Source organism: Onychomys torridus, chromosome 4 (genome assembly GCF_903995425.1).
Source record: "Onychomys torridus chromosome 4, mOncTor1.1, whole genome shotgun sequence".
NCBI lineage: Eukaryota > Metazoa > Chordata > Mammalia > Rodentia > Cricetidae > Onychomys > Onychomys torridus.
In genome coordinates, this window is record NC_050446.1 from 97,191,510 (window position 1) to 97,263,598 (window position 72,089).

Below are 72,089 nucleotides of genomic sequence, written 5' to 3' on the forward strand. Positions count from 1 at the left end.
CAAGCCCCCAAGCAGGGAGTTGAGACAGGCTGTAAATAAGCCGCATCCGCTTTGAGATGAAAGGAGGACAGTGGGTCCCATCAGCCCGAACAGCATATTGACTTGGCAAACAGATTGCACATTGACATTTCGCAGCCACCACAGGAGCGACAATGGCAGTAAAATACCAGAGCCCAGGCTGAGCCCCAGAGCCACAGCGGTGTTGGCACCCCAGCCGGCGGCTTCGCAGTGCAGCCTTGGCGAATGCTGCCCTTTCCAAACTTCCATGGAAATATTTTCCATCATTTTGACATTTCATTTAAAATGAAATATAGGAGATATTAAAAATTCATGTTCATGACAGGTATTATTTGTTGGACTTTGAAATATACAGTGAACACAGTGTTAATGAAGAGGGAGGGACGTGTCAGCGCTGTGTGCGTGCATATTCATGGCGGCTTTCCGACTTCAGAAGAAAACAATTGCCGAATCAAAGAGGGCTGACCTTTCATGGTTCTAAAATCTGTGAGCATGTGCTTATGAATAATTGAATATGGAATAATAAAAATGACCCCCTTTTGGGGTAGTTCAGGTAAAAAGCAAAATGCCATGGCTTTATCCCAGAAACACGAACCTCAATTATTTTTGAATTTGCATGAATTATGTGAGTATCTCAGTTGAAACTTTACTAAGATATAGTGACATTAATTTGCCCAACTGCCAGCATGCCAACAGCATGCCGTCTGTGTAGTCCCCAGGTGTGTGGTGGAGCAAGCCTTCTTCCCACCGTCCCATTATTCTCCTCCCATTTAGACTTCAGGAGGACATTTTGCTTTGCAAGTCCAACAACCTTCCAGCATTGTGTGTGTGTGTGTGTGTGTGTGTGTGTGTGTGTGTGTGTGTGTGTGTGTGTATGCGCGTGTGTGTGTGTGTGTGTGTGTGTGTGTGTAGGTGAGGGAAAGGACTATTTTGTGATGTCAGGCATGACCAACACATGAGAAAGAACAAAAGAACAAGAGGGACCCATTTCATTGGTGAGTGAGGTCAGGGAGCAGAGCTTTTTTTCTCTGCAATTATTATCGTACTTAAAAGAACAAAGCACAGAACTTTTGTAAAAATTCTTGGAATTTTCCATCATGTAGAATTCTGTGTGTACATCCCATTGTTCTTAATGGTTCTGTTATAGAGTAATTAACCTTATTTGTGTACAGAACTTTCCAGAATGCTTGCCATGTTCTGGGCAAAGGGCCTGGCAGGGAAAAAAAAAGTCAGAAGTGAGAGTTACTGGTGATGGATGAGTCTGACAGAGAGGGTGGGTTACTGCATTTGTTTGTGAGAGGGGATCAGCCTGGTGGTAGGAGAGTCTTGAGAGATGCCTTTGAGGCTCCTGGGTAAGCTTGCAGGTGTGGCTTGTCTAAAAGAATAGCAGGTGTAAGGGTCCAAGGAGAGAAAGCTTTCTAAAATAATCTCCCAGAAGCTACAAGGGTCATAGAGGGAAGGAAAGAGGCAGAGAGACAAGCGTGGTGAGATTCCTGACCCTAGCCCTGGCTCTGCCATTTACTGAAGAACAGAAAGGCTGTGAGATCTGTTGCACACCTGTTACCTTAACCTTGGCATCTGTGGGTGGAGAGTCGGATGGGGTAGAGGCCTCGAGGGCTGGGAATGGATTTAGTGATCTGAAATTCAGTATTTACATACTGAGGGATCTCTTATATGTGCATGTATGTAAAGGACATGGCAATTTAGCATTAGTATGTGTGTTTTTCAGCTATGTAAGATTTTCTTTTTAAAAATAGACACTTCCCAGTTGTTATGGTACTAGAATGTAAGTAATCTCAATGAGAAGAGGAAATTGCACTTATTCACCACTACCTAGGAGACTTAGATATGATGTCTAATACACAGGATGGATAATAAGTTTTATTAAAAATCAGCAACTTATCACCAGTTAATATCAAGGTCACTGAGCCAAATTTTAGGGCTGTAGACCAGACTCCTAGATCAAGGGAGTGCTGGGAAGAACAGTATGTTACCATGTCAACAGGTGGATCTGAGTGGTTCTTGCTTTTCATCTAGACTTCTTGGCATCAAGTATATTCATTTGTCTTTATGTCAGCAAGATTAATACATCATTTTCAAACAAAATAAAGCCTCCCAATAGAGATATGGTTAAGAAGTACCAGAAAAACATGAAGATGGATAGACTAATCTATGAGTACAAGGATTTGAACTAGTTATACAAATACCACTAGTTTAGAGAAAGCCTAATTTAGGCTCCTTCCTTTTCATCCCTCCATTTTTTAAAATAGTAAAACCCCATGTCAAACCCTTTATATTTTTCTGTTCTTCCTCATGCTTCTAGCATTTTTGTTCTGCACCAAAATGAGGGTTTAACATACAAGCTTAGTTTACATAATGTGCTTATATTCCGAAAACCTTTCAAGGATGTAGGGTTTTGAATTTGAAGTTGAAGAAGATGGAGAAGGAAGAGACCCTGCCTGTCCTCTGTAACAGAGATTTTAGGGCTGAGGACTCCACAGTTTCCTGTTCTCTGCACTTTTACTGGCCATGAGCCTCAGTGTTATCACCACTGACTGTAAAAAATGCTTCTCTGTGGGATGGTGAGAGGTGCACTTATCCATGAGTATAAGAACTTACAGTGCAATTTGTTACTATGTCAATTTAACAGAACAGCAATATTAGAGTCTTCCCTAGGGTCTATGCTTTAGTCAGCCATGCGGTTTTTGACTCAGTTAATAAATCATATCAGGTATGAGTTCTATCTTTTGGAGTGGGGTTTAAATCCAGTCATAAAATGGTTATTCTCTTGTCAGTCATGACACTTTTGTATTGCTGGGTTTATCATACCAGGTCAGTTGTTCATGTAGCATGTTGAGTTCACAGCTGGGTAACACTATTAATCATTTTTCTGCCCTGGTAATGTACACAGAACCTTACAGCATTATAAAAGATAACCAGTAGGGATGAAGCTTTCAGGTCGGGACTGGCTTGATAACTCTATGTTCTATGACTCAAGTGTATGGGGTCTTCAGCAATGTCTTACCATCAGGATGTAGAAGGCAACCAAGAGCAATGATGATAGCCTATAATGCTTTTGGTTGTGGCTATGAGACCCCACTGACCAACAACTTAAAAAGAGATAACCCATACCTGTAATGGGGCATTTTATTTGATAGCTCATGGTGTCTAGGAAAGGTATTATCCATTTTATATAGGGTAACTCTACTTAAACTCCTTTGGCATATGTATATGTATCTATTTTGGGAAGCTTGGGCGGTAGTAGGTTTCCATATGGCATTTTCAAAAGTCTTTAGTGTTAGTTACTCTCCCCTAGACTCTTGTCTCTACCTTGCCCTCTCACCCTTACTATTGAGAGCCGCTGGTAGCAGTAGTCCATGAGAGTATACAGTAGTGACAACTAGAGTTCAGAAGGTCAACCTATCAGAACTAAGGGTCCTGTTAGAGGAAACAATCATGCAAAGTGTTATGGAATTACTGCCTTTTGAATGAACTGGCTGTCTCCTGTTGTAAACTTCTTGTGAATAACAGCTATGATTCTCCCCATTTAGGGTGCATTTCCATGTTATGTGTACATGTATTCTCATGATTGAATCTCAATCTTATGGGCACATATAATTGTGGATAGTCTGGAAGATGGTTTCTTATTTAACTGTACAATTTTTATGAATAGAAACATACTAAAATATGCTTCATACTAGATCTATTGTTCCATGTGGACTGTAGACACTTAGAGGTCTTACTTTCCATCCTTAGCCACTGACAAGGTAAATATTGGCCAAAGTGTCTTTGTAGAACTTTCACAGAGCAAAATTGCAGGTGCCTGGCCTTGTTAGATCAAAACTCTTCAGAAGAATTATAGTGACCTAGAAGTGATAGTGCAGGTGTCTGGCTTTGGCATATCTTAGTCCTTCAAGAGATCAATAGTGCCTATGTTGCCCTAAGCTTCCTCCACCTATACCTCCCCACTTTGATTCAAATAACAATTAACACTTTGTCTTTATTTATACACCAATTTTTAATGCAATATTTTAGGCTCAGTTGACTAATTATATATATGTCCTGAGATTCAGGTGACTAACAGAAAAAAACTAACCATATCTGGATATTATTAATCATATAAAATAGTATACATATTCTTTGCCTTTTTCTTAAATCTCTCATTGGTTTAATTTCTTTCCTTGTAACCTTTGTAGCTATCCCTTTAAGAGATAGCCAGAACTTTTTACAACCTACAGCTGTTGTCAATCACCAATTAAGCTGACCAAGTCTTTGCCAAGTGTGACTCTTATCAGAATACTTGTCCCTGAGAGTTTACTTTGAAGTTTTTACTAACAAGTTGTTAATGAATGGAGATATATATATATATATGTATATATATATGTATATGTATATGTATACGTATATATATATGTATATGTATATGTATACATATATGTATATGCTTGGGAGAACAAAGAGGCAAGAAGATGGAAAAGACCAAGATAGATATGAGAGAACAGCAAGAAAAGAATTGATTGAGAACAAAGATGAAAATAGAAATAGAAAGAACTAGGTAGAATGATGAGAGAACAGCAGAAAGGACTGAGAGCAGGAGGGACCGAGAGCAGGAAGGGACCAAGAGCAGGAAGGGACCAAGAGCAGGAGGACCAAGAGCAGGAGGGACCAAGAGCAGGAGGACCAAGAGCAGGAGGGACCGAGAGCAGGAGGGACTGAGAGGAGCGAAGTAAGAGAGCAGAAAAGAAGCTGTGTAGATAGAATTGACTTAGAAGAATAAAGTGAATGGACTATGAGCTCAGTGTGATTAAATTCATTTGATATCTTTCAGATTAGAATCCTCAGCTGGTTGTTAGACTCTTCCACGGACCCTGGGAGCAAACAATATAGGTTGGACCTATTATTGCTTGTGTTACCCTACCCCATTTAACCTTTCTGTTCCATTATTCCCTTTATTGTAAGGAGATCATGTGTCCTGAGAGGGCTTTTCTAGAGGCATACAGTCCTAAGGACACTCAAGTCAGATGACACAAGGAAGGTAACAAAGAGACTACTCATGAAGGTTGGCATATGATGTGGGGGAAATCATGAGAAGGTACAAAATCCTAGAGCTATAAGCAGTCAGGCATCTACTGCTTCTGGTCTAGAAGGATGAGTGCAAGATTCAATTAGTTGAACCTGCATTAGGGATGAAAGTGTGGAGGGAGCCTCTTGGAAGCCACCCAGACTTTTTGTAAAGGGAGGTAGACATCCATTCAAATACCACTGAGAGAAACCTGGTAAGTAAGCAGCTCTGTTTTCTTCCTTGTCTCTCTGTCTTGTTTCCAAGGCTCCATTTTCAGCAGAACCAATTGGAAACTAGATGTGAGGAAGTCCATGCAACATCATATCCATGCAATATTCGTGTAGAATGATCTGGCACTGAGTAGACAAAGGTGGAAAGTGACCTATGGTCAGGTGAAAATATTTGCCACATCTATGACATGTCGCCAGATTGTTCTTATGCTGCTTGCCTGTGTGCAACACCTTCCAAGGTTACACCATCAAACCACCTGAGAGCTGTCTGCTGTTTAATCCCTTGTAACAAGGATTTTTGTTAAGAGAGAAGCACTTGGGGTAGACATAGCATTGATCCATTATTATCTCTGAACATCTTTACATGGACCATGGAACGCTAACAGCTATATATCTAATAATTGATTCTCCTGACCATTAAATATGAGAATTTGTTTCCTTGGCCCAGCAGAAAGGTGATTTTTGATAGAGAACAACTGATTATGTACTCTAGCCACACACATCAGCATGCTGATTATGTGAAATCTCATAAGGAATTATAGTCAATGCCAATCATTGTGTGAGTGAAGGTCAAATTTTACATCTTCTATTGGTATCATCAGCATTTTTAGCATAAATCTTTGAAGCACACAAATTAATATTGGGACACCTGTCAGTATTGAAGGGATTTGTGTGAAATTAAATGCCTGTGGACCAGACAAGAAAAAGTGTGTGTATGTGAGAGAAAGATACCAGAATCCCTATGCATAAAATTGTTTGTTTAAACTCAAGGACTATAGTTAGTCAGGTTTTTTTTTTTTTTTGCAAGTAGATCTTTCTCTTTTTAATTTATTTTTTATTATATTTGTGTTTTAATTTTACGCATCAGCCATGGGTTACCCTGTCCTCCCCCCTCCTGCCCCCACCCCCACCTTCCCCCATCCCCTCTCCTCCATTCCCATCTCCTCCAGGGCCAAGACTCCCCTGGGGATTCATTTAAACCTGGTGGATTCAGTACAGGCAGGTCCAGTCCCCTCCTTCCAGGCTGAGCAAAGTGTCCCTGTGTAAGCCCAAGGATCCAAACAGCCAGCTCATGCACTAAGGACAAGTCCCAGTCCCACAGCCTGAGTGCCTCCCAAACAGTTCAAGCTATTCAATTGTCTCACTTATCCAGCGGGCCTGATCCTGTTGGGGGCTCCACAGCCTTTGGTTCATAATTTATGTGCTTCCATTCATTTGGCTATTTGTCCCTGTGCCTCTCCAATCTTGGTCTCAACAATTCATGCTCTTACAGTCCCTCCTCTTTCTCGACAATTGGACTCCTGGAGCTCCACCTGGGGCCTGGCTGAGGATCTCTGCATCCACTTCCATCAGTTATTGGATGAGAGTTCCAGCACGACCTTTAGGGTGTTTGGCCATCTGATCACCAGACTAGGTGAGATCAGGCTTTCTCTCGACCATTGCCAGCAGTCTACAGAGGATGTATCATTGTGGGTTTCTGGGGACCTCTCGAGCACTCTGCCTATTCCTGTTCTCATGTGGTCATCATTTATCATGGTCTGTTATTCCTTGTTCTCCCTTTCTGTTGTTGATTCAGCTGGGATCTCCTGCTCCCCTAAGCTTTCTTTCCCTCAAACCTTGCCCTTCATTACTCCCACTGTTGTCCAGGTTGTTCATGTAGATCTCATCCATTTCTCTGTCATTGGGTGATCCCTGTGTCTTTCCTAGGGTCCCGTTTTCTAGGTAGCCTCCCTGGAGTTGTGTAGCAGTCTAGTCATCTTTGTTTTACATCTAGTATCCTCCTATGTGAGTACATACCATGTCTGTTCTTCTGAGTCTGGGTTACCTCACTCAGGATGATTTTTTCTAGATCCATTCATTTGCCTGCAAACCTCATGATGTCATTGTTTTTCTCTGCTGAGTAGTACTCCATTGTGTATATGTACCATATTTTCTTTATCCACTTTTCAGTTGAAGGGCATCTAGGTAGTTTCCAGGTTCTGGCTATTACAAACAATGCTGATACGAACATAGCTGAGCAAATGCCCTTGTGGTATGATTGAACATTCCTTGGGTATATGCCCAAGAGTGCTATAGCTGGGTCTTGGGGGAGATGGATTCCCAATTTTCTAAGGAAGCGCCATATTGATTTCCAAAGTGGCTGTACAAGCTTGCATTCCCACCAGCAGTGGAGGAGAGTTCCCCTTGCTGCAATCCTCTCCAGCATAAGCTGTATTCTGTGCTTTTGATCTTAGTTAGCCATTCTCACAGGTGTAAGGTGGTATCTCAGAGTCGTTTTGATTTGCATTTCCTGGATAATTAGGGATGTTGAGCAATTCCTTAAATGTCTTTCAGCCATTTGAACTTCCTCTGTTGAGAATTCTCTGTTTAGTTCTATAGCTCATTTCTTAATTTGACTGTTGGGCATTTTGATGTCTAATTTCTTGAGTTCTTTATATATTCTGGATATCAGCCCTCTGTCAGATGTGGGATTGGTGAAGACCTTTTCCCATTCTGTAGGCTGTCTTTTTGTCTTATTGACCGTGTCTTTCATCATCTCTTTTGATTGATTTTAGTTTGAAGTCTGTTTTGCTGGATATTAGGATGGCTACACCAGCTTGCTTCTTAAAGACCATTTGATTGGAAAGTATTTTCCCAGCCTTTTATTCTTAGGAGGTATCTGTCTTTGAATTTGAGGTATGTTTCTTGTATGCAGCAGAAAGATGGGTCCTGTTTTTGTATCCATTCTGTTAGTCTGTGTCTTTTTGTAGGTGAATTATGTCCATTGATATTAAGGGGTATTAATGAGCAGTGATTGTTCGTTCCTGTTATTATTTTTATTTTTTGGTGGTAGTGTGTGTGTACTTCTCTTCTTTGGGGTTTACTGCTGTAGTGTTATCTATTGCCTGTGTTTTCATGGGTGTATCTGCCTTCCTTAGGTTGGAATTTTCCTTCTAGTGCTTTCTGTAGGGCTGGGTTTGTGGATAAGTATTGCTTAAATCTGGTTTTGTCTTGGAAGTTCTTGCTCACTCCATCTATGATGACTGAAAGTTTTGCTGGGTATATTAGTCTAGGCTGGCATCCATGGTCTCTTAGTGTCTGCTTTATATTATATCTGTCCAGGTCCTTCTGGCTTTCAAAGTCTCCATTGAGAAATTGGGTGTTGTTCTAATGGGTTTGCTTTTATAAGTTACTTGGCCCTTTTCCTTTGCTGCCCTTAATATTATTTCTTTATTCTGTACATTTAGTTGTTTAATTATTATGTGGCGAGGGGCCTGTTTTTGGGGGGTCTAGTCTGTTTGGTGTTCCATAGGCTTCTTGTATCTTCATAGGCATTTCGTTCTTTAAGTTGGGAAAGTTTTCTTCTATGATCTTGTTAAATATATTTTCTGTGCCTTTGAGTTGGTATTCTTCTTCTTCCTCTATTCCTATTATTTGTAGGTTTGGTCTTTTCATGGTGTCCCAAATTTCTTGGACATTTTGGGTTTTAGTGTTTTCTTTGACTGATGAATCTATTTCTTCTACTGTTACTTAAACACCAGAGATCCTCTCTTCCATCTCTTGCATTCTGTTGGTTATACTTGCATCTGAAGTTCCTGTTCATTTACTCAGATTTTCTATTTCCAGCATTCCTTCTGCTAGTGTCATCTTTATTTTTTCTATTTCCCTCAGGTCTTGGACTGTTTCCCTTGTCTGTTTCGTTGCTTTTTCATGATTTTCTTTTAGGAACTTATTGTTTTCTTCTGCTTTAATTGTCCTTTCCTCTTTTTTTTTTTTTTTAATAGTGTTCTTCCCATTTTTTGTTTGTCTGTTCCTCTACTTTACTTTTGATTTCTTCTATATAAGGCTCTAGCCTCTTCATGATGTTACTTATAAGGTTGTTTTCTTCTGCTTCTTCTGTTCTGTGATGTTTAGGTCTAGCTGTTGGAGAAGGGCTAGGTTTTGGTGATGCTGTATTGCTCTTTATTTTGTTGTATGTACTTCTGCCTTGGAGTCTGTCCATCTCCTTGTGGATTCATTCTTGGTCTTATCAGTGTACTTGGTCCAGACAGAGCTGACAGATTTAAGGAGCCTTTCTCTGGTCCAGATGGGAGCTCTGGTCCAGATGAGAGTGCTGGCTGGATAGGAGCTGGGGGGCTGGACTCTGAGTCTCAGGAAGTCCCTTGGGTCTCCTTTTCTTGTCCAGATGGGAGCTCCTCTTGTCCAGATGGGAGTTCCAGGGTGGATGGGAGCTGGGGGCTGGTCTCTGAGTCTCAGGAAGTGGCTGGGGTCTGGGGCAAATGGTTGTGGGGGTAGGGTGTGGAGACTACAGGGTCTGCCTACAGTCTTGGAAAAGGGGAGCCTTCCCGCAGGGCCTGCCAAATGGCCAGAAACTGGGGCCAAGTTGGGCACATCCTCTGGGGATGGCTGGTGCCCAGGGGTGGGACCCAGAGGTGGTTGCCTCTCTGACTATAACCCCAGGCACTCACCTCTGGTCCAGATGGGAGTTCCGGGGCAGGATGGAAGCTGGGGGCTGGTTTCTAAGTCTCTGGATGTGACAGGGGTCTCCTGCAGATGGGTGTGGGGGCAGGGCGTGAAGGTTGTAGGGTTCACCAGAGGGTCTTAGAGAGGTGGAACCTTCCTGGTGGGAATGGGGGGTCCTGCCCTATGGCCAGAACCTGGGGCCCAGTTGGGCAGGTCTTCCCTGGAGTGGCTGGTGCCCTGGGCTGGGACCCAGTTGTGGGACTCTCTGGATGTGACTCCCAGGCACTCACCTCTGGTCCAGGTGGGAGTTCCAGGGCAGGATGGAAGCTGGGGGCTGGTCTCTGAGTCTCAGGAAGTGGCTGGGGTCTAGGGCAAATGGGTGTGGGGGCAGGGTGTGGAGACTGCAGGGTGTGCCTGCAATCTTGGGAAAAGGGAGCCTTCCTGCAGGGCCAGCCAAATGGCCAGTACCTGGGGCCAAGTTGGGCAGGTCCTCCCAGGATGGCTGGTGCCCAGGGGTGGGACCCAGGGGGCGGTTGCCTCTCTGAGTTAGTCAGGTTCTTAAAAGTGTCAAATGCAGCTCAGCTATTCAACTCACAAATACTACCTCCAAATTTTAAATCTTCACTTGGTGAGCAGTTGTGGAGTGAGACTTTCTTGCTGTGCATGTACATATATACATGCACACACACTGCCGGAGCTCCATTTAATCTTAGACTGGATAGTACATCTGTGTGCATATATCTTAATCTGTACACAATGGACACACACACACACACACACACACACACACACACACAATATTATTTAAAAGCAATTCCGGGAGTAAGATGGTCTTGGGTTTAAATCCTGGCATATCATTTATTAGCTGTATGGTTTTCTTTTCTTTTCCTTAAATTATTTTAATTAAAATATAATTATATTACTCCTCCTTTCCCTTTTCTCCCTTCAGCCTCTTCAGTGTTTCTTCCTTCCAACCCTTCCCATATGCTCCTTCACTCTCAAACAGATACTATTATTAATATTAATATTAATATTATTAATGTGTGTGTGTAAATACAACCTGTTGAGTCCACTTTTGCTGCTTGTATGTATATAGTTTCAGGGCTGACCACTTTGTATTGAGTAACCTATTAGGGGGCTTATCACTGGGAAAGATTCATTCTTCTTCTCTTAACATCATTAGTTATCTTTATCTAGTTGAGCTTCTCCCCCTTCCACATCAGCATGTCTGTTGATATTGTCATTGTTTATGTCTTGTTTGTGCAGCCATTTCTAGGAAAGACAATCTCACATCAGACTTCCTGGTATTCTGGCTCTTATAATCTTTCCACTACTTTTTCCCAGATGTACCCTGAACCACAGAAGCAGGAGATGCTGCAGATATATCCATGGGACCTATGGTCCCCACAATCTGTTGATCTCTGCATTGTGAACAGTTGTGGTTTTCTGTGACGTCTCCATTTGCAGTAAAGAGAAACTTCTTTGATGGTGAATGGTAGTAGCTACACTTATCTGTGGTATGTGGTGGTATTGTGTTCCCCAATATATTGTGCAGGCTAATAAACTTATCTGGGGTCAGAGAATAGGATGGCAACAATATTAAACATGAGGATAGGCAGTGGTAGCACAGGCCTTTAATCCTAGCATTCCAGAGACAGAAATACCTCTGGATCTCTGAGTTCAAGGCCACATTAGAAACAGCCAGGCATGGTGACACATGCCTTTAATCCCAGAAATCCAGCCTTTAATCCCAGGGAGTGATGGCAGAAAGTAGAAAGATGTATAAGGCGTGAAGACCAGACACTAGAGGCGTTTTGGCTGGTTAAGCTTTCAGGCTTTGGAGCAGCAGTTCAGCTGAGATTCATTCTGGATGAGGACACAGAAGCTTGCAGTCTGAGGAAACAAGACCAGCTGAGGAACTGGTGAGGTGAGGAATCTGTGGCTTGTTTTGTCTCTCTAATCTCCCAGCATTCACCCCAATAACTGGCCTCAGGTTTGTTTTTTATTAATAAGACTTTTAAGATTCCTGCTACAGTGGTATAAGGATAAGATTTAGAAAATAGTTAGGAATTACGCTGGTCTAGTAGAGTGGTGATGGTAGATTCTCTTGTAAGATCCAGGACCTTACTAACTATAGGTAGTTGGCTAGATTTCTAGTACCAGGCATGAGTTATCTCTTGTTGAGTGGGCTTAAAGTCCAAATCGGCAGCCTTTGGCTACCATAATAAGGTGCCACTTTTCACACCCTTACAGATGTCTTGCCATGCTGGTCATTGTCATGGTTCATCGGCATCACAGATGGGTAGGACTTTGCTTCTCTCCCTCAGCAGCTCTTCAGCAGCTCTCATAAACCTTCCCAGGACTATGGAGCTAGACCATAGGAGGAACTCTTTTGGTTTAAATTTAGCTCAAATCATCTTGTGTCCTAAGTGTTCAATGCCTTCAGCAATAGAGATTTTTACCTTTAACCCCTGAGAAGCCTCCCAAGACAACAGCAATCATCTATATTGTTTGGGGAGTCCTTCCAACTACCCTGACCAACCACTCTAAAGGTTTCTTCTGCCTGGTGCTGGGATTTTGCTAGTGTATGGCTCTTGTGGGGAGTATTGTCAGCCCAAGTGGCATTTAAATGTATATCTATATTGTATATATATATATCTTATAAATGTATAAATATAGCATAATTTTAGGTAAATATAAAATAATATGATTTCTTAAGGTTTTATTAAGCAACCTTAGAATAATTTGTCTCATCTACTTCCTTCTCCTTCTGTATTGATCTCCCTTCTCTCTCTCTAGTTGGAACTCTGTAGCAGGATTTTTTGACTGTTAGCCCCCAAATCATGACACAGAGATTTATTATTAATTATGAAAGTTTGGCCTTAGCACTGGCTTGTTTCTAACTAGCTCCTATAACTTAAATTAACCCATTTCTATTAATCTTTGTGCTGTCACATGGCTCATGGCTTTTACCTCCCCTCTTGCATGTACTGCTTCCTCTGCATCTAGCTGGTGACCCCGCCTTTCTTCGTCCCCAAGATCTCTCTGTCTCCAGAAGTCCTGCCTATCTTCTTCCTGCCTAGCTAATGGCCATTCAGCTCTTTATTAAACCAATCACAATTACACATCTTCTCACAATGTAAAGAAATATTATGCAACATTTCCCTCTTTTTGTCTAAATAAAAAGGAAAGATTTTTTAACTCTAAAATAATAAAACTATAAACAGCAAGAACAATTAGCAAGTAAGAAATACATGTATAATGTCCAGTCCATAGTATTTGTCAAATTCAGAGAAAATACTCTATTGTCTATCTTACCTTGGTAAGTCCCAAGTTTTGTACTGTATTTACTTTCTATCATGACTAAGGAAAACTGTAACTATAAGTTTCTCTAACTCCATCAATGAACCAAGAAAGATATAATATTACCTGAGTAAATAGGAAGTGCAGAGCAAGCAACTACCAAAACTATGAGAAATGACAGAAGCAGCTGGCTGCCTGGACAGTCACCCAAAGTTCCACTGTAACATTGGGACATCCATCTTTGGCCTACAGGCCTAGAATACCTGGCAGACTTTTCTGTGAAGCAAGAATTTTGAAGGACTGTCCCATCTTGTCTTGGCAAAGTCAGGCAGGTGCTTTCTTTTGTGTCTTGCTTGTCCAATTTGGACAGCATACTGTCAGCAGTTGAGGCGAGGGCAGTTACTTGCCCAAATGAATAGCTTTTGCCACAAAGAAGCAAACTCCATATGGAGGTTCTTTGATATTCATCATCCTTTTTTGAAGTAAGTTGATGCTGCCAGGAACAGATATGTCTCACTGTAAGGAAAAGCCTTATGTTATTAAAACATTTTAAATATCGTATGCTGTAGGTCTTTGAAGTGTTTGTAGATCATCTATCTAAAAATACATCTCTGTATGACCTTGAAAACATACCTAATATGACTATAAATTTGACTGTTATAGATGATTAACTATTAACCTGTATTTCTTTATTATCCTAAATAGCTTTCAGTGACGAAAACTGTGTATTACATTTTTAAATGAGCTGCATAGGTACAGTACCTTAAACAAGAATAGAAACATATGCAGTATGACAAAAGTGATTTTAAATTTGTGTCAATATACAAAAATCCATACCAATGTAAAATATTTAAGGCTACTGGTTGTTCAAAAGTAGACTCAACAACCCATCCTTTTATCCCATCATTTCTATACTATATCCCTACTTTTCCCTTCAGAAAGAGATCCCTGAAGCTAATCTCCTTTGTTTAGCTTTCTTCCTGACCATGACAATAACAACTTGTAACCAACCCCCCTAAACAATGGCAAACATCCATAACCCACTGAATGACCAAAACTCATCATCCTACCTCTTGGGAATGTGAGTGTCATGCTCTCTAAACTGCTTCTTGTTGTCTGGGAGTGATAGAATCTTTGGGGGACCACAAGAATATTAGGATAATGGTCAAGTTGGGGGCGGGGGCTAGCATTAACATCTGTTGTCCAGTCTCTGTGCAATGGGAAAGGGCAAGGCTTATCTGCAATCCTGGCTAGAATAGTCTCTGAGGCTTAACCATCTCAGCCAGCAGCCTTGAGGCTGTTCTAGATATAGAACTCTGAGGAAACTGCAACAGAGGAACTCTGAGGGGTTGGATCTCCTGAGCTGTGGTGATATATTTGTAATATAAGAAATAAAGCTTGCCTGAAGATAAGAGGACAGAGCTAGCCACAGAGGTCAGGCAGTGGTGGCACACACCTTTAATCCTAGCACTCAGAGGCAGAGGCAGAGGCAGAGGCAGAGGCAGAGGCAGAGGCAGAAATCTGTCTGGATTTTTGTGAATTCAAGGCCACACTAGGCTTCATGAGATTAACCCAGTCTAAAAGAGAAACAGCCAGGCAGTGGTGGCACACACCTTTAATTCCAGCACTTAGGATTACACATCTTTAATACCAGCACTAGGAAGGTTGAGACAGGAAGTAATATGGCTGGGCAGAGAAAGGAATATAAGGTGGGAGGAGATAGGAATTCACTCTCTTGCAGAGGATCTGTCAGGCTAAGGATTTGGTGAGGTAAGAGATGGTAGCTATGGCTTGCTCTGTTTCTCTGATCTTTCAGCTTTCACCCTGTTATCTGGCTCCAGGTTTTTATGATATGACCATTTAGGATTCATGCAACACTGGGCCACCATTTTCATTCCCTTCCTCTGAAAACATAAACTTTCAAAGGTAACATATATATGTCTGCATTAACAGAAGTATGGACTGTGTGTTGTACACAAGCCAGCCAAAGATGTTTTTTATTTTATGTTTGAGCAGGTAAAATATATGTCACTGGTCTTGTAGTTTTTCTAGGTTTACTTCTTCATTTTTGTAGCCAGGATTTTTTTTGGGGGGGGGGATCTCCTCTGATCAAACCTGATCTCTATCAACCTTGAAGGGATCCGAAGCCTTTCATTTTCTATGGAAACAAAAGCATAATCTCTTCCCTAAAGCAATACATTTTTTGACTTCCATTTTAAAGTTAAGGCATCCCTAAAATATCTAGGCTGGTTTAATTCACAATTCCTTCCACAACCCAATGTCTCTCTGCAGCTGTTATTCTCTGTTCATTAGCATTCAAAAAACCAAAATTAACAAAACATCATATAAGGTCCAAACTTATGTGACTTATTTTTATAATACTTTACTCTTTTTTAAAAGACTTTATTTTCAAACTATTTATTTTTTTCTATGACTGTCTATACCCACTTTCTGTTCTTTCTTCAGCATCTAAGCACATTTTTAAACATACTGTACCTTTTAAGAGTGTGTGTGTGTGTGTGTGTGTGTGTGTGTGTGTGTATGTGTGTGTGTCTGGACCTGACTTTACTAAGCATATGCAGTGTTTTCTGGCCACATGAGATAAATCTTAAACTAACATGTAAGCCACAGCATGGCTCAGTTTAGCACATGGTGCTGTCAGCTAGCTCTAGCCTATAGGCAGCAGCTGGTAGCTGTGCCTCTGTATGTTGCTGAGCACCAGACCGCTTCAGAGACTGCAGGACTAGGAAGATACATCTTGGTCCTTGCCCAGAACTTTTCTTAGCTTTTTCAGACCCCGTGTTTGGATATTAGAGCCTTGTAGCAGGAATCTTAAAAGGTCTTATTAATAAAGTCAAACCTGGAGCTGGGTATTGGGGTGAATTCTGGAAGATCAGAGAAGCAGAACAAGCCACATCTACCTCACCTTGCTAATTCCTCAGCTGATCCTGTTTCCTTAGACTGGATGCCTCTCAGCTGAACTGTGCTGTTCAAAAGCCTAAAAGCTTAACCAGCCTAGTTCCTGGTCCTCATGCCTTATATACCTTTCTGCCATCACTTCTTGGGATTAAAGGCTCACTTCCCCACTTCCCAGGATTAAAGGCATGAGTCACCATGCCTGGCTGTTTTCAGTGTGGCTTTGAACTCACAGAGATCCTGATGGATCTCTGCTTCCCAAGTGATAGGATTTAAGGCATTTGTGCCACCATTTTCTGGCCTTTGTATCTAGTGGCTGTTCTGTTCTCTGACCCCAGATAAGTTTATTAGGGTGAACAATATTTTGGGAAGCACAATATCACCACATAGCCCACATGTTAGATGCCATATTTTGGTGGATTTTTCTTTGGGCCACCAGCTCACAAAAAACAACACAGAGACTAATTATTAATTATGAAAGTTGGACTAGGCTTGTTTCTAACTATCTCTTATAACTTAAATTAACCCATTTCTAATAATCTATTAATTCTTCTCTGAGATCTCTCTGTCCCAGAAGTCCTGCTGAACCTCTTCCTGTCTGGCTAATGGCCATTCAGCTCTTACTACACCAGTCATAGTGACACATGTTCACACAGTGTAAAGGAATATTCCACAACACAACTCTCTATTTTTCCATTTCCTCATTAATATCACCTGTATACTTCTCTTCTTCTCTCAACCTCCCACCACTTTTGGCCTTTTCTTGGTTTCTGTGGCTACTCCATGTTGTATACTCACATTTGAGGACTTAGAGATAAGCACCCTGGATAAGAGAGGACATGCAGTATTTGTCTTTCTGGGTCTAGGTTACTTTACTCAATACAATCATTTCTAGTTCCATTCACTTACCTGCAAAGTCAATTTTCTTTACAACTGAGTATTATTTCATTGTGTATATGTATCACATTTTCATTATATATACATCTGTTGAAGGACATTTAGTTTGTTTCCATTTCCTAGCTATTGTGAATAGAGTAGCAGGAAACATGGTTGAGGAAGTATATGTGGAGTAGGATGTTCAGTTCTATGGGCATATGCCAAGGAGTGGTATAGTTGGGTCATATGGTAGATCTATTTTTAGTTTTTTGGGGATTAGCCATACTGATTTCCAGAGTAGATGCACTATTTTGAATTTCTACCAACAGTGAATGAGAGTTAACCCCCCACAACTTTGTCAGCACTTGTTAGTTGTTTTGTTGATCTTAACTATTTTGACTGGGGTAACATCAAATCTCAAAGTTGTTTTAACTTGCATTTCCCTGAAGATCAAGATGCTGAGGATGATGCACTCCTGTTGCTGCTGTTATTACTATTATTTCTCAGGAATGCTTTAGCTATGTGGGGTCTTTTCTGGTTCCATATGGATTGTAAGAATCTTATCTATTTCTATGAAGGGTGTTGTGGGTATTTTGATTGAGATTGAATTTCAATTTATAAATTGCTTTTGGTAGGAAGGTTATTTTCATAATATTAAGTCTACTGATTCATAAACACAAGATCTCTTTCAATTTTCTGTTGTCTTTATCAATCTCTTTATGCAGAGATGGGAAGTTTTTATTGTAGAGATTTTTAACCTCCTTGGTTAGCTTTATTCCAAGATTTTTTATTGTGTTTGATATTACTATAAATGGAGTGTGTTTATGATCTCTTTCTCTGTGTGGTTATTGTTGTTGCATCAAAAGGCTATTGATTTTTGTAATTTTATTTTTTATCTTGCCACTTTTCAGCAACAGTTGCTTATTTCTAAAAGTTTTCTGGTTGATTTTAGGGTATCTTTTATGTATAATATGATATCATGTATAAATAGTCATAATTTGACTTCTTTTCCTATTTGTATCCTGCTTACTTCCTTCTCTTGCCTTATTGTTTCAGCTAGTGCTCCAAGTGCTATATTAAAAAGGAGTTGTGGTAGTGGGTATTCCTGTCTCATTCCTGATTTTAATGAGAGTTTTTCTCCATCTAAGATAATATTGGCTGTGAATTTGTCATATATAGCCTTCATTATATTGAGTAATGTTTCCCCCAGTCCTACTTTTTCTAGGTCTTTTTTATAATGAAATTATGTTGGATTTTTGTCAAAGGCTTTTCCTGAACTAATTGAGAAGACAATGAGACTTTTGTCTTTAAGTTCATTTATGTGCCTGAGCCTTAAATTGGAAAGCAAAGACAACAAATGCATAGTTAGATGTTTGAATATAGATGCAAGCAGAGTTGAGTAACTGTGGCCATTGATGCAATACATCCTTCTTCAGGATAATGCAGTTTAGATAGAATAATACACACTAAGCCCCCAGGACTCAGCACTCAGCACTCAGCAATCCCTACTCTAATGCAACCAGAATTACCAAGAGTTTTAGCTGGTCTTGTGTGCTACTTGTGAACACATAGAATTTCTTGTTTTAAAACAGTAGAGTTGGGTTAAAGCCTGGCTATGAAATGTTTCTTATTACTCTTCATATCACATAATGAAAGGACCAAACTGACCTTGACTAAATAATGACTCATTGCTGACTCTCTGTTCTCGGATATAGTACATACCTCTTGATTTTTTTTTTAGCTGTAAGATACAGGTAATTGTAGTTGTCATGCTGAATTTTATAATGTTCATAAAAGAAAATCATCCTATATCTTTCTAATGTTTGCCATATTATATAGATGTTTGTCAGTTTTCTATAGATGCCAGCTATTATTCAACACTTCCAAGAGAAGCAATTATACAAATTCTACTACATAAGGATAGTAACTAAATACTTTTTATGAAAATATATGCATGTGTTTCCAAAATTAGGATTAGATGATTTACCTATAAATCATTTTCCTCACCTTATATGTCATGACTACCATTTCTTTATTCATTTACCTGTTGATAGACATTGGAGCTGTTTTTATGACTTCACTATTGTTCATGTTGCTGAAATGAACACAGGCATGTGGGTTTCTCTTTAGAATGCTGATTGTGTTTCCTTTGGATATATGCGTAAGTGGCATTTTTAGGTAACACAATAGTTGTATTTTAACATTTTGAGGCAACACCCTACTCTTTTACATATTGCTTTTACCAACTTACATTTCCACCAGCAGAACTCAGGGGATGCTTTCTTCATAATCATGCCAAGATATTGTCATCTTTTTGCTAATAACTATTCTAGCAGATGTGGAGTAATATCTCATTGACTTGGATATTTACTTTCCTGATGACTGATAGTGCTAAGCACCTTTTCATGAACCTGTTGCTTATTTTCATGTCTTGTTATTTGGAAAAAATGTGTTTAAGTTTGCTGCCCATTTTCAAAAATGCCTACTCTTTGTTATTGAATTATTTTTGATATTAATCCCTTCCAGATATACAGTTTGGGAATATTTTCTTCCACTGTACAAAGTTCCCTTTTTACTTTGTGCATTGATTCTTTTGCTGCGCAGAAGATTTTTTTTTTTTTTATGTAGCCTCACTTGCTTGTTTTTGTTGCTTATTTTTTTCTGTCTCATGCACCCTCCAAAAAGACCATTAGGATTACTCCTATGTCTTCTAACTCACTGCATAAAAACAGACTGGAAAATTATTCTGCCATAATAGAAGAAAGCCCTTCCATTTGTGACAACATGAGTGACGTTTGAGGGTATTATGCTGAGTGAAACTAATCAGATAAATCAAATACTCTGGCCTCATTTACATATGGAGTCTGAATAAGTAGAATTCACAGAAATAGAAAGTAGAGCAATGGTTTCTAGGGTTTGGAGGATCAGGGAAATAGAAGGATTTTATTTAAAAGATAGAAATAGAAATGTTCTTTAGAAGGATTAACAATTCCTGGAGATTATTGCTAATTATGTGCTAATACACAGCATGATGACCATTGTTAATAATGGTGCATTATATATGAGAAATTTGGTGGGAGTAAATCTTTGGTGTTCTCAACACACACACACACACACAGACACACAGACACACACACACAGAAACATGCACAGACATGTAACACACATACAGACAGACACACACAGAAACATGCACAGACATGTACCACACACACACACACACACACACACACACACACACAGACACACACAGAGAAACATGCACAGACATGTAACACACACACACACACACACACACACAGACATGCACAGACACACACAGACATGCACAGGTACACACATAGATTTCTCCCCAGACATGCAAACACAGAGACACACACATACAGAGACACACACATACAGAGACATGCACACACAGACATGGACACACATCACACACACATATACACACAGATATACATGCATATATCCACACCCAAATGAAATAAAACAAAATAAATAGTGCCTGGGCGAGGTGACAGTTGTGTGAATCAACTTGACTGTGGTAATCATTTCATAATATTGTGTATCTCAAAACATTGTGTTGTGCATCTTAAACTTCAGCTGTCATTATGCCTCAATAAAGCTGAAAATAATAACATTTTTCTTGGTGAACAAATAAAGATCTACAATAATACAGTTACACATCACCTCCTCACATTTTCTCTTTCCTTTGAGCTTGGCCTCTGAAAGCTGCTTCTTCAATGCCCTTTATCCTCCATAGAGAGGAGGCAGAAACCCTCACATTGCCTGGCCTAAAGGCCAGTTCCTCTTGGTTCTTGACTAAGCTTATGGGTGGTATTGGCAGTAGAGTATACCAGGTCATGATTTTGCTGGATGATGCTGCATCCTGGATTCTGATTCCTGGACAGGTGCATCAGGCCCTTTTCTACTGTTTTTGGACTGGACATACTCTACTACAAAGGCAGCCAGTATTGCCTGTGCTTTGTGACCAGTTCGACCATGGTTTTTGCTTGCCATTCTTCCAGTCTCTAAAGTCTCCTTCACCTTCAATTGGTTGTCCCACAGCAATTCAGAAAACATGTCCACCTCAAGCCCAGGCTGCTAGATGGAGTGAACACCTTTCAAGAAGTGCATGTTAGCAGTGTGGGACCTTTGTGTTAAATGCTAGTGACTGTTCCATGAGGGCCAAGTCCTTGAGGGTACTCTGGCTGCATTTCTTACAAGAGGTGGCCACTCTTGGTTTACTTCACTTGGTAGAGCCTGTCTGAGGCCTCGATATCCACTACTGGTGTAGCACCTGAATCTGCTGTCTGATGGGTCTACTAATGAGCCAGTTCTCCAAAGACATGGTTATTAATTTTTTAAAGACTTCTGTCATATAGTAGAAGGGCTATTAATTCTTCAGTCTTTTAACAGTGATAGGTTTATAGAAGCTAATATCCTTACAGAAAGTAGAGCTGACTAAGGAATTCCCTAGTCACCCCAGTGCTGTGCTCAATTTTCTTCTTGGCATAGATAGTTCCTTTTCCATTTCCCCCCAAACATCTCTTTGTTTCTGTGAATCTACTAACTATTCCAGTTCTACACTCCTCCCTCTCAACCACATATTAGAAAATGATGCAGAAACAAAACTAAGATACTTATAATACAGCCTTTTTCTGAAATGTTTGTGTTTTAAAATGATCACTTTAAACAAAATGCCTCCAGAAGCAAAGAGGTTCTATGATAGTAGAATGGTGGCATTATATGGGATCACAAGGAGGTTGGTGTCTTCACCTGTAGTATGTGAAATGGGGCTTTATAACTCTGGATCCTTGGTCCAGGGAAAGAGCTTATACAGCTCCAACTCACCTATTAGCAGGTAGGGAATGGGTGCAATAGTTGGTGTGAGATTTTTGAGCTTCTATGGGGTCAACATAATGACTTTATAGTTCTAACAAATGTTAATTCAGTTTCCTCCCAAAATTAGCATTTTCTTAATCAATTATTGTAGATTTGTAGGATTAGACTACAGCCCTTTATTTAAAACTGTTTAAGCAAAGGCAGAGAGACTCAAAGGAGATAACGTGAACCTTTCTTCAGCAAACCATGCTGCCCTAATCTGCTTTAAAGACATGTTATCTTTGGTTCTCTCCTCCTGCTGTGACTCTGAGTAGTTTTTCAGCTGCCTGGATCATGTGCCACAAAAGGCTCTTTCTTGTGAAGACCATGCTTCTTTTTTTTAACTTTGGACACCTTTTCTGGTAAAGGTCAGCTGGTCATGAGATGGAGAGAAAGAGTTGTATCCCATCAGGCTCATCTTCCCTTTGGCTTCCATCCAGGTAGGCTAGATTTGATATGATTTTACTCAATTAGAATCAGTCCTCATCAAATGCTTTCAAGTAGCAACTGCATGCTGAGCACTGAGATAGGACACAGAATACAGACATGAATCAGATAGAGCAGGATTGACATTAAACAAACCATGACAGAGCATGTTTGAATGACATCAAAGTTATCATTGCAGATCCCACATCCAGGAGAGGAGACAGATGACAATCCAAAGCTGTCACTTCATCTTGGCCCAGATTAGCACGTAATAAGACTACTGTGTCTATTTTCTAAAAAAATAATAATAATTAAATTGAACAATCATTTATTGAGTAGTTACCTGAATGCTGAGTGCTTAGGACTAAGAAGAGAGGAAGAGTTAGAGCCAAAGTTTAGTAAAATATAACTCCTGATCTCAGAAGATGTAGGACCTATGAGCAGGGGATAGGTCATAGGACATAATCAAAGAAGCAGAATGCATAATGTCATTTAAGAATGGCAAACATAACAAATGAATGATGTGGGAAGAAGATATGATTAACAGGCCATCATGGTTTGGGGGGAGGAAGAGATATTGAAATGCTCTCAGAGTTTTAACTGAGGGAAATGAGGAAAGAATTTTGGTTGTAAGGTATAACATGAGAAGAGGCATAGAGGTTGGGAATCTTGGTTTTGGACATCAGTTAGTAGTTTAAACAGGGACTGTAGCTAATGGGAAAAAGTGAGATAGAAGGAACTGCAAAGGTAAGTGAAGGGCTTCACAGTGGAAGATTTTATCTGAAAAAAGGAGCTCATATTTAATGTGGTTGGAAAATTTTCTTGGGAAAAAGGTAGTCTCCATCTGTGTTCTGTGCACATTTCCTACAGCAAGATATAGAGTTAGTGGAAACAGGGAGGGAGTAGGGTGTGGTGATGGTTTGGAGCCTGTTCAAGGTTTGTGAGTTGTAAGAAGTAAACTGGAAGTGTTCTTGTGGACATTACAGAACATGGGATTTAGCTTCAGGACAATCCTTCCCGTATTCAAAGATGACTTAAGAGAGTTCAAGTCTTGGTAACTGGGAAAAATGTCTATAGTAGACACTTACCATCTTGCCTTTTTTTCTTCCCTGTATCTATTGTTGGAAATCATGTGCTTGGGCCTCATTAATCCTTGATTATTACTGAGACCATTTTTAAGATTTCTTCCTAATTCTCTGAGTCACTGAATGTCTTTCCAACATCTAACTCTGACTTATGTGCTATAGAGAGGAGAATAAGTTTGGTTTTGGACAGGAAGATCTGGTGGGACCATTCTATCTTAGATAGAGAGGTAGAAATTAAGAGTGAATATTCTGAAAGAGATTGAGGTTCAGTGGTGCCCCTTAAAGCTTAGAGAATATCAAGCCTAAAAAGAAACCTATTTATTTAGCTGTGGAGTAAGAGATGAGATACTTGCCTACTAAGTCAAATGATGATGAGGTTTGTAACTTCATTAGATAAGTTGGGATGTCAACAGATAACCAGGAAGAAAGGAGGTGGCAAAGTCAGAAACTCAAGGCCCAACTATTCTTAGCAAGTCTGAGGAGGAAGAGACGATAGAAGCAGAGGGGTGGTGTGGAGTTAAGGGCAGAATAGTCAGAAATGTTGGTGTAGAAACTGAAGTGAATTTCAAGAAAATAACATTTGGGAAAGAGGTTCAATTTTGCATTAAAGTTAAGAGTAATACCCATGAGAATTTTGGCTGAACATTTTCTGAAATGATGGTGACAAGATTCAGTGTATGATGTGGTGATGAATAAAATGGCCTTCATAGCCACAAATATTTGAATATGTGGTCCCCAGTTGGTGGAACTGTTCGGGAAGGATAAGGAGGAGTGGTTTTCTTGCAATGAGCTGTCACTGGGGATTAGCATTCAGGTTTCAAAAAGCCCCCATTATTCTTAATTATCTCTTTGTCTCATACTTGAGGATCAGGATGAAAACTCCTAGGTACTGCTCCAGCACCTTAACTTCATTGACCTAATTTGTTGAGCAAGGCTCCATCTTTTTTTTTTCTGTTAATTTGAATCTCTTTTCTTTTTAATTAATTAATTAATTGATTATTATTATTATTATTATATTTGTGTTTTAATTTTACACATTAGCCATGGGTTCCCCTGTCCTCCCCCCCTCCCGCCCTCATCCCCACCTTCCTCCATCCTCTCCCCTCCATTCCCATTTCCTCCAGGGCCAAGACTCCCCTGGGTATTCATTTAAACCTGGTGGATTCAGTACAGGCAGGTCCAGTCCCCTCCTTCCAGGCTGAGCAAAGTGTCCCTGTGTAAGGCCAAGGTCCCAAATGGCCAGCACATGCACTAAGGACAGGTCCTGGTCCCACAGCCTGGATGCCTCCCAAACAGTTCAAGCTATTCAATTGTCTCACTCATCCAGAGGGCCTGATCCAGCTGGGGACTCCACAGCCTTTGGTTCATAATTCATGTGCTTCCATTCATTTGGCTATTTGTCCCTGTGCTTTTTGCAATCTTGGATTCAACAATTCCTGCTCTTATAGTCCCTCCTCTTTCTTGACAATTGGACTCCTGGAGCTCCACCTGGGGCCTGGCTGAGGATCTCTGCATCCACTTCCATCAGTTATTGGATGAGAGTTCCAGCATGACTGTTAGGGTGTTTGACCATCTGATCACCAGACTAGGTGAGATCAGGCTTTCTCTCGACCATTGCCAGCAGTCTACAGAGGATGTATCATTGTGGATTTCGGGGGACCTCTCGAGCACTCTGCCTATTCCTGTTCTCATGTGGTCTTCATTTATCATGGTCTGTTATTCCTCATTCTCCCTTTCTGTTCTTGATCCATCTGGGATCTCCTGCTCCCCTAAGCTTTCTTTCCCTCAAACCTTGCCCTTCATTACTTCCACTGTCGTCCAGGTTGTTCATGTAGATCTCATCCATTTCTCTATCATTTGGTGATCCCTGTATCTGTCCTAGGGTCCCGTTTTCTAGGTAGCCTCCCTGGAGTTTTGTAGCAGTCTAGTCATCTTTGTTTTACATCTAGTATCCTCCTATGTGAGTACATACCATGTTTGTCCTTCTGAGTCTGGGTTACCTCACTCAGGATGATTTTTTCTAGATCCATTCATTTGCCTGCAAACCTCATGATGTCATTGTTTTTCTCTGCTGAGTAGTACTCCATTGTGTATATGTACCATATTTTCTTTATCCATTCTTCAGTTGAAGGGCATCTAAGTTGTTTCCAGGTTCTGGCTATTACAAACAATGCTGATATGAACATAGCTGAGCAAATGCCCTTGTGGTATGATTGAACATTCCTTGGGTATATGCCCAAGAGTGCCACAGCTGGGTCTTGGGGGAGATGGATTCCCAATTTTCTAAGGAAGTGCCATATTGATTTCCAAAGTGGCTGTACAAGCTTGCATTCTCACCAGCAGTGGAGGAGAGTTCCCCTTGCTCCACATACTCTCCAGCATAAGCTGTATTCTGTGCTTTTGATCTTAGCCATTCTGACAGGTGTAAGGTGGTATCTCAGAGTCATTTTGATTTGCATTTCCTGGATAATTAGGGACGTTGAGCAATTCCTTAAATGTCTTTCAGCCATTTGAGCTTCCTCTGTTGAAAATTCTCTGTTTAGTTCTATAGCTCATTTCTTAATTGGACTGTTGGGCATTTTGATGTCTAATTTCTTGAGTTCTTTATATATTCTGGATATCAGCCCTCTGTGAGATGTGGGGTTGGTGAAGACCTTTTCCCATTCTGTAGGCTGTTGCTTTGTCTTGTTGACCATGTCCATTGCTCTACAAAAGCTTCTTAGTTTCAACAGGTCCCATTGATTGATTGTTTCTCTCAGTGTCTGTGCTACTGGTGTTATATTTAGAAAGTGATCTCCAGTGCCAATGCGTTCAAGAGTACTTCCTACTTTCTCTTTTATCAGGTTCAGAGTAACTGGATTTATGTTGAGGTCTTTGATCCACTTGGATTTAAGTTTAGTGCATGGTGACAGATACGGATCTATTTGCAGCCCTCTACACATTGAAATCCAGTTATGCCAGCACCATTTGTTGAAGATGCTTTCTTTTTTCCATTGTACATTTTTGGCTTCTTTGTCAAAAATTATATGTTCATAGGTGTGCGGGTTAATGTCAGGGCCTTCAATTCGATTCCATTGGTCCACATGTCGGTTTTTATGCCAGTACCAAGCTGTTTTAATTACAGTAGGTCTATAGTAGAGCTTGAGGTCGGGGATTGTGATGCCTCCAGAGGTTGTTTTATTGTACTGGATTCTTTTGGCTATCCTGGGTTTTCTGTTTTTCCATATGAAGTTGAGTATTATTCTTTCCAGATCTGTGAAGAATTGTGTTGGTAATTTGATGGGAATTGCATTGAACCTGTAGATTGCTTTTGGTAAGATTGCCATTTTTACTTTGTTAATCCTGCCTATCCATGAGCATGGGAGATCTTTCCATTTTCTGACATCTTCAATTTCTTTTTTCAGGGACTTAAAGTTCTTGTCATATAGGTCCTTCACATGCTTAGTTAGAGTAACCCCAAGGTATTTTATATCATTTGTGGCTATTGTAAAGGGTGATGTATCTCTGATTTCCTTCTCAGTCTGTTTGTGTATTGTATATAGGAGGGCTACTGATTTTTTTGAGTTGATCTTGTATCCTGCTATGTTGCTGAAGGTGTTTATAAGCTGTATCAGTTCCTTGGTTGAATTTTGGGGGTCACTCATGTATACTATCATGTCATCTGCAAATAGGGAGAGCTTGACTTCTTCCTTTCCAATTTGTATCCCCTTAATCTCTTTATGTTGTCTTATAGCTCTGGCTAGAACTTCAAATACTATATTGAATAAGTATGGGGAGAGGGGACAGCCTTGCCTTGTTCCTGAGTTTAGTGGTATTGATTTGAGTTTTTCTCCATTTAATTTGATGTTGGCTGTTGGCTTGCTGTAGATTGCCTTTATTATGTTTAGGTATGTTCCTTGTTTTCCTGATCGCTCCAAGACCTTTATCATGAAGGGGTGTTGTATTTTGTCAAATGCCTTTTCTGCATCTAGTGAGATGATCATGTGGTTTTTTTCTTTGAGTTTGTTTATATGATGTATTACATTGACGGACTTTTGTACGTTGAACCACCCTTGCATCCCTGGGATGAAGCCTACTTGATCATGGTGGATAATTGTTTTGAGGTGTTCTTGGAGTCTGTTTGCCAGAATTTTATTGATTATTTTTGCATCAATGTTCATGAGGGAGATTGATCTGTTGTTCTCTTTCTTCCTTGCCTCTTTGTTTGTTTTAGGAATCAGGGTAATTGTATCCTCATAAAAGGAGTTTGGTAATATTCCTTCTGCTTCTATTGTGTGGAATAATTTAAAGAGTATTGGTATTAAGTTTTATTTGAAGATCTGATAGAACTCTGCACTGAAACCATCTGGTGTGGTCCTGGGCTTTTTTTGGTTGGGAGACTTTTAATGACTGATTCTATTTCCTTAGGACTCTTTAAATCGTTTATCTGGTCTTGATTTAACTTAGGTATGTGGTACCTATCCAGAAAATTATCCATTCCTTTTAAATTTTTTTTTTCAGTTTTGTGGAGTAGGGGTTTTTGAAGTGTGACCTGATGATTCTCTTGATTTCCTCATTGTCTTTTGTTATGTCCCCCTTTTCATTTCTGATTTTGTTAATTTGGATGCTCTCTCTCTGTTTTTTTTGGTTACTTTGGATAAGGGCTTTTATATCTTGTTGGTTCTCAAAGAACCAACTCTTTGTTTCATAAATCCTTTGTATTTTTCTCTTTATTTCTATTTTATTGATTTCAGCTCTCAATTTGATAATTTCCTGGCATCTGTTCCTCCCGGGAGACTTTGCCTCTTCCTGTTCACGGGCTTTCAGGTGTGCTGTCAACTCACTAGCGTGAGATTTCTCCAGATCCTTTATGTGGGCATTTAGTGCTATGAATTTCTCTGTTAGCCCTGCTTTCATAGTGTCCCATAAGTTTGGGTATGTGGTGTATTCATTTTCATTGATCTCTAGGAAGTCTTTAATTTCTTTATTTCTTCCTTAGCCCATTGGTGATTCAGTTGAGCATTATTCAATTTCCATGAAATTGTAGGATTTCTGTAGTTTTTTCTGTTGTTGAAATCTAACTTTAAACCGTGGTGGTCTGATAGAACACAGGAGGTTATTCCAATTGTTTTGTATCTGTTGAGATTTACTTTGTGGCCAAGTATGTGGTCGATTTTAGAGAAGGTTCCATGGGGTGCTGAGAAGAAGGTATCTTCTTTTTTGTTTGGGTGGAATGTTCTGTAGATATCGATTAAGTCCATTTGAGCCATAACATCCGTTAAGACCATTATTTTTCTGTTAAGTTTCAATTTGGCCGATCTGTCCAGAGGTGAAAGTGGGGTGTTGAAGTCTCCCACTATTAATGTGTGGGGTTTTATATGTGATTTAAGCTTTAGTAATGTTTCTTTTACATATGTGGGTGCCCTTGTGTTTGGGGCATAAATGTTCAGAATTGAGACTTCATCTTGTCGAATCTTTCCTGTGACGAGTATGTAATGTCCTTCATCATCTCTTTTGATTGATTTTAGTTTGAAGTCTATTTTGCTGGATATTAAGATGGCTACACCAGCTTGCTTCTTAAGACCATTTGATTGGAAAGTCTTTTCCCAGCCTTTTATTCTTAGGAGGTGTCTGTCTTTGAATTTGAAGTGTGTTTCTTGTATGCAGCAGAAAGATGGGTCCTGTTTTCATATCCATTCTGTTAGTCTGTGTCTTTTTGTAGGTGAATTAAGTCCATTGATATTAAGGGATATTAATGACCAGTGATTGTTTGTTCCTGTTATTATTATTATTTTTTGATTGTAGTGTGTATGTACTTCTCTTTTTTGGGGTTTACTGCTGTGGTGTTATCTATTGCCTGTGTTTTCATGGGTGTATCTGCCTTCCTTAGGTTGGAATTTTCCTTCTAGTGCTTTCTGTAGGGCTGGGTTTGTGGATAAGTATTGTTTAAATCTAGTTTTGTCTTGGAAGTTCTTGCTCACTCCATCTATGATAATTGAAAGTTTTGCTGGGTATATTAGTCTAGGCTGGCATCCATGGTCTCTTAGTGTCTGCATTATATCTGTCCAGGTCCTTCTGGTTTTCAAAGTCTCCATTGAGAAATTGGGGTTTTTCTGATGGGTTTGCCTTTATAAGTCACTTGGCCTTTTTCCTTCGCTGCCCTTAATATTCTTTCTTTATTCTGTTTGTTTAGTTGTTTAATTATTATGTGTTGAGGGGACTGTTTTGGGGGGTCTAGTCTTTTTTGTGTTCTATATGCTTCTTGTATCTTCATAGGCATTTCGTTCTTTAAGTTGGGAAAGTTTTCTTCCATGATCCTGTTAAATATATTTTCTGTGCCTTTGAGTTGGTATTCTTCTCCTTCCTCTATTCCTATTATTCATAGGTTTGGTCTTTTCATGGTGTCCCAAATTTCTTGGACATTTTGGGTCATGACTTTGTTGGTTTTAGTGTTTTCTTTGACTGATGAATCTATTTCTTCTACTGTTACTTCAACACCAGAGATCCTCTCTTCCATCTCTTACATTCTGTTGGTTATACTTGCCTCTGAAGTTCCTGTTTGTTTACTCAGATTTTCTATTTCCAGCATTCCTTCTGCTAGTGTCTTCTTCATTTTTTCTATTTCCCTCTTCAGGTCTTGAACTGTCTCCCTTGATTTTTCATGATTTTCATTCAAGGATTTATTGTTTTCTTCTGCTTTAATTGTCCTTTTCTCTAGTTTTTATAGCGTTCTTCCCATTTTCTGTTTGTCTGTTCCTCCACTTTATTTTTGATTTCTTCTATATAAGGCTCTAGCCTCTTCATGATGTTACTTATAAGGTTGTTTTTTTCTTCTTCTTCCATTCCGTGATGTTCAGGTCTAGCTGTTGGAGAAGGGCTAGGTTCTGGTGATGCTGTATTGCTCTTTATTTTGTTGTATGTACTTCTGCCTTGGCGTCTGCCCATCTCCTTGTGAGTCAGTTCTTAGTCTTATCAGTGTACTTGGTCCAGACAGAGCTGACAGATTTAGGGAGCCTTTCTCTTGTTGAGATGGAAGCTCTGGGCTGAATGGGAGCTCTGGTCCAGATGAGAGTGCTGGCTGGATAGGAGCTGGGGGGCTGGACTCTGAGTCTCAGGAAGTCCCTGGGGTCTCCTTATCTTGTTCAGATGGGAGCTCCTCTTGTCCAGATGGGAGTTCCGGGACAGGATGGAAGCTCTGGTCCAGATGGGAGTTTTGGGGCCAATGGGATCTGGGGGCTCTCTGGTCCAAATGGGAGTTCCAGGGCAGGATGAAATGCTGGATACTGGTCTCTAAGTCTCCGGAAGTGGCAGGGGTCTCCAGCAGATGGGTGTGGGGGCAAGGCATTGATGTTGTAGTGTCCACTGGAGGGTCTCTCTGGTCCAGATGGGAGTTCCGGTGCTGGGGGCTGGTCTCTGAGTCTCAGGAAGTGGCTGGGGTGTTGGGCAAATGGGTGTGGGGGCAGGGTGTGGAGACTGTAGGGTCTGTCTGCAGTCCCTGGTTCAGATGGGAGATCTGGGGAGGATGGGAGCTGGGGGCTGGTCTCTGAGTCTCAGGAAGTGGCTGGGGTCTTGGGCAAATGGGTATGGAGGCAGGGTGTGGAGACTGCAGGGTCTGCCTGCAGTCTTGAAAAAGGGGAGCCTTCCCACATTGCCTGCCCATTGGCAAGGTCTCACAACTTTTCCAAGCAACATGACCAGCTGGAGTCCATGTGTTCAGACATATAAGCCTGGAAGGGGGGGGGTATTTGAGCTAAAACAAAGCAAAGCAATACAAAAGCCACACTAGCTTCCTTTACTTCTCAAATGATATCAACGGTCCTTAAGTGAATCTAATGGCTCCAGCCCCTTTCTCTTCTTTTTTGAGACAGGCTCTCACATTTTAGCTCTGGCTGGCCTGGGACTCATAATGTAGATTATGCTGGCCTTGAACTCAGAGATCCATCTGCCTCTGCTTCTCAAGTGCTGGGATTAATGGTGGGGACAAGTACCACCGAGCTCTAATGCTTCTCACAGTGCTTTCCTGCCCCGTTGAGCCCACATGCCCAATTTGTGCATTAAATTCAGCAGTCAAACACCTCTCTCTTTCCTTCCTATCACTGTATCAAGGAAAGGTTGTTTCAATTTAAAGATAAACTATAGAAAGCATATACCTAAGACAATGTGAATTGAGATGAAGTTTGTTTGGGTTCAGGATTGACTAAAGATTTCCCATTTCCTTTCCTGGAGGATTAGTGAAGATGTGACTTTCTCCTTTGGAACTGGAAAAGCTTAGGTTGATTGTTGTATAGGCTTTAAAATGTGAATCTTTTTCTGGTGTGGGAGTGACCAAATACTGATTTGGAAGAAAGGCTGAAAATATAAATGCCAGGTATTTGTTCTCTGAAGTTTGGATCAGAACTTAGAGACCTATACTAAAAAACCAAAAAACATAACAAAAAGAAAATTTGCACCAAATGGATAGCCAGCCAGGACTGATAAACTTTAAATTCTGGAATTTACTATCCAAATCCTGCAAGTTTATAGAAACCTGTTTGTATGAACAATGTTTATCCACTTCATTTGTGAACTAATGATGTTCTTTGTGTATATATTTTTTTCTTTGAGCTTGGGAAACTGAAAGCAGTGTGTATTATTATCTTTATAACTTTAGCAACATCTAGCAGGTATTAAAAAACCATCACCAAGCTGAAATGGAAATATTATGCATGTGTATTCATCTCCTAAGAGGGTATCCACACATCAAATGCCTCAGTGACTAGGTTTATGGGGTATGTTCATTTGTCTGTACTTTCTTGAAAGGGTTTCCCTCTTAACATCATTCCTTTGATAACCCATATTGTGTAAAATTGCATGACAGTACAAGAATCCAGAAGAATACCATCTTGTGGTGTATGGTTGGTTGGTTATCTCAACCAAAGAAGATTAGAAAACTCATGTCTGGACTCTCATTCACTAGTCCGACAATTCTGTTTCTCTTCCACATGGAGAGGGGAAGTGCTCAGTCTCAACTGTACAGTCTTTTTCACAGATCTTTCCCTTCCCATGGAGGTGGTCCATTTGAGCCTTCTGGGTCTTGCATCACTGGATGGCTGCAGCTTTAGACATAAAAGCAAGGAAACAAATGCCACCAGTGCCTTCTCTAAGCTCCCAGTAAATGGATTTACATGCAGCAGCTAAGGAGCAAACTGAAACAGTCATTGACCCCTGTGACCACCTCTTATTATTCAAGGTGCAGTAATCTCAAGGGGCCTCATTCATCTCTTTGCTTGAGTCTTAGCTGACTGCAGAATAATTACAGAGAATTCAAGTTAAGACTAAGAAAGATTTGTCTCTGGCCGAAGGGTACTGGCTTAATAAAACTCAACACACTTATAATTAGTATAAGCCAACTACAAGTAACCTCATGTTTAAATGCAAAGGATTAAAACACCTATTACCAAATAAGAAAAACTTAAAAAATATTAGTGATTCCAAGCACACGATTGTGTGGTGAACTTGAAAAGCATGATGCTAATTATGTGCTCCACTGAATTAAAATGAATTGGTGTTATTAATAAAGACTCAAATGATCCACCCTGCCAGCCCAACCTTTTACCACTTTGAATTTCATTAGAAATGAACTTTTCAATTAAGATCTGTCTCCCCACAGTCACCAAATTGAGTTTTTCAGACTTATGATTCAGTCAAAGAAGCTTAAGGAAAATGGTAAGTGTTGAGGGAGTAGGGAGGGGTGATGGGTCACACCCAATTTGCCATGACAACTTGCCAGTCTCAAATACAATATTTCAACTTGTTTCAGAGTAATACAGTTCCTTGTCTAGGTCTCTGACATTGAATAATTTATTCACCAAAATGGTTCAATTTAAGGGAAAGTGAATGAAGATGTTTACACTGGTGGCAGAACTCTAAAATAATATTTGCAGTGAAAAATTGAAATGGCTGTCATTAACTGCTTTGTAAGAAGAGCAGAAAAGGATAGAAATCAAATGTTTGAAGATGTATTATTCCCAACTTAGATGGTCCTATGAAGAGCTTTGCCATGAAAATAAGAAAATATTCAATTTGAAATTCTTCCTGGAAACTAGGGTGATTTGCCAATGTTTGACATACCAATAATTTCATGAGTAAATAGAGGTTTAATTTGAGACACAATACAGCATTTCTCAAAAAAAAAATTCAGGAGAGCATTTACTCCTGATTGGACAATGTTTTTCAGCGGAGTGTGATGATTTGGGGTAGATTTCTTCATCTTCCCTGCCTCCCCTTTATCCTTGATTGGCTCACCTTGCCAGTTTACTCACAGTTGTATAGACATTGCTACAGCTGAACTGGCCATTTTCATTAATTTATGGCCCTGTTTCTGTTGCCTTGGCCAGTGCTGCTGGCCCTTCCTTCTTTTGTTGGGTCGTTTATCTGCACATCTCCCCTTTGCATCTCACTGTATGTGCTTGCCATTTCAGTAGGAATTTCCCTCCAAGGAAGCTCTGCTTCCAGGAAACCATAGCTGTTAAGTTCTGGGTAAGGTCCTCCAGGGTGGAGGCCTGTCTATAATCTGGTACTGTGTTCTGTAGCTATGACAGAACCCGACACACAGTGACTGAATAACGGCATGATGGTTCTGCCCACCTCAGAGGGTCAGCCTCTAATCCACAGGCCTTCTGCACTGTCTCTTCAGGTCTCTACCACAGCACAATGCAAATCATCCCCACTCCTAGGCTGTGCTTAAACTGATTTCCCCATTGACCCTGCTTCCACCATCTGTCACATCCATCCATCTGTGGGGGGGGTTCCGTGCCTTCCATATTGTTCCAGGCTGGTGTTTGTTCCGAGGACTGTGGGGAGCTGAGGTCCCATGCCTGACCTCTGTAGATGTGCTCAGTTCCCTGAAGTCCTGGTGCTGCAGTGGGGCCCTGCATTCGATGTCTAGATGGTTCTCACCCCTGGCCCTCAGTACCCTTCCTTCACTACTGCTTAGCTTTGGCCTCTTCATGAGAAGGGTTATGACTTCATGGTCAGGTTCAAATGTAGGACCTTCCTTCCCTATTATTTCCTAAGCTGGTCTTCATTCTTTTCCAGGTAGCTCAGCAGCCTCTACAGAGAAACTGAGTGCTTGGTGCTATTTATTGAAAAAAGTGGGGTGATGGTGGTGGTGGTCCCTGTTACAGCAAGAGCCCAGATGCCTCTCTACATGCCTCTCTTCCTGACCATGTACCATCATTTTTAAAAAAAGGTTCACTTTTGGTTTGGTCAGAATGCTCTAATACTTGAGAACAATAGAAAAAAATGAGAAAAATCTTTCTGTAATCTGTACTTGTCACTGTCAGAGTGACCTTCCTTCCTTAGTTCACGTTACTGAGCTTTCGTTGCATTGAGCTACTCTTCTACTTTTAAATCTAAAAATGCCTTTTCCTGTCAAATCTGATTTAAGGGGTTAACAGGAGACTGTAACTGTACATAGAATGTTGACATGCAAACCGGGCACTTGAAATAGACGACCTTAAATGTGGACTCTGAGATAATTAGCAGAAGGGAATTGACAGAAACCAACTGTCCAAGATAGCATAGTGTCACAGTCAAAGGGAGGGGTCAGAACTTGAATAGACAGTCTGATCAAAGCAGATGCTTTCCAAGGGACCTAAAGTTTTAGAGAAAATCACGGGGGCACCTGTTATTCCTGTGGGTATTTAATGGGCAGCTGCTGCATGATCCTCACTCTCCTAGGCTAAGCTGGTGATGTGGAGAAATGGGACAGGGTCTTTAGGATAGAGCTAAGAGCATATGTGACAGGAAGACAGAAGTGAACTGTGTCTGGGGGGGATTTAGTTTCAGATGGGTAGTTACAGCACATGTACACACATTTATTATATAAAACTACACACACACACACACACACACACACACACACACACCTAATTGTGACTGCTCAGTAGGGCTTAATTCTTTGTTTTAGATGTTTGAGCTAATGCTGCAAAGCAAGCTGTTAGTGATCTTGTAGGAGGGGTTGACCATTGGTTTGGAAGAATGCACAGCATGAGTGTGACACCATATTTATTAACCCACTGTTCTGTGTACTATCCTCTCTGCACAGTGCTTATGGGAGAAGCACCTGAGCCTGTGGCTATACCATCTTTCCTTCAGAAGTACAAATCCCAATGAGATGTCCCCTTTCTGTAATCCAGGTGACAAGAGCAATTACAATGCTTTGAGCCTTCATTCCTGACTTTCTGCGCCACTTTGTCAACTGACATCTGAAATAGCCTCTGTAGACCTATTCTAATTATCTTAAATGAAAGCAAGGGAAATGTGTGTATTTATGAGGTAAAATGCATGTTACTCTTACAAGAAAGCTGTTGAGGAAAAATAGAGTTGCTGCTTCAGTACATTTCAAGCTGAAGCATTTACCTAATTATTCTTTATCAATAAAACTCAGGAGTCAGATATCAGGGTAGAACCTGAATGATCAGAGAAACTGCAGAGAAGTGACCAGTGACCTCCTCTCTCTCTCCTTCCTCAATCCAAAAAGGGCTGAGAATCTTTCTAACCCCCACCCCCACTACTTCCTGTGCCTCTCTATATGCCCTCTGTCCTCCAAAACCTCAATGGCTAATTTTGGTCAGCTAGTTGCTAGCTCCACCCTCTGATTCGAGGTAAACTTTATTGTCAGGCTCAGGAGTGTTAGAGTGTGATCAAAATATCCCATAACATTGAGCAATAACTTCCTCCCTTGTTCCTAAGACACAATGTCAGCACAGAAAACTGAGACAATACAAATAAAGAAAACCATAAAAATTACCTGTAATCCCATTGTCCTGACATAATAGCCACTAGTGACATTTTGTCTGTACAGTCTTCCCCCTGTGAACATATTGACACATAGTCAATAGTAGTGGGTATATACTAAGTATGTTATTCTATAATCTGCCTATGTGTTTTCTATCACCAGCTAGCATTAATTTTTAAATATTCAAGCTAAACTTGTCTGGTCTCTAAAATACAATGTCTCAATATCTGTCTGCCTAGCCAATCTTTTGTCTTAGAACTTAACTAAAGTATTTTAAAAAACTCATAGATACATTTAATCTCAAGAGTCAGTTTGGGTCATTCTCTGCCATGGAAAAAGTCAGCAGAGTGGCCCCATCTTCTTGGCTTCCTTGACTCTTGCTGCTACATGGGCCAGCCCATGTTACTTGACCACTATCGACATGTCTGCAGTGACATGGATGTGACTGTCACCGGCACTGATGCTCCTATCCTCTGGGGTCGTCATTGACTACGGAGAAGTGGTTTCTGGACTCATGAATGCTACCTTAGTAATAATTTCAAAAGATACTGTTTGAAAGAAGGGAGGGAATAGTTTCCTACATTATATTCAGCTGAGCTTATACCATAAGTCTGAGTCCCCCTGCCATGTGAGAGAGAGACAGAGAGAAAGAGAGAGAGAGAAAGAGAGAGAGAGAGAGAGAGAGAGAGAGAGAGAGAGAGAGAGAGAGAGAAAGAGAGACAGAGACGAGACAGAGAGACAGAAAGACAGAGAGAATTGTAAGTTTGGGTTTAGAAGCAGATGCCAACATGGAGACTAGAGTGTGAAATACTTACTGGAGGCTAATACCAGGGAAAGAAAAGAGGAAAAAGTATGATTGAGGGGAAAGAGAGATGTTTAAGTGAAGCAGGTCTGAGAAACCCTCAACCACTCCCGAGTGAGTATTGTCCACTAGAATTGTTCATTTGGGCTGAAATAGTCTGCCTATTGTACATCTATTTCATCCTGTAACTGGAAGTAGGTTGCCCCAAGGAAGGGCACAATCTTGTGAAAAGCTCCCTGTAGCTTAGGTATAGACTAAAAGGATTCCCATCCTACCCTCCCCAAAGCTGGACAGCAAATCCTTTCTTGAAGTAGAAATCTGAGTGACTCACCCCTGGTCTACTGCACTCAGCCTTCCTAGCTGTGCTTATCTTTTAGAGTGTCTAGAGCAATAGAACTTCGTCTTGATGGGAAACCTAAAAGGGGAGCACTAGTGGGGTAAACCATAGTTGCACTTGGTTTGGGGCTACAAATGGACGTTGTCTCCCTATTCAGCTGTTCTAGATTCTTTCTCACCTTCAGGGACTAGGTCAACTAGACTAAATGGTTTAACTAGTGGTTTCAGTTAGAACCTAGGTTGTAGAGCTATGACTTGAAAATCATGTCCTCCCCAGGAAGGAAGTTATTGTTTATGTTTATTTTTAGCCATAATTGGGTAAGGGAAGACCAAAAATGTATAATGGTCTGATGGGTCAATTAATATTCTTCCTTGCCCCTGCTGGGCAACAAGAGCGTTGCCTTATTTTCACCATCAGGAACAGTAACAGGACTAGCATGCTGTCTCTTTGTTTTGCATGCTGGTTCGTTGGTCCAAGGAGCCCAAAGTGTTTGCTAGTCCCCCTGGAAGGAATTTCCCTTCTCTAGGAGCCAGTCTTCTATCTCTGTAGAGGGCAAAGCTGTGGTCAAAGCAAACACACCTTTCCTAAATGTGTGAGGGACAGTAATGACAAGTGGAATCTTTCATCCTTCAACTTCTCTGTACCTTACCAATGTAGTCTTTCTCCTGGGATTCTGGTACCCCATAGAGTGTTTTATTTCATGTCTATACTACATCTAGGGCTGGGATTTTGTTTTTTTTTAGAGTGTTGTTTCTGAGATGCAGCTTCTCACAGGCTTCAGTCAGCTTACCCAGCACCAGCTAGCCTGTGGAGCTGATGGGCATGTTGTAGGATGTGAGCCAGATGCATAGTCATGGAACCGCCTCAGTGCCCAGCAGAAGGGAATGTCTCTCCAGGAATCACCAAGTGATCACACATCTGGCTCTGCCCAACATGAATTATGTTCTATCAGACAAATTAAAATAGACTCCAAAACGAGCTCAGCTATCAGAACATGGAAGTGATATACTTTGGAAGGGACATGAGAGGACCAAAAGGAATTCCAGATGTAGCAGGACTCTTCAAAGTTCTTATTAATGAAACCAAACCTGAGGCCAGTTGTTGGGGTGATTGCTGGAAGATCAGAGAAGCAGAACAAGCCACAGCTATCTCACCTTGCTAGTTCCTCAGGTGATCCTGTTTCCTCAGGCTGGAAGCTTCTGAGTCCTCCTCCACATGATTCTCAGCTGAACTGTGTTGCTCCAAAGCTTAACTAACTACATGCTTTTTCTTTTAGATCCTGGTCCTCACACCTTATATACATTTCTCTTTCTGCCCCCACTCCCTGGGATTAAAGGCGTGGGTCACCATGCTTAGCTGTTTCTAAAGTGTCCTTGAACTCAGAGATCTGGCTAGCTCTATCTCCCAAGTGCTGGGATTAAAGGTGTGTACCACCACCGCCCAACTTCTGCTATAGCTTACTCTTCCCATTTTCTAGCCACCATTTTTGGCTTTGTTCTAGTGGCTGTCTGTTCTCTGACCCCAGATATGTTTATTTCAGGGAACACAATACCACCACATTTCCCCTGTTTTTGTCTAAAATTAAAAAAAAGGTTATAACTAATACAAGAAAAACTATCCAATAAGTATATACAATATATACAGTCAAGAATTACATTAATGATGTCTAGTCCATTAACATTTGACAGATTCAGGCAAAAAACTCCATTATATATAACAATGTCCAGTCCAGTAACATTTGTTAAACTCAGACAAAAATTTTCATTACTTATCCTGTTTAAAACAAGTAGTTCCTTTTTAAAAGTATTTTTCTTCTCATAACAGATTCAGTAATCTACCTTTTGTCATTTTTATATCTTCTCCTTTTTCTTTTTAGAGTAGATTCAGTGATCTACCCATTTATCCTATTATATCTATATCCTATCCCTTTTTCTTCTTTAGAAAGAGATCGCATTTATAATCAACCTGATTTAAATAAAAATATTGGTTTTTCTCTGTCCCACACCAGAGGGCTCTTCTGATTTGGGACACAAGAATCTCTTAACCTTTTCTTTTAGCAATATGTCTGGGTTTAGAGAAGGAGTGAGCCAATTCCATCTCCAAAGCCAGCTTGATAATTTGTACTGGTAAGCCACGAGCCATGTGGCAAAGTATAGATTAATAGAAATGGGTTAATTTAAGATAGAAGAAGTAAGTAACAAGAAGCCTGCCACGGCCATACAGTTTCTAAACAATGTAAGTTTCTGTGTGTTTACTTGGTTGGTTCTGAGCATCTATGGGCCTGGTGGGTGAGAGAGATTTGTCCTGACTAGGCCAGGCAGGAAAACTCTAACTATATTCCAGCTCTCTGAGATCCTGGTGGCATGGCAGGAGTTGTGTTCAAACCACATCCAATTCTTTGGAGTCAGAGAGGATGGCCCTGTTCTCAGGTACCATCCTCACTTTGCAACTCCAATGTCTAATGCTGATTGGCATAATCTGTTCTTGAATCCCAAAATTTATTGTGATTTTCCTATGGGAATTTTCTATGAACTCTATGGACATTTGCATAGCATCAATACTTCTATTACTACAGAGTCTGTTAGAACATATGCCTCATCTGACAGGGCTACATTCACTGTAGCTTGAACTCTTTGCTGTAGATTTCTTTGCTTTCCTCTAATCTTCACTTAAAGCTGGCTGCTCTTTGATCATCAGAGATACAGGTGGTAGCAATATTCTGTGTTCCTGGGTTCACATCACATGATTATAGAAGGGCTTTTTTGTTGTTGTTGTTGTTGATGGTGACAGTTTTTTTTCTTTTTGTTTTCTTTCTTTCTTTCTTTCTTATCTTACTGTAGTGGAAATATTCTATACTTAAGTTGCCATGGTAGTAGCCATTATCAACGCATTGAAGAACAGAAATGTGGTTAGTGATGCTGAGGAACTGCAGTTTTAATTTGATCCAATTGGGTTTCATATAACTTAAAGTTTACACAGCCTAAGATGGTCACTATCCAGCATAATGGCAGTTACAAGTATGGAACATGCTGCTGTTGAACCTCTTCACACTGAGCAAAGGTGCTTCCTTTAAGGCAGAAGCAGAGGAGTCAACAACACAGCTAAACATTGCAGAAGGTGTCCCTTGAGTCTCAAACCCAATACTCTAAAACTGTTATTAACATGGTCGTCAAAAGCTTTACTCCCTATGCTCTGGGTCCAAGTGATAGCTACTCATTGTGCATTCAGTAAACTAGCACACAGCCAATGTGATGGTGCAGTGTAATATGGAATATCTAGATGTTTTGTGTTATATATGACAAGAATACAGATTTAGCATAGTTCCAGAAGAAAACTGTAATGAGTAATGCTTACATCACACAAGCTGTTTATGATTCTCTTTTCTGATTCAATGACCAAATCCATAGCCACAGACCATCCATCTGACACTGTATGCATTTGCTCTAGCAGGTGTCACATTGGACAGAGATTTCCAATGGGATACTATTTGGTCAAGCTTGTGATAATCCATATTGGTTGATGAGTAAAGCCCACTGGCCAAATCCAGCATGCTACCTAGATTTGGAAATACATTTTTATTGGAGCACATAATGATGACCATTTACTCACATGTTATCTATGACTACTTTCATGCGGCAACGAGAGAGTTGAATTGTGTCTGTGGCAGGCGATGTGGGCGGCATAATATGAAATATTTATTAACTGGTCTTTTATGACAAATCTGGAAGATCCCTGACATATCCATTTTGTAGCAGCCAGGGGGCAGTTACTGTTGAACCTTTAGCTCTCTAGTAGCCACATTAGTCTCTATTTCCTTGCCTAGCCACCCCTCTGGGTTAGTGTGTGCAGCTGTGCAGTCAACATGAGGACAGAGCCAGCAGGTTAATCTGTGTGTAACCATGCTTTGGTTGTATTTCTATCACTGTTGCTCTTATGTCCCTGCTTTAACAGGGGTCCATGATAACAATTCACATTGTCAAGTATCATCTCAAAGCTCCCACCCAGGGTATGCATCATAGCACAGCCTACTAACTTTTCCCTAGAGTACATTTGCACAAGTAAATGGAAATAGATTCCTTTGCAGAAGGATCAGAGAATGATTATAGTGTAGACATGCTTGGCATTGGATCTTCCAACTGTTTAAGAAAACATTGTGTGTGTGTGTGTGTGTGTGTGTGTGTGTGTGTGTGTCTGTGTGTGTGTGTGTGTGTACACGTGCGTATGCGTACATGAGCATGCATGTGGGTGATAATCATTCTCCACATTCACAGTTAGGTCCTTTTGATGCAGTGCCAACTCTGCTATTTTCACAAGTGTTACAAGCCTCTGACTTTAAGTTGTTTACCTCTAACATTTGTCCATTGTTGTTTGAGGCTTTGATCATTCCTAAGACTATTAGGGGGCCAAATTCTGTGACATCATCTACCATCACCTCTGACCTACAAGGGAAGATCAGAATTGAACATTTGGATGCTGGTGACCTTCTGTGCATATTCTGATGGTGTTGGTAACTGGGATCTTCTCTGGCCCTTTAGAGGAATGTAACTGCTGAGTATAGCTTATGGCCCTAGGTTCTATATTTGTGTAACTAGCCACACCCTTGAGCGTTTAAATCCTTTCTCCATCCTTTGCATCTAAAGCAACTTTGGCTTTCTGCTTTGATCCAGGGGTATTGATTTAGAAGACATTTTCATAGTAGGCTAGTGCCATCTCTTGGGGACCTTGCCCAAGTATTAAATTCTGTATCTTGAGATACTCCCTTAGCCTCTGAGGTTGGTGAACACTTTTATATGTTAGGTTTATGTTCTGGTCCCTTGATTAAGCACGATCGGAGTACAGCCCCACAGGTACTACCCTTGAACATTCCGGAACCTAGGAGATCATGCTGGCTAAATTGACAGCTCTTCTGGAAGATGGTCCTTTGCCCTCCTTAGCAGTCTCAGCACCTTCTAGCTGGGTTATTCTATGCTTTAACCCCAGCTACAGTTAGAGGTCAGTAGGGGGAATCTGGGAGTGGGGATCCCATGGTGCTGCTGAGGCACAGTTCTATTGTCCTCTGTGATGAGCTGGAACAGTGTAGCAGCACTTAGGTGTCCGGCCTCAGCTCCTCTCCCTGTTCCTTTTGTGTCCTTATTAAGAGCCACAGTGTTTTGACTATCCCATGGCCTAGCCAGCAGCAGGTTTTCCCAGCAGGCTTGAGCCTAAGCCAAGTCCTTGAATATTCTCACACACTGATAAAGATGTTAAGCTTGTTTCCCAGAAAGATACTGCTCCTGGCCCTGAGCCAAGGTTCCTTAAAGCCTTGTTTCATCTTCACACATGCCTAGCCTCTTGCTGTGACTGTGTTCAGTACTTGTTCTCTGAGAGTACTTGGTGGAGATAAGCTCTAACACTGTCTGAAGTATCTTCTCTCATTCACACTGACATATCTGCCCCTTTCTTTGGAATCCCAATCGCTTCCATTTTGTAGCAGTTTGGGACATTCTTTTGTGGGAACTCCCTTGCTTCTTGGGATGACTGTAGCCCTAGAATTGGTGGGGCACAAGCAGGGTGATTAGGTTGTATCTACTGGCTGGCCTAGAAACTTTAGAGACACCTAACCAGATGTCTCCATCGCGTATCTAGGTCTTCTAATAGGGTTTTGACGTTGGTAGAACAGACTTGACTGCATTAGTCTCTTAATCTTTTTTGGAAGGTCAGTCACTTTATTAAATTCTTCCCTTGATCTATGGTTTTTCTCTGTCCTTGTGTCACAGAGATTATTGCTCTATACTATATCTAAAAATTATCCAATGCTTTAAAATGCATATTTTTAAACTTAGAGTCTAGTAAGAAATATTTATCTACTCATATAATCTTTAAAAATATCCATTGTGGGATTTTTTTTTTTAAGACAGTGGATCATCTTGATGGAGAGCAAGCTTCACAAAGTGTGGAAGCGGTACCTATCTAGTGCTGCATCCACATTAGGCATCTGTGTGAATATCCTCCCAGCTGAAGGAGCGTCCTTTGATCACTGGTTTCTTGACTTGGACTGCATGTGGTGTGGAGCACTCCACAGAGGTGCTGAGCCTTTCATCAGTTGCCAAACCTTCCCTCAGTCTGCTGGGTGTCTCTGTACCAGCTCTTTAATGCAATCGCAATCTCCCTGGAACACAAGCTCGTCTGTCCCTTGCTAAGGACCACCTGAGGACTGTAATTAGAACTTAGTGCACAGGCCTCCTTCTAACAGGACTTGCCTGCCTGCTGTAATTGCAGCCCTGGCACAAGCCCAAATTGGTTCTGCCGGATTGTTTTCCGGTGATCCCGTGACTCATCTTAATTTCTTCTGGATGCCTTTTCGATAAAATGTGCTATAGCCTAAAACTTTGGTTAAAAAGTATGTCTACTAATTTCTGCTGTTTAAAGTTTTTGGTAACTAATCACATTTATATAACATTTCAGTTCTGGGACTGCGTTAGTATTGAATATCCATTTTAAAAAACAAATGTGTCAGGTTAGTTTCTTTGCTGCTTTTAATCAATATCAAACATTGATGGATAACATTACAAATATGAAAATTTCATCTTACCTCCTTCCTTCCCTCTTTTTCTTTCAGATATCATGTCCTTCGTCTATGAGAATTTATTGAAGATTTATCTCCCTGTTGATTAAACTGTGGCCAGATGTAACATTTTGGGCTTAGGCCTCAGAATGGTAATAACGTTGAAAACATTTTAATCCTTGTACTTTTCTGGGACATGAGTCAGAGTCTCCATGCATGCTCCAGCCAGCTGTCCAGGCTCTGCACTGCCTCTGTGTGTCTCTGTGAGGTCTTTACTCCTAAGAAGCCACAGAGAACTGAAAGTGAGGTCTGCTGCAGACAGGCATGCTCTAGCCATTGTCCTTGTACAGCTCCATCCTGCACTCCAAGAAAAGCTCCCCAAGGACAAAGTTTATCTATCATTATGTTCCCCAGAATGTGCTGGGCATTTGGCAAGTCATCAATAATTGTTTGCTGGAGCAAATATGACAAACCCATAAAAGCATAATATTGATTTTTATTTTTTCACAAGAGTCTTAGCTCTTACAATTATTTGTAGGTTAATTGAAATATCTTTTCAGTTATTTTTTTCTGATAAGAATACACATCCATTGTGGTTATTTTGAAAAAAGGAAAAATTTAAATGGTTAATAAAAATATTTTCACATATTGCCATAGGCTAGTTGTTTTAGTTAATATTATATGATTTTAATATTTATTTTATTTCATTTGATTTGTGAATTTCATAATGAATGATACATCATTTATTCTCCATTCCAACTCCTTCTATGTACTCCCAACTCCCTTTCAAATTTGTGACATCTTCTTATTTAATTATTATTGTTATACATGCACATATACACACACAGCACAAATACAATATGCTATGTTCATTTAGCACTGCTTATACATGTATGTGTAGCTAGAGTTTTCCTGGTCCTGCCTGGTCCAGGTCAGGACAAATCTCTCTCATCCGCCAGTCCCATAGCTGCTTAGACCCAACTGAGTAAACACACAGAGTTGCTTGCATCTTTCTCCCATTTCTCAGGTAGTATTATATCCTTTTGAGGTCTTTGATGTAGATGAAGACTAGAGATAGTTATAATTTTCATTAGTTATGATGAAAGATAAGTTAGATATGAAACCTTAGACTCACAAATACAAGATAGATAGGATATCTTCTTTAATTTTGCCAAATACAAGTAGACTAGTTATTATAAATAGACTAGATATTGTAACTGTAATTCTTGCTTGCTAATTGTTTTGTTATATGTAATTTTACTATGTGAAAGTTAAAACCTTCCTTTTTGAAAAAAAAAGAGAGAGATTTGTCCTGACCTGGGCCAGGCAGGACCAGGGAAACTCTAGCTACATGTATGTGTACAGGTTGACCACTAAAATTACTTCTATTTTGTTTAAGTTTCTCCTACTAGTGACTTATTTTCTTTGTTTTTTTTTTTTTAAAGCTTTTGGAACTCTCACAAAATGGTTGCTTTAAATCCTCCAATGGACTTTTCTCCTTTATTAACTACTTTTTGTTTTGTTTCTGGCACTTTGTTTTGTCAGGTGGGAGGTCATGGTTTTCTGAATGCTCTTGATGCTTTAAAAATATGTGATGCATGTGAAAACTGAAGGATTGAGTATTTAAGTCAGTCTTTATGGTCTGGCTTCATTTTTGCATGTATTTCCAGAAATTCTAAGCAGGCTGCAAGTTTCCTCTGAGCCTGTAGTTCTTTCTTTTATTGCAGTAGTAGATGGAGCTAGCTCCAAGTTCTGTCTACCATTAGCTTGCTATCAGGGTGCCTTCACTAAACACTAGAGGGCAATGTAAGCCCAGGTTTGTCTTGAAACCACAGTTGGTGAATTGCTCCAAACAAACCAGGGAGGTCCTAGAAAGGGCTGTCTGTGTCCACAAGCCTCCTCCAGTTACTCAAGATAGAGTAAGGTACCTCACTCACAGTGATTGCTTTGTGGCAGGTATGGTAGGAGCCTACCAGGTTCTGGGAGGAGATAACCCTTAATTTTATGTCCTTCCTGTAGCTACCAATGCTGCAATTCTCTGTGGGACACTGAACTCAGTGCTTGTCAATACCAACACAGCTCCAGTGTAGGACTAAGCTCATATGACTATAACCTGCCTACTGTGGAGGAGGACTCATGGCCAAAGACTCTTGCAACCAGTCATATGTAAGGCTAGATGGAATAGAAATCTCATACGATGTCTCTTTTTCATATTAGGGCTCTGCACAGAGGACAAATGGGGCCTTTGTGCCCTGTATGTTGCTCAAAGTTTGAGTAGTGTTTATGAAGGCAATACCTAGGGTATACCTTTCATAGCTGGTAGTATTATAGCTAGGCCAGCCTCATCTGGGCACAAGTCTTTGCTTGGTGCTGGAAGAGATTAGTTTAGAGACTCTAACTTCTATTCCTGGCTTTGGGCTAGCTGTACTCTCCAAGGCTGGGGATGAGTGTTCACAGACCTTCCTGCCAAGGCTGTCTCTAAGCTAAATAACACCTGAGTCTCACAGATGGAGGGATCTATTGTGCTGTTTGGTTTTTGTGAACTTGACATAAACTACTGTTACCTGGGAAGAGGGAATCTCAGTTGAGGAACTTCCTCCATCTGATAGCTAGTGGACATGTCTGTGGTACATTTTCTTGATTAATTATTGATGTATGTGGGCACAGCCCAAGGCAGATGCCACCACCCCTGGGAAGGTGGTCATGGGTTGTATGAGAAAACAAGCTGAGCAAGTCATGGGGAGCAAGCCAGTGAGCCAAATTCCTCTATGGTTTCTGTTTCAGTTCTTGATTCCTGGTTCCTGTCCTGGGCTCCTGTCTTGGCTTTCCTTGATGATGAATAGTAACCTGTAAGTCAAATGAATTCTTTCTTCTTCCATCCAGGCTGGCTGGTCATGATATTTATCACAGCAAAAGAGAACCTAAGACAGGCCACATTAACTTGGTTCTCTATCCATCCCTAAATGGGAGACACCTCTCTTCATGATAGCTGGAGTTGGACAGGTGAGGTATTGGCAACTCTTTCTGTCTCTTTTCACATGTCTTATCTTTTCATTATCCTAAAGCCTGGTACTGTGGTCTCTCTCCTGTCTCCATTGCCTCTTATGAAGGTAGAATGATGCATAGAGAGCTGCTATACTTGGTGTGCCTGTAGGGTAACAATGGCCAGATGATGTGTCTGTGCAACTGGGTCACTCTACTCTTGAGTTTAGTTGTTCATTTTTTTATTTGGTACCATAATTTCCAGATGATTTGGATCATGTTTTCAGTGGACATTGTATTTAGAAGGCTCTCTTTTACTATTCAATAATCTTCTAAATATTATTTAGTTGGCTTGCATATATTCTTATACAAAATTTTCTTTCTGTCTTCTACTTGCTCTTCCTTATCCACTGTACACCCTTATGTGCCTTCCTCTTTTCTTCTTGGCTGCTTTCATGACCATGTTAAAGGGATCTTCCTTTGGGTTACGCCAATGTGGAGCCCTGGGAAGAGATGATGAGGAAAGTCTCAAACAAGAGAGAGGGGCCTAGTATTTTATTCTGGCCTGTGTCCTTTCCCCAAAGGCCAGTTCTACATGGCTCTTACCTTTTGATAAATAGTTACTCCTCCCTGCATCCTTTTAGACTAATGGAATTTGGGCAGTATCACTATATTCTCTGTTTGGTGTCCCTATACACCTTTATAAATAGTCACGTGAACATTCCTTTTTGTTGTGTAATTTTACATGTTGAGAGGTTGACTGATCTTTACAAATGTTCTAGGACAGCCATAATAGAGAAATACATGATAGAGAAAACCATAAAAAGGAGGTTAACTGTTCTTTGCCTCCAAGGACTGAATCCAGGATCTTGCCGATGATAGGCAAATGCTCTACCACTAAGCTGCCTTACCAGCCCTTACAAAGATAACTTTGCAGAATAACATTACCTGGTCAGAAAGGAGAAGGAAAGAGCATAAACACACACCCAAACCACTCTCACTGTGTAATATCTCTCATAGATCATCGTTTCTACTCTCTGGCCATAAAAGCATGGATACAGGAAACCTGTCTTGCCATGGAATACTGATATCCTGTGCTAGAATCTAAGAGGCGTATAGGTCTGAAGACATGGTGACATTTAGAGACTGCAAGTGGTGGTATGGGATGGGGAGTGGCAGGTGTGTGGCAATGCTTGTGACAGAACCAGAGTCCAGCCATTGCATTGGTGAGTGTTCCATGTAGGTGGCCCAAGTTGTTCTGGCTGACCACGTCCTTGCCTCTACTAAGATTCTCATAGTTTGTCTTTTTGCTCTAAGACTGTTCTGTAGCCATCTCATCTTCCCCGCCCCCGTCTCTGTCTGTCTGTCTCTCTCTGTTATATGTGCATGTTTGTCAAAGTGTGTGTGTAAAGGTGCATATGCAGAGTATGCACACACATTTTTTATTTTTGAGACATGGTCTTTCTTGTTGCAGGAGATTTGTTTGTATTTTCATTCTGAGTCTGCCCATGGAGTGGACCATAGAGTTTTCTGTTTGACTCAGAGGAGATAGAAGGATGCAGAGAAGAAGGGACTAAAAAGATATGTGACCTTTTTTGATCAGAAAGGTGGAGAAGAGGATGAAGGGATTTTTCCCCGCTGTTGCTCTGTGGATCAATCAGGTTTATTCCCTAATATTTGACTCCTGAGCTTTATTGAATAATAAAGCATTATAAGAAGCTGTAATACTTTCTCTGAGTCTAGAACTCTCAGAACTGGTTATAATGGCTGTTTGAGGAGCTTCAGGGATCCACCTCTCTCTGCCAGTCATCAGGACTGTAGTTGCAGATGTGCAGCATTGCACATGGCTTTTACATGGGTGCTGGGATCTGAACTCGGGTCCTCAGGCTTGTATGGAAAGCCCTTTACTAAATGAGTCATCTCTTCAGCCACCATCACTTCTTTTTAATAGATACATTAGCCATTATGAAATGCCCATCTTTGTTTTCCTAGTGTTTGTTTCATAGTCTGCTTTGTCAGATCTTTATACAAACATCATTCTTAAGTGTATTGTTTTTATGGTAGCTTACCCATCCACTTTAAAACTTAGCTGTATCTTTATGTTTAAAGTAGATCTCCTAGTATTTAGCTTCTTCCAAATTTGAAGTATATAGTATTGTTATATCACATTACTGTAATTAGAACCCCATAAGTTATTTACATTATATAATTGAAGAATTGTAGGTTTTATCCCTCTCTACATAAACACATTCACACACATGAAAAAAGTGACAGTGGTGTGATTAGCTTAATTGTGGTCACTATTTCACAATGGATGTGTATATTGAAATATTAAGTAGTTTGTGCCTTAAATGGAATTATTTACTCTCAGGTAAGGTTATTTCTCAATGAAGATAGATAAAAATGGATTTCCCATATTACTGTGGCTGAAAGAAAGAAGCTGCCTTCATCACATTTATTACTACTTTTCTCTTTCTTCTACATGTCTTCTCGGTTTAGTCAGTCAGAATTTATTTCTATGTTTTGCAGTCATGAATCTTGACTGATGTGTTACTGGGGCTGGGAAAAGAACCCAAGTAACAGAGCTTCAGGGAAAATGGGGAATCCAGGCTTGTTAGATGGAGCAAGTGGTGGTTAAAAAAAAAGCAACCCTTCATATTAAAGAAATGCTCTTCTGGAAGTGGTGAAGCCATCTCTTGTGGTCATCTGGACTGAAAAGCTCATTAAGCACAAATTTAGAGAAAATTTAAGATATGGCTGAATGATCTGACACATGCAGGTCTCCCAGGAGGGGAGTCAGTGGAATAAATATCACAGGCTTCCTCTCCACCTACTCTCTGACAGTGCTGTTAGGGCTCCTATTAGCCTGATTTACTATATTTCCAATTCTTTTTGATTATGCACTAGGCATAATGAATGTCATTAGAGACTTTGGGTTCTGTTAATTTCTTTTGATGAGTCATTTTTTAAAAAATTTTAATATATAATTAACTTGGTCGGATATTAGCACCATACTTTTTCCTCTCTTTTAAATGATGTGTGGGTTTTTCTATCAAAAAACTCATAAATTGATATTCAGGTATTCATAATACAAACATAAATAGCATCAATTTATCTGCTTTCTAGTGGTGCATGACTGCCACACATTCAGTGGAAACGACACTTTGATTATGAGGTTTTCTCAGGGAAGCGATATGTGGTACAGTCTTCTGTTATCAGTGAACAAGTCAACATGTTACAGTGAACTATGCTGCTAGATTGCTATACTAGTTAGGGCTCTCTAGGGGCAGAACTGAATGACTAAATACATATTATGAAAGGGGATTTATCAGATTGGCCCACATAATATGGGCCGAGGTAGTCCATCAACAGATGCCTGTGTGTTGGAGGAGCTGAGAACCCAGTAGCTGCTTAGTTCTTGAGGCCAGATGCCTCAGCAATCCCATTCTGCTACTAAAAGTCTGGAGGATTCCTGAAGAATTGGTCTTCAGTTCTGGAGGCTCAGATCAGAATCGCTGATCTTAGTTCAAGTTGGAAGATGCTGCAGAAAAATGGATTCTGATGTCAGTGAAGGATGTAAGTCACATCAGCAACAACAGGATAGGTGCACCTGTGGGAGAATCATAGAGTTGGCCTGGTCTAGCTGCCTTGAGAGGCCTGCATCATAGGTTTTTCAGGTTAGGGTCCATGACTCCTGGGACACTGTGTGCCTTTTAGTTCCTGAGAAACTAGGGCACTCCCTCAGGTAGTGGAGCATCCAGACCACTTGTGCATCTCTGCACCCCCTGGAAGTCAGTGAAGGATACAGAAGTTTGACAGAATTAGTCTTAGACACTGACTGATTTTGTGTACCTTATGTAGCTTGCAAACATCATTGTATCCGGGAACTACAATTGTATTCTTCTTGGCAACCACCATTATGTTCTGTTTCTGCTTGCTTGCAATAAGCTTGTCTCAGCCTCAGTCTTGCTGAGGCCTCTCCAGCCTGACCTGATTTTAATTTCCACCAACCATATCAGGAGACCCTGGCTCGGTAAGTAAGCACTGGTGTTTACACACCCCCACCAGAAAGGAGTGAAGGCACACAGCAAAGTAGAACTTCTTCCAAACTTTCCACTTCAGATCCTTCACCTTCAGCTGGGGTCTTTCCAACTGCTTACAAAGTTTATGATGTGGGCAGACAGAATTTTGGGATCCCCTTTACAATTCTTTTCAAAGTTTTCCCTTTGTTCAGTGACTGTTGCTACCTTGGAATCAGTACGCTGGTTTCCCAGGTGAGAACCTACCCGTGTATGTTCATGGTGCCTGCTGTGCTGTGTTTACTGACTCTGTCCTTAGACTAGAAGAAGCAGAATGAAGCGCTCACTTCCTATAATGTCCTCCCCATTTGTGGGTCCCTCCCTGGAATCTCCTGTTCACACTCTGTGCATCAGTAGAGACGATTATTGTGTCCATGTCTTACAGTATGCATCTGAAGATGGCTTAGTATTTTATTTACTCAACCATTAGCGGGAGATCAATCCCAATCATAAAACACCACTTCATTTCTCATCTTCAAGTGTCTCAGGTGTCTGTCCCACACTCCCAAGGGTGCAATGTGTCTTTCTAAACACTTGCAGACTCAGAGTAAAATCTGACTCCCTGAATATTACACACTGAAGAAATATTAAGGATTGTTTAACCAAACCTCTTCATTTACACAGATGGGCCTTGAGGGGGCAAATAATTCACCACAGTAAGAGGGGAGGAGGTGGTGCTGGAGGAGGTGAAGGGGAAGGGTCTGAGGGAGATGCTTGAGTCTGCTGAGAAAAGGTGCATCTCCTGAATTGTGAGCTGTGATTTGTGAAGCTTGTTGAGGGACAGCTTTGTCCTTGGTGCCTCTTGGCAGCAGTGATAAGGGTATTATAGATGGGGAAGCTTGGATGGGGAGGAGAAGGGATTTCTTTGGAAATCTTGTCTGAAACTGCCATAAATTTTAGAGACATCCAGTTGGAAAACACATCAAACATGTCCTTTCAGAGGCAGGTTGTCACATTTCATCACTGATGGGCTTTCTATTTTAGTCTTCTTTCCTCAAGCAGCTGTGCTCGCTGCAATGAGACTCAGAACGTGAAGGCGGGGCACCTCAAGTTAGAAGCTGAAGGTGTGAAAGTTGTCTCAGACTTTGTTGGTTTGTCTGTTTAAATAAGAGTGTGCACTGTTCTCCAACCTCTTTTTTTCTTCATCTCCCATTCCGTGAAAATGGAAAGAACCTGAAAATGATGACCTCAGACTAGTCTCTTGCCAGTCCTTGTCACTCTTCATGCCGAAGCTGAATCCAGACACCTTGTCGGGTTGCATGGTTAAAATGTCTTAGGTGTATGGCTTCTGTATTGTTATTATTTGTATTAAGAAATCAAAGCACTAAGCTGGGAGAACAAAAGAGCAACAGAAGGCAAGTAAAAAAAACAAAACAAAACCCAGCTGGGCGGTGATGCCATACACCTTTAATCCCAGCACTCAGGAGGCAGAGGCAGGTAGATCTCTGTGAGGCCAGCCTGGTCTACAAAGCGAGTTCCAGAAAAGGTGCAAAGCTACACAGAGAAACCTTGCCTCGAAAAACCAAAAAACCCCACAACAAACAAACAAACAAACAAAAAACAAACAAAAAATAAAAAACCACCAAAAAACAAAAACAAAACAAAACAAAAAAACCTTAAGGTTGTGAGGGGGTGGAGCATGCTTTTAAACAAGTAATTTAATTAAGAGGCTAGAGAAGGACATTAAGGTGTAAAATCATGCCCAAATTACTCATGCTATGTGATTTGTGGGAGATTGTGTCTTAAAAGAGAAAAATGTATGGATGTTCAAAAAGTGGTCTTGCTTAGCTCTGGCAACTTCATAACTGGAGTTACTTCTCAGTGGCCTAATCTGTGAGGATGAGTCACTGTCCTGAGGGAATTCCTGGTACTTACAAGTCATTTGTTCACTTCAAGGACCACAAAATCAAACAGTCTCTCAACTCTTTATGAACTGAGTAGAGTGGGCTGGTCTGTGGAGTGGGAGGGTGCATCTGTGACTCTTCTGGCTATTGGCAAGTGTTGGAGTTCTCAGATTGGAGCGAGCATATTAGGGCTTGATGGCAGCGGCCAGCGTCTGGTGGGCGTGTCTACATGGACCCACACATGGATGGTTGACTGAATATATAACTCACTGTCAGCGATTAATAGCACCTAGCGGCTGCTCTCTTGGGGTGGGTTCATAGGGTAACCCCGCAGGTACAAGGCTTTTATTTGGAGGTCAGGAAATCAGAAAGTAGCAAGTGAACATGAAATGATTTTCTCTGAAATAAGTTATTAAAAATAAGCTGTTGCTGCCACTGACTTTCTCACTTTAAATGCAACTGACACTATGACCAAATAATTGGTCGTAATTGCATGCCTTGTGTCGGATTTAATAAACCACTCCAACTTTAAATCCTTTAAAGACACAGCTAGTCCCTCTGTTACAAGAGACGGCTTTCATATCCTTTACCACTTGATTACAGTTACTGGTATTTTTCTTCAATATAGTATTTTCTGCTTTTTAATAAAAGAACTGTCATTTCTAATAAAAATTGAAAAAAAATAGTCTGGGGAAATAACACAAGTGACAGGTATCTCTGGCAGAGACCAAATAAACACACATCTTTAAAGTGAATTTTGACCCTAAACTGGACCTTGTGTGGGGATTGTAACTCATTATGTGAAATGAGAAGAAGAGATGGGGCAGTTATTGTCTTCTGAGGCTCTTCGGCTGCTCCTCTTGGCTTTAGGGGGCATCTTCCTTAAATAAGTAGTAGATGCGTGATCTGACTCACCAGAAGATGAACACCATGGGTGAAAGAAAACACCTTCCTTCTTTTCTGATCCACGTGGTAGAGTGATTTCACTGAACACTGTCCTGTTCCCCACTGGAACTGTCAGCAGCTAGGCCCTTTGTGCTGTGACTTTACATCCCTCCCATTAAACTGAGAAGCATCCCTAGTCTCCTGATCTGCTTCGACCCATAAGATACAGGTGGGTTTAGAAGTATAGCTTCATGAAGTAACATGGCTTATTAGCTTATCCTCTTGTATTGATGATACCATACTCGAGCAAAAATTCTTATCTAGATTCTGGTACAAAAAGAATAAGTGATACACAAAAGTGATCTGTAGTCTGAAAACCACTGAAGTCTGAAGCAGCCTTCCACACAAGCTCACCTGCAGTCAGAAAAAGACACGGAGTGAGTCTCTGACCCAAATGTGGCCAACTGATGATTTCTGACTGATTCCTTAAAACTTGAAGGAGACGCAGAGCTGGTGTGTGCACTGGTTGTCATTCTTGGGGCCTATAAGTGAATGAGATAGGGCCTGGCACCATGATAGCATGTGTCTGAGTACGGCAAGCCCTGCAGAGACGCAGTGGACAGCGACAGCTACAGTGAGAACTTTCTTGTCCTGTCAGAGTCTTCACTCAGCCTCACCCCCCACTCCCCACCCCTTTCATTTACCAGGCTTTCTATGGTTCTGGGAGTCCCTCAACATTCTTTTTAACTTCAGTGACCAGTGATGCAGTGTGCATTTGCAGTCAAGGACCCTGGCCAGAACAGTGGGAATTAGAAAGAAGCCTAAATCCGCTTCAATTACATCTGTTTGCATGACCATTTGTCCCATGTTACATAGGCTTCAGTTATCTTACACAAGCCTCCCAAGAGTCCCCCTCTGCCCCAGCATGTCAGGCTGGCTCAGAGTTCTCATCTACATCCTTGTTTCCCTTTCAAATCACTGTTGCAAGAGCAAGTTGTGTCTTAGTTTTCTTAGATCAAACCAAGGATAAAACCCAACAATTGTGTGCAATTTTAATGTGTTTTAAATAATTCCTGTTTCATGATAAAATTCCAGGAAGCATTAGTACAAAGAGTAGTGGAGATGACAGATGTGATAGGTGATGTTACTGTTAGCCTGTGAGCCAGTGATGGCGGTTGTGTTTGTCTTCACTAACCCAGGTGTAAATGGTGGAGCTGACATCTCCCTGTTCTCACTCCATCACTTCAGAGCTTTACAAGTCCCCATAATACCATGGTTCTGAACCTTTTATCCTGAGTGGCTCACATGGAAATAGCACTCTAGTGGCCATATCCAGATACTGAAAATGTTCCTTTTTATGTGGAGGTAGTGGTACTTAAATCCATGTCTTCTTTGGTAACATAAAGGTCTCATAACTCAGGCTTTTTCTAACTTTTAATTTTGATCCCCATGTCCTTACTCAAGAATGTGTGCAGAATGATCTCCGATTTCCAGTGGTATTTGTGTTTCTATCTCCATGGGTTGGCTTGGGAGAAGACAGGGTAATTAATAGGCAATTAGGTGGATGTTGCAGGGCAGCCTTTTAATGGTGGCAGAAGAAGGCATGTCCTGAGCAAGGACATTGGAAGATGTAACCCCGAATCTATGAAGCTGCAGAGGAAGTGCCCACAGGTAGAACTATCATTCCCAGTGAAAGAGTCCAGAGAACTCTCCACTGCAGTGCCATGTTACCCAAGACGCACCCTGGTGATTCAAGGATGCTGCTGGTACCAAATAATCTCGATAGCTCCAAACTCCACTATGTAAAATATCACTTACTTTTATTTCCTATGATCCAGAACCACTTTTCCTTCTGAAGACAGCTGATATACAGCCACTCTGAGGATCTTCCTTCTAACACTACAACTGAACATCTGCTTCATGGGTGTGGGTCAAGGTTCTAACTGTTATTACTATGGACCAAGTTTGGGACATTGGACTTGGTGAAACTCCTGCATCTTTGCCCTCTTGGCAGTTTTTGGAGGTTGAACATTCTGGACTCGACATTTGCAGTGTCCTAACTGTTCTAGGGTACCATGTGCCCCAAAGCATTTCCTCTTGGGGTCTGGCCTTTTCCTTCACTTTAATGGCAGAAACTAAGATATAGACTGTTATTGATTTTGGACACAGATCCATCTTTTTCCTTCTTCCATATCTCAGGAAGTCCTTTCCAGTCTGGAGGTCATCTTCCTGTTTTTCCACATGTGTGTCTGCTACGGATCCCTAGCTCTCCTCTGCTCTTCTGTGTTCCTTCCTACATCTCCCAGAGCCTGTTAGAATTCTCCAAGGATAATTTTATTTTTATTGTTTTTTTGTTTTTAATTGTCACATAGTAATAGTAACAATTTGTGAACTATACTGTGATATTTTGATACATGTATATGTTATGTAATGATCAAATTGGGGACAGCTAATACATCCATCACTGCAAGCATTTATCATTTTGTTATGCTGAAACATGTGTGATCTTCTATTCTGCTACTTTGGAATACATAATTAATTTTATATTTTAACTCATACAGAATTAATTAATTAATTTTGTTTTTTTTGCTAGTCCAATGCTTTCCCTGGGGCCATGAGCAGAGAGGTGGTTTTTTTTGTTTGTTTGTTTTTTTTTCACTTATTTGAGTAAGGGTAAAAGGAACATGGAAACTCTTACACTTGGTTTTAGTATTTCCTCAAACTTTCTAACCACATAAATAAAACCAAATGTGATCTCCAGTGCTGATTAGCAGGAATCAGCTGTAAACACTGCCAGTCAGTTCCTAGATGAGTCAATTTACTATTCTGTGCCTCAGTTTCCTCATTTGCAAATAGCGTTTCTGCCACCTCCCTAAACTCAAGTCAATTAAGGGGATGGATGGATTAAGAAAAACGTAAGTGCTTTGAGAAAGATTAAAACAAAACCCCAGCTACTACACAAATCTGGAATTAGTATAGGAGAGCCTTGGGACTGAAATGAATGCTGGGATATCTTGTGTTGACTTGTATTTTGATGTTGAGTTTGTGGGAAAATATAATCACCGAGGAGATGATGAGGAAATGAAGAATGAAAACAAAACACCATATAAAAAGATAATAATGGTGTTCCTCAAATCAAAATCATCTCTAAACTGCCTGTTTTCCTCTCATCAAACAATTGATGGGCAATGAGACTGTGCTTATTTGCAGTTAAAGTGATGGCAATGTTGACAATTAAATGTATAAGCGGAACAGCATAAATGGGAGCAGTCCTATTTGTCGCCAGTGTTAGCTATTTTCTCGACAGGGCACCAAGAGTGTGTGGTCAGGCTCTGAGCTCTACAGGGCTTGCATGTGAAACGCGTCTTCTTTGCAGCCTTGAAGTGTTTTCTTTGCGCCACAGTGCATGCTGGTTACTGGAGTCACTCTTGGTTAATGGTTCTAGACCTCATTCCTACATTTGCTAAAGAAATTACTGATATGGAGGAGTCTTCCAGCACAGCTGTCATCTCTGGGCCAGTCTTGAGGCCATTGCCCTTAGCTTAATGATGAATAGCAACATCAGGTGCAGCAGTCATAAGGAAGGCAGAAGCCCACAGTCTTGATGCCTTGCCCCTATGCCTCACTCTACTTGGTCTCAGCAGCAGCTGTGACAAGCAGTGGCCTGCAGGCTGAGAATTTGCTTCCCTTTTGTTATACCTTCCAGCTTTCTCTGGTACTGTTAAAACTTGCTGTACTACTGCAGGCCAACTGGGAGAGGTGTGAATATTTGAATAATTTCCAAGGATAATGCTGCAGCAATGGATCTTCTCAAACAGTAAGAAGAGAGCTAGTATCTAAAGATCCATTATCCCACCTTTCAGTTCAGCAGCTCTCAAAAGTATGGCCCAGCCCATTAGGCCAGCCTCGCTTGGAAATTTTTTGGTAATATTCATCTGCTACTCCCGCAACTGACTGATCTGGAAATGTTGGCAGACAGGGTATGGCATTCCATCTTAAGGAGCCCCCAGGTGATTCTGTTGTATGCCAAACTTAGGAATTGCTATGTGGGACATTTTTGAGCTGCTTCCACATGTGAACCACAGTTGCATACAGTGGTTATCTGACCACTGGCTTATCCTCTATTGATTCCTCTTCCTTCTCCATCTTTCCACCGCTTCCTTATCTGTACTTAGAGTATCCTCTCACAAATAAACCATGGAGTCCAAGCCCTTTAAGGAAGAAACCCACAGTCTGTGTTAGGTGTTGTGATGGTTAAACTTCACTGTCAGCTTGACTGAATTTGAAATAGGCATATCTATGAGGGTGTTTCTAAAGAGACTGAGCCAAAGGGTGCTGAGGGACATCTCTGTATGCTGTGAATATATGTTGTTCCCATTGGTTATGGCAAGGCAGCTTAGAGCCAGGCATGAAATCCAAGGAGGGAGACAGGAAAGAGAAAGGTGGAGCGAGGGAGATGCCAGCCTGCCATCCTAGGAACAACATGTAATGGGATGCAGGTAAAGCCACGGAACACGTGGCAAACATAGAATAGTAGTTATGGGTTGAGTTAAACTAAAAGAGCTAGCTAGCAAGAGGCCTGCCATAGGCCATACAGTTGATAATTAATATTAAGCCTCTGAATGATTATTTTATAAGTGGCTGAGGGACTGCAGGGCCAACTCCGACTACAAAAGAGGGAAGTTCTACCCTGAGTATATGCAGCACCATCCCAGAGACTGAATGAAAAGACAACAAAGGAGGAAGCTGAGGGGTAGCATTCATCTTTCTCTGCCTCATGATCCCAGCACAGTGGTGACTAGCCATCATGACTCCCTTCCCATGATAGAACGTATCCTTCCAAACCATGAGCTAAGGTCAACCCGTCCTTGCTTAACTTCTTGTGTCAGGTACTTAGTGACAACAAGGAGAAAAGGGAATGACTGCAGGTGCTTTCCATGTATAATCTTAGATATGAGGAAACTAAGCCCCAGCGAGACTAGATGGGCTATCAGGCATCACCACTCACTTAAAGTGACGCAGTCACCTTTTATTTTATTTTTAAAAATTCATTGAAAATAGATTCTTTTCTCATACAATATGTCTTGATTACAGTTTCCCCTCCCTCTACTCTTCCTAGCCCCTCTCAACCTCCTCTCCCCTCCGGATCCACTCCTTTTCTGACTCTCATTAGAAAAGAACAGGCTTCTAGGATAGAACAACCAAACATAATAAAATATAATAAGATAAAACAAAAGCCAGCACACCAAGGCTGGACAAGGTGACCCAACAGACGGAAAAGAGCCCCAAGAGCATGCATATGAATCAGAGACTCATTGATTTACATACTCAGGAGTCCAATAAAAATACTAAGTTGAAAGCTCTAAAACATATGCAGAGGACCTGGTGCAGACCTGTGCAGGCCCTGTGCTTTCTGTTTCAGTCTCTGGGAGCTCATGTGAGCCTTGGTCAGTTGAGTCAGAGAGTTGAGTCAGACGGCCTTGTTCTCTTGGTGTCTTCCATCCCATCTTGCTCTTACACTTTCTGCCTCCTCTTCCACAGTCACGTTTTAAATACTTTTCACTCTAACTGCAAATTCATCACTTGCTGACAGGTGCAAAGCCAGAAAGCATATAAATAGACTGGCTATGAGCCTGAGTTTTGGTGCCAGCTACTTGCAGGTTAAAAAACCAGATCTCTCACTTCCTAATCATGTGACTTTGTGAAATATTCTTCACATCTCTGAATTTTAGCTCTTTCTTCTGTGGATACGTCACAATAGCAGTTACCTTAGTGTTCATAATGTTGTGTGTACCAGGCATCGTGGGAGCTAAATAGATTTTTGTTGGATTGAAAGATCAATATTTTGAGATAGGTGTTATTTTTACAGTCATTTCAAATAGAAGGGAAATGAGTAGACCTCTTTGCTTTCACAACTCTCTCTGGGCTGGTCCCTGCACACCTTCAAATGACTCTTGTTTAGTGAAGTGTTAGTGTCCCCAGACACGCTTTCACATTTCATAGAGGTGTTCTGGTGAGATGAGTGTTACTCTCCTCCTACCAAAAGAAAAATACGTTCTTAGGAGCCAACATTGCCTTTCCATTTTTCTCTCCTCTGCCCTCCTCTCTTGTTCTCCCCACCACTCACTTCCTCTCCTCTCCTCCCAAAGCAGGCAGGCTCCTAGGACAGAGGCACCAGTTGCTACAGAAAACAAAGCCTCAACATAACCTTGCCCAAGCCTAATTGCTCTGATCCCAACCCTCACCTCCCCCACTCCTTCAAGTGCTTAGAGCAACAAGGACATTTCTAAGATGTTTATTTCATCTGTTTTCCCAAGAAGGTTAATTTGTTTTAAAGTAGTGTATAAATGGAATTTGGAATTACTAGATTAGTTATGTGTTAGGTAGTGTTATGAAACAAAATGGAAGGATAAAAACTTACAAGATTTTATCTAGGGGCTGAGGAGATAAGTTGGTTGGTAATGTGTGCTTTGAATGCATGAGCACATGAACTGAATACCCAGAACACTATAAGAAAAAAGCAGAGTATGATGGTGTGAGCTTGTAATTCCAGTGCTTATGAGGCAAAGACAGGCAGATTCCTAGGTCTCATTTGCCAGCCTACCTACACGGTAAGTTTTAGGCCAGTGGGAATCTCTCTTAAAAAAAAAAAAGGTGGACAGTGCCTAAGCAAGGACACCCAAGTTTGTTATCTGACCTCTATACACAAGTGCACACAAATAATACCCCCTGACAATTTTATTATATTTAAACCAATGAAATATGATTATATTAGACTAACAAAGAGTAAAAATAATATTTCCACATGAAATGTTTCGCATGTCATCACCTTCTACCAGGTTGCACATTCTTATAGTTGCACTTTAAGGCAGCATTTGAAAGGCAAGGCAGACCACAGTGTAAAATATTATTGAATACAAAGGGAATAGAGCTATTTATGGCTTTGCCATTTATAAATTTGATCAACCCTTTTTGAACCTATTTCTATTTCCTGTGGGTAATGAATTCCACAAATTTATTACCTGCTGTGTGAAATAATGCTCCCACCAGGTGTACTGGGAAACCAGCTCTTCCAGCAGGGAAGGTGACTGAACTTCCTGCCACTTATTTCTGCTCATTAAGTGTGATAGGCCATTTGTGAGGTAGAGGAATTTTCTGAAAAATCATGTCATTGTGATGCATCATTTTCATAGATTATGTCACTATGCAGATTTAGGAAGTTTAAGCAATTGGTATAATTCTTTCTTCTGGACACTGAATTGTATTTCCATCTTTGGAATGGTTACTAGAGTGTAGAGCAAAATTTATGACACTTGAAGCTCAAGCATGGGACTGTGTGCGTGCGTGTGTGTGTGTGTGTGTGTGTGTGTGTGTGTGTTATTCTTGCTTCTGACCTTTTGGAAATTCTACTTTTTATGACCCCTCATTAAGGCATCTCTTTTATTACTGTTCTTCTTCACCCTACCCTCAACCTGCCCAATCTGATCCCTCTCAACACCCCCCCCTGCCCCGCTCCTACCCCCAGTGTCTTTCATTTTTCTCTTTCTTTCTCTCATCCACAATGACCCTAAATTATCTTGCTTTCAAGTTTATGATAAGTCCGTTCGAATATATGATAGGAATTGTCAAAGACGAGACAGGTACCAACACACAGGTGGAGGTAGAGAGAGACATGAGAAGAGACCAGGAAAGGCAGTGGAGTCTACAAGGCAAGCCTGGGAATAACTTAGCGCTGCTTCTGTACTCATTTCAGATACTTCATAAATGTAGGATTTTTAAATGGTTCTGAAGCATGAAATTTTGATAAATCCACCTCTGCGTAATGCCCAGCAAGGGATAAAAATCCATTAATTACTTGAGCAAACACCAAGCTTGTGGATGGTCCAGGGAAGCAGAACCCGTGTTCATATTCCCCATGCACTAAAAACATCAACTCAGATTTACAGGGGATGTGCTTTTTGTTTGTTTGATTTAGTGCTAACAAAGGGTGTCTCTCCCTGGGGTGAATCTGGAGGAAAAGCTGTTCTAGGAACAAAGGAAATATGAGCAGAAGAGATGCCAGGCAGGGTTGTTAGTTCTAATCTTTCTGTAAAGATTGGGGGCCAGGGTTGGTGGCTCAGTGGCAGAACATTGACTTAGCATATATGTGACCCTGGATTTGATCTGTTCTCTTAGAGAAATCTGTTTCCTTATTTCTCTGCCATTTCACTTTTCTTCTTTCTTTCTTTCTTTCTTTCTTTCTTTCTTTCTTTCTTTCTTTCTTTCTTTCTTTCTTCTTTCTTCCTTCCTTCCTTCCTTCCTTCCTTCCTTCCTTCCTTCCTTCCTTTCTTCTTCCTTCCTTCCTTCCTTCCTCCCTTCCTTCCTCCCTTTCTTTCTTTCTTTCTTTCTTTCTTTCTTTCTTTCTTCCTCCTTTTCTTCTTCCTGCTTATTGGATTTTCTTCCTGATCTTTCATAGGTGCCTGCTGTAACCACTTCTCTCTAGGTCTCCTACCAGCCCACTTCCTTCTCTTAGGCACACAATTCAGTCCTCCTTTAAATTTCAGAGTTAAGATGTCTTTCTACTCCTGGAACCTAGTCTTTTACTGCACATTTAAAGATTTTTCCAGTGTGCAACAGAGCCCATCTTACTGATTATGATTCTCAGCATAAGCAATGGAAAATACCTTCAGCTAACCTAACCAGAAAAAGCATTTGTTGGAAGGTCACAATAACTCTCTGTATGAAAGCAGAGTCTGGGTCCTGGAAGAGGCAATATATCAGAGAAGCTCAATAGCCAAGGGCTTCAGAGCCACCAGCCTGGTATGACCCCACAGTAGACCCAAAGTCACCTAGGAGAGCAGGGGACCAGTGGGAGGAGGGGCTAGGGGCAGAAGGCTTAGGAGTTGAATATGTCAAAGCACATAACTGAAGAAAAGTATCTTTGTGAAATCCATCAGTATATAATATGGTCTGGTTGGGATGCTCCTGTGGGTACCACTAGGGATGGACTCCTGCTGTTAGTGATGCTGTCACTGTATGCAGCATGATGGCCACTAGAGACTTGACTTTTTGGATACTAGATGTAAAACAAAGATGACTAGACTGCTACACAACTCCAGGGAGGCTACCTAGAAAATGGGACCCTAGGAAAGACCCAAGGATCACCCAACGACAGAGAAATGGATGAGATCTACATGAACAACCTGGACGACAGTGGGAGTAATGAAGGGCAAGATTTGAGGGAAAGAAAACTTAGGGGAGCAGGAGATCTCAGCTGGATCAAGAACAGGAAGGGAGAACAAGGAATAACAGACCATGATAAATGAAGACCACATGAGAACAGGAATAGGCAGAGTGCTTGAGAGGTCCCCCGAAATCCACAATGATACATCCTCTGTAGACTGCTGGCAATGGTCGAGAGAAAGCCTGATCTGACCTAGTCTGGTGATCAGATGGCTAAACACCCTAACAGTCGTGCTGGAACTCTCATCCAATAACTGATGGAAGTGGATGCAGAGATCCTCAGCCAGGCCCCAGGTGGAGCTCCAGGTGTCCAACTGTTGAGAAAGAGGAGGGTCTGCAAGAGCATGAATTGTTGAATCCAAGATTGCAAAAAGCACAGGGACAAATAGCCAAATGAATGGAAACACATGAATTGTGAACCAAAGACTGTGGAGGCCCCAGCTGGATCAGGCCCTCTGGATAAATGAGACCATTGAATAGCTTGATCTGCTTGGGAGGCACCCAGTCTGTGGGACCGGGACCTGTCCTTAGTGCATGAGCTGGCTGTTTGAAACCTTGGGCTTACACAGGGACACTTTGCTCAGTCTGGAAGGAGGTGACAGGACCTGCCTGTACTGAATCCACCAGGTTTAAATGAATCCCCAGGGGTGCCTTGATCCTGGAGGACATGGGTATGGAGAGGAGGGACTGGGGGGAAGGTGGGGTGGACGTGGGAGCGGGGAGGACAGGGGAACCCATGGCTGGTGTATAAAATTTAGAACACATAATAATAATAATAATAATAATAATAATAATAATAATAAAAAAAAAACTAAATACAAACTAAAAAAAAATAAAAATGATTTTTAAGATCTTAAAGGAGTGAGATAAAAACACAAAAGGGATTAGCCTGGCTGGGTCATGTGACTCTGCTGGAAGGTTGAGTGGGAAAGAGCACCTTTGGGCTGGCCCCATTTCTTCTCTGCAGGTGTATCCTCCTACTGAGAATCACAGTAGAGTATTTTCTTCAACCTGGATGACCAGATAGACATTGGGAGACAAAAGATGTTGCATTCCTATGACAGCTTCCTCTCTATTTCCTCACTATTTCCCATCATAGAATGTCTTGTAATTGGGCAATGACTAAAAGAGAATAGAAACCACTGAGAGGTTTAAGAAAACAGGGACACAGCATGATTTACTATAACAGAATGACTTGGATTTGGTGTTGAGCAAGGATCTCTCAGGCTGTGAGACGAAAGTTGGGGTCAGCTGGCTTCTTCTTCAGACCTGGGAGTAGTGTGTCCTGTTGAATTGATGGACTTCCTAAGGGTATCATGTTCATCTCCAATCTTACTCTTCTCCCCTTACTTGATTTATTTCTTGACCTCAAACATATATGATGTCCTTAAAAACAATATTACATCCGTTTTCACTTGAGTTTCATAATTTCCCTGCACTTTCCTGATTCAAGTCTAACCCTAAGAGTCAATATTTTAGATAATCAGATTATTTGCTATTTTAGAGGAACTAAATGGATGAACTGGATCCTTTCCTGTCTGTTTGGATCATTTAGAAACAGATACAAAGAGTGGGTTGTTTGAGAAGATAAGCAAGATAGACAATCCCCTATCCAAACTAACTAAAAGGCAAGAATATTCAAATTAACCAAAGAGACTACCCAAATTAAGAAAATCAGAGATAAAAAGGGAGATATAACCACAGACAGTGAGGAAATCCAAAGAATCATCAAGCCATACTTCAAAAACCTGTACTCCACAACATAGGAAAATCTAAAAGACATGCATAATTTTCTTGATAGAGACGACTTACCAAATTAAATCAAGATCATATAAACAATTTAAATAGACCTATAACCCCCAAGGAAATAGAAACAGTGCAGTTTCCCAGTGACAACAACAACAAAAAGCCTGGGGCCAGACAGTTTCAGCACAGAATTCTACCAGGCTTTCAAAGATGAGCCAATGCCAATGCTCTTCAAATTATTCCACAAAAATAGAAACAGAAGGAATGTTGACAAATTCATTTTATGAGGCCACATGCACCCTAATACCCCAAACCACAAAAGATTCAGCAAATAAAGAGAAGTATAGACCAATTTCCCTCATGAACATTGATGCAAAAATACTCAATAAAATACTTACGAACTTATTCCAAGAATACATAAAAAAGGTCATCCACCATGATCAAGTAAGCTTCATCCCAGAGATGCAGGGATGATTCAACATATAAAAATCTATCAATATAATCTACCATATTATCGAAATGAAAGAAAAAAGCCACAAGTTCATCTCACCAGATGCCAAAAAAGCCTTTGAGAAAACCCACACCCTTTCATGATAAAAGTCTTGGAGAGATCAGGGATAAAAGGGACATAAGTAAATATAATAAAAGCAATTTACAGCAAGCCTATAGCCAACATCAAGCTAAATGGAGAGAAACTTAAAGCAATTCCACTAAGGTCAGAAACAAGACAAGGCTGTCCACTCTCTTCATATCTATTCAATATTGTACTTGAAGTTCTAGCTGGAGTGATAAGACAGCTGAAGGAGACCAAAGGGATGCAAATTGGAAAGGAAGAAGTCAAAGAATTGTAATTTGCAGATGATATGATAGTATACATAAGTGACCCCAAAATTTTACCAGGTAACTCCTACAGCTGTTAAATACCTTTGATGAAGTGGCTGGATAGAAGATTAACTAAAACAAAAACAAAAACAAAAAAACCAAAACAGTATCCCTCCTATAAACAAATGACAAACAGGCTGAGAAAGAAATCAGGGAAACCACACCCTTCACAATAGCCACAAATAATATAAAATATCTTGGGGTAACTCTAAGCAAGCAAGTGGAAGACTTGTATGACAATAACTTCAAGTCTTTGAAGGAAGAAATTTAAGAAGACATAAGAAGATGGAAAACTTTCCTGTGTTCATGGATTGGTAGGATTAACATAGTAAAAATGGTCATCTTACTGAAAGCAATCTACAGATTCAATGCAATCTCCATCCAATTACCAACACAATTCTTCACAGACTTTGAAAAGACAATACACATCTGCATATGGAAAAAACAAAAAACCCAGGTGCTGTGGGGTGTTCTTCCTGTACACAGTGAATATATGTTACTACTGTTGGTTAATAAAGAAGGTGTTTTGGCCTATGGTAAGGTAGGATAAGAACCAGGCAAGGAATCCAAGAGAGATACAGGGAGAAGAGGGAAGAGTCCGGGTAGACACCAGCCCGTCCTCCTTGGAACAACATGTCAGCAGACAGGTAGGGCCATGGCCACATGGCAAAACATGGATTAATAGAAATGGGCTAATTTAAGATGAAAGAGCTAGCTAGCAAGAAGCCTGAGCCATAGACCAAACAATTTGTAATTAATATTAAGCATTTGAGTGATTATTTTATAAGCTTCTACAGGCCAAGCAGGAAACAGGAAAACTTCTGGCTATACCTGTACAACAATCCTGTACAATAAAACCTTCTGAAGATATCATTATTCCTGATTTCAAGCAGTATTACAGAGTTATAGAAATAAAAACTGAATGGTATTGGCATAACCATAGACAAGTTGACCAATGTAGTCAAACGGAAGATCCAGACATGAATCCACACACCCAGAGACACCCTATTTTTGATTAAAAAAAATCCAGAAATACACAATGGGAAAAGAAAGCATCTGCAACAAATGGTACTGGTATAACTGGGTGTTGGCATGTAGAAGAATGCAAATAGATCCACATCTATCACCCTGCACAAAACTCAAGTCCAAGTGGATCAAAGACCTCAACATAAAACCAGTTACACTGAACCTGATAGAAGAGAAAAATGGATAATAGCCCTGAATGGATTGGCACAAGAGACAACTTCCTGAACAGAACACCTATAGCACAGGCACTAAGATCAACAATCAATAAATGGGACTTCATGAAACCGAAAAGCTTCTGTAAGGCAAAGAACACCATAAATAGGACAAAAGAAAGCCTACAGAATGGGAAAAGATTTTTTTATGTCCAACTCCACATCTGACAGAGGGTTAATTTTCAAAATACATAAAAATCTCAAATCATATTATGCAATTAAAAAATGAGGTACAGATCTAAACAGAGAATTCTCAACAGAGGTATCTCAAATGGCTGAGAAACACTTAGAAATGTTCAACATTCTTAGCCAGCAGGGAAATGCAAATCAAAATTACTTTGAGATTCCATCTTATACTTGTCAGAATGGCTAAGATAAAAAACACAAGTGACAGATCATGCTGGAGAAGATGTGGAGCAAGAGGAGCACTATTCCATTGCTGGTAGGAGTGCAAACTTGTACAGGTACTGTGGAAATCAATATGGCAGTTTCTCAGAAAATTGGGAATTGATCTACATCACGATCCAGCTATGCCATTCTAGGATATATACCCAAAGGACACTCAATCATATCACAAAGACACTTACTCAATTATGATCATAGCAGCTTTATTCATAATAGCCAGAATCTGGAAACAAAACAACTTAGATGTCCCTCAACCAAAGAATGAATAAAGAAAATGTGGTACATTTACACAATAGAGTATTACTTAGCTATTAAAAACAATGACTTCATGAAACTTGCAGGCAAATGGACAGAACTAAAAACTAAATCATCCTGAGTGGGGTAACCCAGGCCCAGAAACACAAGCATGGTATGTATTCATCTATAAGTGGATATTAAATTGTAAGTAGAGGAAAATCATGTTGCAATCCACAGACCCAGAGAGGCTAAGTAACAAGGACGGCTCAAGGGTGGATGAATGGATCTCCCTCAGAAGGGGAAATAGAATAGATTTTGTGGGTACACTGGGGGTTGGGTGGGGTGTGAACATGAGGGACCAGGTTGGGGGGGAGGCATAGAAGGAGAGAGTACTGAGAGACAACTGGAATTGGGACATTTGGGGGGTGATGTGGAAACCCAGTGCAGTGGAAACTCCTTGGAATCTACTAGAGTGATCTTAGTGAAGACTCCCAGTAATAATGGGTATGGAGCCTGAACTGGCCATCTTCTATAACCAAGCAAGGCTTCTTCCAATATGACTGGGGCATCAACTCAGCTACCAAACCTTTGACCTACAATCTGTCCTACCTGCAAGATGTGCTGGGGTAATGGTGCCACAGAACCTGTGTGAGTGCTCAACCAATGACTGGTTCAACTTGAGGCCCATGTCACAAGAGGGAGCCCATGCCTGACACTACCTGGATGTCCAGCAACCAGAGGCTGGGTAGCCCAGAGACCTAAGATAGAACCAAACATGACTGGCAAGAAAAAAAAGTCATTGAAATGATTTCTAATGCTATTCTGTTATAGATCAGTGCCTAGCCAAATTGTCACCAGAAAGGCACTATTCAGCAACTGATGGACACATGCAGAGACCCATAACCAAACACTAGGCAGAGCCAGGAGAACCTGGCAAAAGAAGGCGAGGAAGCACTATAGGAGCTAGAAGGGTCAAGGATGCCACAAGAACATGGCCCATAGAATCGACTAAGCAGGGCTCATGGGGGCTCACACAGACTGAAGGGACAAGAAACCTGTATGGGTCTGTGCTAGGACCTCTGTGTGTATGTTATGGTTGTGTAGCTTGGTGTTCTTGTGGGACTCCTGACAGTGGGAGTGGAGGTGATTCTGACTCTTTTGACTGCTCTTACAACACTTTTCCTCCTGGGTTGCCTTGTTCAGCCTTCATATGAGAGTTTGTGCCAAGTCTTATTGTAACTTGTTATGCTGTGTTCAGTTGATATCCCTGGGAGGCCTGCTCTATGTTTTTAAAGGAAATGGATGAGGAATGGACCCAGGGGAGAGGGGAAACCTGGGGTGTGTGGGGGGGAAAGACAGGGAGGAGTGGAGGGAGGGGAGACTGCTGTTGGGGTTGTAATGTATAAAAGAAAGAAAGGAAGAAAGAGCAGAAGGAAGAAAGAAGGAGAGAAAGAAAGCGAGAAAGAAAGTAAAAAGAAAGAGACCAGCCTATATCTCTTTCAAATCTCCATCAAAGGATGGTCATTTTAGAAACATGAAGTTGCTATCCCCACTTATGTGCATGTGAACTTGGGCTAGTATAACAGAATTCCTGGTTCTGTGGTGGACTCAAGTCTCCACATTCAGACTTCTTCACACAGCCAAATTTCTTGTATATTATTATTTGAGAAAAATTAAATTCAAATTATTCTATGGATACATTTTAGCTTCAAGTCCCTTTGATGGCTTCCTAGCAACCAGTCTTTATCCATTATCAATGGAACAAATGATAACTGACTTGACTTCTCAAAGGGAAAAAAAAATCTGTTCTTTTAATATGTCCCAGTCCTGGCTCTGTTTACCCTTGCTATTGTGTCATTTCTCCTGTTAGCTGAATTTGCTTATTCAAAAGATACTGTGTGGCGAAAGATACAACCTTCCTAAGAGGGCTATTAGCTTTCATATTAGCTTGATGTTCCCTAAGTTTATAGACTTAATAAACACTAATCACCTTGCAATTTTGCTTTGGAAACCATCCCAAGAGAAGTGGATGTAGATGGATTAGCCCTTGAGTTTGCAAAATTTCTTCAGCTTTCCTTTGTTTTTCCTTGGCCACAGCTCTCCTTTATTCCCCTTATTGAAACAATTATTTCCGTAAGTGGCACATTTCCATGTGCCCTTTATTTTTATTCTGGATGATGTAATAGTGTTTGAGAGTGGGACTCATTCATTTTAATTTACATACTTAGAAATATTTAGTCCCTATATATTGTTGTCAGTTTTGAGGTAGGGTCTTGCTGTGTAGTCTGGAGACAGGCCCTGATTTTCTAATTTTCCCTCTTTAGCCTCCAGAGTGCTTTGGATTACAACAGTGAGCACCAAAATGCCCAGAGGTGAGTGGACTGTATAGAGAAGTTAATCAAAATGTTAGTCAGTTAACATTTTTAAGTTAGCATATAAAATAATCGACTTTATTATGGAATTTTCTTATATACATATGCCCATATGTTTTATTTATATTGACTTTCATCCCCCATTGCCCATCTCCATTTCTCTGAAACATTATCTATTAATAAACACACATGATTTGATTATTCTTCCTTTGCTAGTGATGCTCTAGTAATAATTTTCTTTGATGTAGCCTAGAGAGAGTAAAGAAGAAGACGTTGCTATTGTTTGGAGCAGAGAAAGGGGAGCCACAAAAGGTGACTTGAAAGAAGGAACTATGTGTGAACACAAAGAAAGTCAAGGGAGTCTGCTGACAGCAGGAGTGAAGGAAATTTCATTTCTCTCTTTGGCACTGAACTCTCTCCTGAGAATGTAACATAAAAATAATCATGAATATGATTATTAAAATTTATAAAGAAAGTTTATCTATCCACAAATCAACACAGCTATTTAAGATAAAATTATTTGTAACGTGTAGTTCATAAATGCACTGCATATATTTACTTCAGGGACCTACATAATACAACAAAAAGATAATTTATAAAACCTAAACATGCTGCTTTTTATGTTGTAAAACATGTCTGTTAATTCTTCCATGATTACTGTAGTAATGCCCATTTTGTTTGCTTTTTTGTTATATGGAAGATTTGTGAAACTGATTTTGATAACTTAAAAACAATAGTACAAGGATATGTCTTAGGAGAAAAAGAACTCATGTGTACCTCTAACCTGAGACAAAGTCATTTCTATCAATCCTAGAGTGACACACCCAGTGAACCATTGCTTTGATTGTGGACAATTGTGATGGCCTGCCTCCTGTGGAAAACCATGTTTAGAAACATAAAGAATTTCTTCCCTTGTAAGAGGGGTTATCTACCTTCTTGTAATCTCTAATGTTCTAACCCAAACAGCTCTCTTGAAGAGACCTCTGTAGTCCCACTGAAGACAACATGCCACTGTTTATTCATTGTATGCCTATTTCCCACCCATTGCCAGTCACTGCCATGTCTATCTTAGATGATTGCAACAGCCTCCCAATGGTCTTTCTCCTACTCTTTCTTACCCTTCAGCCTACAGCCAGAGTAATCTTAAAGCATGTAGACAAGACAATGGTTGAAAAATCTTGATTTTACTATATTCTACAGAATGAAACCCAAACTCCCTACAACAGCCCATCAGCCATGCATGATCTGCTCCTCCCTCCCTTTTCCAGTTCTGGTCCACCCCTTATTCATGTTCATGCTCAGCCCCAGCCGCTGATTATCTTGAGTATTGGAGCTTAACAAGCTCCTTTCCATCTTGGACACTCTGCACTTGTGGCCTCTTTTGTTCTTGTACCATCTATTTTCATGGCTGGTTCCTTCTCAACCCTTAGGCTCAAATTATCTCCTTGGAGTCTTGACTTTTTTTTCCCCCTGAAATAGCCCAGGCTCTCTGTGTTGTCATATGTATTAAAATCAGCAGTTCTTTTGTTTGCCTGTTTCTTTCATTGTTTATTTTCTCTAATACAATACTACAACTGTACTAGTTAACTTTTGCATGATGTGGGAGGGTCCAGCCCACTGTGAGCTCACCATGCTGGGGCTGAATGAGTAAAGTGAAGAGGTGGCAGACTCGGGAAGTGTAAGGCATGGCAACTCTACCTGGGCAGGAAGAATGCAAAACGAAGTGACGGACTATATGGACAGTGGCATCTAGAATTATTCCATGTATTTTGTACCCTTCCGTGGTGGCACTGAGGTATTTTTCTATTTACCCTCCAGTTTCAGTAAAACGAGGACCTGGTGAGAGGAATAACATAGCCAGGAAGTATGGAGATCTAAAGGGACAGTGGCCTAGCAGGTCAGGACATATCAAGAAGCTGGGGTTCTCTGGTTCTGAGGCTGCACTGGATTTTATTGGAGTTTATCATGGGGGTAAATAGAACCATGGGTTGGCATAGAATTTTGGAGCTGGATGGAATACACGCACATTTGCATGCCAATCTGGGTATGTACCAAGAAAGAGCTTCATTTGCATTTTGTCTCCTGGAGATTGACTGTTGGTCCTTCCAGAGGCTTCCTGCCCATTACCAATGGGACCTTTTGTGGACCTGTCCAACTCATCAAGCCCATGGCTGGTGACTGAGGGTAAGCCTGTTTTCCTACCCTACTTGAGATGCACAGACATACAGTTTCTGTAACATGGAAGCTCACCATGTGTAGAGATGCAATGTCTCCTTCTCTCCTCTCCCTCATCCCCACACGGGTTTTGACATTACATGAAGAATGAAGACAGGACTTGGTTAATCTCCCCAAGGGTGTGGCAGGGCATGAGAAAGTAGCTGCTCCTAGTACCAGCAGTACCAGAAGGCTTCTAGACTTTATATCTTCCTGCATCCCTCAACAGAGGATTGGAATGACACTATCTCTCCTATAAATGCCAAGAAATAGATGCTTGTATCTGACTGCAAAGCA